The sequence below is a fragment of the Strongylocentrotus purpuratus genome, unplaced genomic scaffold, assembly GCF_000002235.5.
Source record: "Strongylocentrotus purpuratus isolate Spur 01 unplaced genomic scaffold, Spur_5.0 spur5_scaffold_19, whole genome shotgun sequence".
In the NCBI taxonomy this organism is placed as follows: Eukaryota; Metazoa; Echinodermata; class Echinoidea; order Camarodonta; family Strongylocentrotidae; genus Strongylocentrotus; species Strongylocentrotus purpuratus.
In genome coordinates this window covers 7,841,566-7,911,853 of record NW_022145604.1, presented here as the reverse complement: position 1 = coordinate 7,911,853, position 70,288 = coordinate 7,841,566, and the positions used below count along the sequence as shown (strand labels likewise).

General features: G+C 37.0%; 4 protein-coding genes across 4 annotated transcripts in view; 1 reads left to right on the top strand and 3 right to left on the bottom strand.

The window, feature by feature from the left end:
- Positions 1–417: 417 nt before the first annotated feature.
- Positions 418–4,247, top strand: LOC579765 (toll-like receptor Tollo). Its single transcript, XM_030990855.1, has 3 exons — positions 418–548; positions 1,389–1,925; positions 3,745–4,247. Exons 1-3 carry the CDS (start codon positions 418–420, stop codon positions 3,785–3,787), a joined length of 711 nt encoding a protein of 236 aa, XP_030846715.1. The 3' UTR covers positions 3,788–4,247.
- Positions 4,248–9,802: 5,555 nt separating this feature from the next.
- Positions 9,803–12,830, bottom strand: LOC115926209 (cholecystokinin receptor-like). Its single transcript, XM_030990854.1, has 2 exons — positions 12,132–12,830; positions 9,803–9,862 (listed from the first exon to the last, which is right to left on the bottom strand). Exons 1-2 carry the CDS (start codon positions 12,828–12,830, stop codon positions 9,803–9,805), a joined length of 759 nt encoding a protein of 252 aa, XP_030846714.1.
- A 13,765-nt stretch (positions 12,831–26,595) lies between these two features.
- On the bottom strand, positions 26,596–50,095 carry LOC100894088 (basic helix-loop-helix transcription factor scleraxis). The gene is made up of 2 exons (XM_003729344.3): positions 49,506–50,095; positions 26,596–27,094 (listed from the first exon to the last, which is right to left on the bottom strand). The coding sequence occupies exons 1-2, from the start codon at positions 50,040–50,042 to the stop codon at positions 27,029–27,031; spliced, it is 603 nt and encodes a 200-aa protein (XP_003729392.1). The 5' UTR covers positions 50,043–50,095; the 3' UTR covers positions 26,596–27,028.
- Positions 50,096–63,502: 13,407 nt separating this feature from the next.
- Positions 63,503–70,288, bottom strand: part of LOC763669 — a 10,713-nt gene continuing 3,927 nt past the window's right edge. The window contains exons 5-8 of the mRNA XM_030990192.1: positions 69,908–70,020; positions 68,568–68,780; positions 67,654–67,954; positions 63,503–66,957 (exon numbers count right to left, since the gene is read on the bottom strand). Coding sequence (XP_030846052.1) covers positions 66,668–66,957; positions 67,654–67,954; positions 68,568–68,780; positions 69,908–70,020 — 917 coding nt within the window. The 3' untranslated portion in view covers positions 63,503–66,667. The remainder of the gene's footprint in view (positions 66,958–67,653; positions 67,955–68,567; positions 68,781–69,907; positions 70,021–70,288) is intronic.

Genomic DNA, 70,288 nt, shown 5'->3' with positions numbered 1-70,288 from the left:
CTTCAGGACTTGCAGGTACTGTCCCTCATGAGCAATAGCATTACGCACATCTCCCGTGACCTATTGAAACCCCTCGAATTCTTGAACACATTATACCTAAATGACAATAACATTTCATCCATACATGCTGATGCGTTCCGGTCGATGAGGTCCCTCAAAGAAGTGGGTTTGTCACGAAATAACCTTGATGAGAAGTTCAGTCTGAGTTTCTTAGGTACTGAGAGGCTTTTACTCTCCTACAATTCATTGACTTCATTCACAGAGGACACTGTGCCAGGAGTCCGGGAACATACAACCTCGTTAGATTTGTCACATAACTTAATATCGTCCATTACCGAAAGGGTTTTTCAAACAGATGAGTTACTTTCTTCGCTTTCGTACGTCGATCTCCGTAACAACCGTCTCGAATCGTTGCCAATGAATGTCTTACGATGGGCAAGAAGGCTCACATTCGTCGACTTTAGTTATAACTCTTTAGAGACTCTCCACGATGGACTCTTCGATATTCAGTCGAACCCTCTCGGGGAACAGAGACTAGCTGGAAATCAGTTGGTGGTTAGGCTAGGTGGTAACCCTTTCACTTGCGACTGCCGTCTTACTTGGTTTCGTATTTATGACGGGCAGGCTGTTTGGATAAGTGATCGTGATGACATCGAATGCTTTTCACCACCCAACCTGAATGGAATACCATTATTCTCAATAAGGCCTGAGCATTTTGAGTGCCCCTTGTCCGATTCTCTGTGCCCAGGACATTGTCAATGCTTCGAGATTATGAAGGATTTAGGGCTTCAAACAGCTCGTGTGATCCATGTCGAATGTGAATCTGAAAATCTAACACGTATTCCGCGAGGCATACCAAGCAATACTTCATCGTTGGACCTAACCGGGAATACCTGGAACACTCTTAGAAAAAGTATGCTTGATACTCGAATGCCATTCTTAAGCGATTTGACGCTTACTAGCTGTAGTATTGTGAGGATAGAAAGCGGAGCGTTTAGACTCTTTAACTCAGTCCAGCAATTGAAACTCGACGGAAATAATGTTCGCAATCTAATGAAAGGGACGTTCCAGGGATTGACTCGACTTGACACGCTGTATTTAAACCACAGTTCCATCAGAACTATTGCTGATGGGGTATTTCTGGACACCCCAAGTTTAACATATCTCTATCTACACGGAAACTTTCTCACCGTCCTTCCTGCTATCCAGTACTTCCCTCAAAGTCTTGAAATAGTGAGCCTCCAAGAAAACCCACTAACTTGTAGCTGTAACTTGATCTCATTACAGGGGTTGGTCAGGTACACATTAGAGGTTAAGGGTAATGTAACATGTCGGGAGAGTGACGGCACCACCGTATCATTATCTAACCTCGATTCCTCTTACTGCAGGAAACATGGGACAAGTCCATTACTCGCATCACTTGCATCGCTTGGTGCCATCACTGGTGTTTTCGTGGTTGTATTCATTTGCGTTGTTATATACAAAAAGAACAAAATTGTCATCCAGCTCATGTTACTGCGTTACTTTCCTCAAGACCTGTCCGAAGATGACGCGAACAAACCCTTTGATGTCTTCATCTCCTATTGCCAACTTGACGACGAATTCGTGCTCCGTTACTTGGTGCCACTTTTGGAAACTGAAGATGAGCCTTCTTACACCATCTGTCTCCATCATCGTCACTTTGTCCCAGGCGACACCATCGCGAACAACATCGTGAGCGCCGTGGCGCAGAGCCGTCGTGTCATTCTCGTCTTGTCAGACAACTTCCTGCAGAGTGACTGGTGCATGTACGAGTTCCGTATGGCTCACCTTCAAGCGTTGCATGATCGCTGTAACACGTTGCTCATCATCACTCTTGGGGATGTCAGCCAAGACTCCCTTGATCCTGACCTGAAGGCATACATAAGAACTACAACATATCTCGAGTCTTTTGATTCGCAATTCAAAAACAAGCTCTTTTTAGCGCTAAAAAGAGGGCGCTCGAACCGAAGAACAGCACGGAATCAAATCAAACTCGTTGATTTTTGATGGAATATGATTTTTCCGTTGCATCTGTAGCAATAAAAGTAATATTTGTAGTGATACTATTATTGATACTATGTTGTCAAGGGTACGCGTTTGTCTGTGTTCGATGAAGCAACTAGAAACTTTATAACACATAATATATGTCATTCGTGAATAGTGTTTAGGACAACGGAGTAGCCATGGATTTCTACATGATTATTAATGGATGAAATTGTAGATTAAACTCAACACTCCGAGAAGTGTAAATAGGAATTCACATTTATTTACTTCGCATTATTTGTACAATGTGGTAAACATAATGATCAGTGTAGTAAATAATTCAAAAAGTAGAAGGAGCCGAAAACCCGGAAAGCAAGGCTCGTGTTGGGTACCCCCAATACCACTTATTACAAACAAAGAAAAGTTCTTGTATCAAAGAACATCATTATATTGATACGTTTCTTGCATCTAATAAGAAATCGATTAAAGACACAGTAGATGAAGACAAACTGAGAATAGAGTTAGGAATTGGAGGATAAGTTCATTTGAACGACATGTTAATAAGTAAATGGTGTATTTTAATTCGAGTCTTCTATACTAAGAGATTGTTACTATGACACCATCATCGAATACAGAATGTGCTGTAAAATAGGCAACATACATCTTATTCAAAACCGGCTGACAAAAAATGTCCAGAGGAGTATCCAATGATATATAATATATGACAAAGAATCGACATACCGTGCAACAGATGAGGTATGTACAGGCGCGTACACAGGGTGGGGGTGTTTGGGGGGTTAAACCCCCCCCCCCCTTTGGTAATTTTTTGTGTGTAAACCCCCCCTAAATTTCTCTAAACCCCCCCCCCCCCCTTTTGGATTTTTTTTTTTTTTTTTTTTTTTTTAATAAAAAAAAAATAAAAAAAAAAAAACCCATGGTTGACCTAAAAAAGATGACCTTACCCCCCCCCCCCAACGGAGCAAAATGTCAAATTTTCAAATTTCGAGACCAAAAAAGAAAAAAAATGTGTCCTCTTACCCCCCCCCCCCCCCCCCCCACCCCCCCCCCCCCCCCCCCCGCTTATTCAGCGGTCGGCTGAGTCGTTGCGATTTTTTTGGGACCAAAAAAAAAAAAAAGTGACCTCTTACCCCCCCCCCCCCCCCCCCCCCCCCCCCGCTTATTCAGCGGCTGGCTGAGTCGTTGCGAAATTTTCGGCCCGATTTATAAATGTTAAAACCCCCCCCCCCCCCCCCCCCCCTTGAAAAAATCCTGCGTACGCGCCTGGGTATGTAGTACGTCAATGATCGAAATAAGATGGTAATAAATAGCGACACTGAACTGTGGGAATTATCTAAGAGCCGTGGATAAACATTGTATGGACTATAGGGTACTTTCATGAGCAATTAACACTACTATGGTACGTCAACTAATCTTTTTTGAAAATTTGTATTTTCTGGTTAGTACATTTCTTTTTATTTATAAACACAGGGTTAGATGATGCGTTTTATAATGATATACTTGTATCTGCCAAAACGTAAACAACAATGTGACCTTCGAATATCTTTACTTTGATTTTAATGTTTATTTTTAAGGCTATCTTCCTTGATCATTTCTACCAACATCAGTTTTACTTTTTTGTTTAAAGAGTGTAATGTTTTTAAAGTTTTCTTTAATTTCATCTTACCCGCGATTTACATGTATAAGATTGCGCATATAACAAGTCAGATTCGGCTTCACCAGATACAATAGCCGAAAAACAGCTTCCGAGGTATGCCATGGGTAACAATGTCAGAAGTATATATAAAAATACCAGCGGTAAAAATGTCACAGGTAAAAATGCCAGTGATAACAATGCCGGGCAAAAATGTCAGAAATAGAAATTTCAGAGGTAAAAATGCCAGAGGTGAATTGTCAGAGGTAAAAATACCCGAGGTAAAAATGTCACAGGTAATAATGCCCGAGGTAAAATGCCAGTGGTAATAATGTCAGAAATACAAATGTCAGAGGTAAATTTGCTCGAGGTGAAATTGTCATAGTTAAAAATGCTCGAGGTGAAAATGCCAGTGGTAACAATGTCATAAATATAAATGTCAAAGGTAAAAATGCTCGAAGTGAGAATGTTAGAGGTAACAAATATGAGTAGTAAATATGTCAGAGCAGGGTCATTGAAGGAATATCAGGCTCTCATTCCCACTTATATGGGTGTCGATATTTCTTGGATATTTATGTATTTGCCGTATAGATTAAAATACAAGAAAACTGTAAAACTGTCTGTTTCGTTTCAACCTCTGTTGTTGTTCATCCCCAGAGTACACGTACCGTAAACGGCAGTTCCCGAATAAAAACCAATAAGAGATATTGCACATTTTTTTATTATTTTTTTTATTTAAGTTTTATTTCCACATTAACTGCATGTGAAAAGAATTTACAAAGTAAGGCATATACAAGTTAACAAAACATGTACATAATATTCGATTGATACAACAGTAATAAAAACGATGTAATGGCAAGTCATCAATTATCTGCAGTAATGAGGAGGAAACCTTGGAAGCATTATGCTTGTAATTAAGGTTCCCTTTACATAATACATTTTTACATAATATATAAAACAAAAAACAAAAGAAAAGAACAAAGTTTTCTTTTTTAGTAAAGTTCTCAGCTTGTGTAAGTGAAAAAAGGAAGACTGTCGGGTTGGATAATTGTGAAGTTGTTGATTCTTTTGGAATGTCGACATGATGGCATGAGGAAGTTCGTTAGAATTTAATCGAAACATAAAACAGCCTAAAAAGAAATTATACAGGTCATGAACTTTCAATATTTTATTTTCTAAAAATAAACTATTAGTGTGGCTTAACCTATTAGTGTGGCAGATTATTCGTATGACGCGTTTTTGAAGTATCAATAATTTGTCCAACTGGTAAGTAAATGAATTCCCCCATGCAGGTATGCCATAGTTAAGATAAGGCAAGATAAGCGTCGAGTACAAACTTTTCAAAATATACTTAGGAAAAGCAGGGCGTAAACAAATCGCACTGGTGGGATTAGCTAAGAAGAGAATAGTCAAATAATATGTTGGTCATTTTAAAAGGCACCAAAGCCTCTTAAAAGATGTGTTGGAGGAAAGAGTGGAATGAACTAGACCGAGAGGGAGACCCAGAATCATCTGGGAAGAGAATGTCAATAACTGGAGTGGACTAAAACTGCAAGAGTACATCAGAATGGCAGAAGATAGAGTGAAATGGAGAGATGTTGCAATCAACCTCCGAACCGGGAGAAGATACTTGATAGATAGATAGAATAAGGCCATGGGCCAAATACTGAGACACAATCTTAAATTAATATTTTTCTGTTACTTAACACCGTTACCTTTCATAATGTGCGTGTTTGCTCTAAAGTTGGTGGTAGTTGTGACCATTATGGCTATTGCCATGGTAATGGATGAAGAACATTGGAATTTAGAACGCGTCTTACAGCGACATACGGCTCATGTATGTGCACTTTTCACCAAAAATCGAAAAGAGAAAACGCGTCCCCGGATTTGTTATGGGTTTTTCCAGTAGTGCAAATGGCAGTCCAAAATATCGACTATTTTTCTAGATGGTGTTTGGGATGTGCAAGTGGGTATATTGAGTAATCATCCGCTTACAAGAAAACGCTTCTGGGAAAAGGGCATCATGCACATTCCCTGGTGATAAGAATATACGCGGGAGGGGTAGCAAACTTGATAGCCCCAGTCGGGAGCGGGGTTAAGGGGAGGGGGGGGGGGTGGAAACTATGATTTTGAAGAAGGGAGGCAGAGTGAATGATTATTCAATGACTAACACTTTGTGGTATAATCTATCATTCAAATGTATTAAATATCTTTTCACCTTATTGGAATTTTACCTCCGCCTCCCCCTCCCAAAACGAAAAGAATGTCTGTACCTACTGAGGTGAATAATAAATTTCCATGCACAGTATTATTAACACATTATGACACCGCAAATAAATCATCACATGATATAAAAAGGTGAGCGTACTCTAGATAAGAAAATCTTATAATCATAGCTCAAATGCATCTTCAAGAATCTGAAAGAGAAACCGGTTGATGAAAAATATGAAGGCCATTGATTTATAATTGACGACTTTAAGTGGGTTATAGAGGTTTCAATTAAATAAGCTTGGTTGAAGGCACTTTTTTTTGTCTACTTCGTGAAATAAATTTGTTGTAGAACCTGTCTAGAAAGCCACCTGCCTACACTTCAGTGCCCACTTTTCATGTTTCTGTTTTCCTTGGATGACAAGCTTGACTATGTTTGCGTGGTGATACCAAATACGAAGGTTAAATTAATCGTCTTTGTGCACTTAGTAATGTTTTTTATTTTGTTTTAATAAATAGTTTACTTCCTCTTTTAGATTGCCGGATACTTTCAACTTTCATTAGGTCTACGGCTTATTTCACATTCCGTGGGCAGTTTTGAAAATTTAAGAAATATTTCTTACAAGCAAAAAAAAGGGGGAGTGGTGAGTCTTTACTCGTATACAGGGCCTGTCATGTGGAATGCTATAACCCGACAGATTAGAAATAGCAGAACAGTTGAAGTGTGCAAAATATACTTAAAACGTTTGAAGAACCTTTTTATGGCACACTACACCTATGATCTACTCTTGTTGAAGTATTTTTCATAGGCCTATCACTTAAAGGGAAATCCTTCCTTGATAACGAACTACTCCATAGCCAAAGCAGAAAGAACTTCCGGTAAATCCGATGTCCGGTTCCTGTACCCTATCCACTGAGAGGTCGGTGACCCAATCATCGTCACGCGCGCGTCGTCAGTGGGTGATGCACTGTGGGATATGGCTGCCGACAAATCTGCACATTGTAAGCAATAGATCTCAGTATCCGTGAATCTTCAGTAGTGTAAGTGGAATACCCTGCATTCAGTTTTATTATTATTATCATCATCATTAACATTTAAGGTAATGCAAAGTTTTTGGGACATTTTGAAAATTAGATGGATAGTAATTCATTACAATTTTGGTATATTTGGATGCCCCTGTAGATGTATTATAAGCACTACAAAATTTAGCCCCTAAAACACTTCTGGTTTCGAGAAATTGAATAATCAAAAATTTACCGTTGCTCCCGGTAAATTTCAAATATTTCAAATAGCGCCTTAAGCCAGTCCATGGTAACGTAGCTGCGACCATCAGAATATGCTGTTCTAATATATTATTTCCAAACGGGAATAGAAAATCGGCGATTGTCAATAAACATTGTTTTTACAGCTAAAGTAATATAAGTCTTGAGAGGGAGCTATACAGCATAAAGAGTTTATTATTTACAATTTCATCACTTTAGGCCCGATTTCAACCGCGACAACGATCATTGAATATTGTAAAATCGCATATGCTTCCAACCTGTTCATTTGAACCAAATTCACGACCCCATACCAGAATTTTGAATTACCCTTTTATGTTATCATTACTATTATTATGATTATTATTATTATTATCATAATAATTATTATTATTTATATTATTATTGTTTAAATCATTAAATTCAAATCAGAAACGTACAGAGCTGCTCAAAATGCATGCGTGTTTACTCAAGAGGAACATGTCTCGTTAATCGAGGACATTTTATTGTCCTCCAATAGAGACTGCCTCCCTTCATGAAAAGGGTGACCTCAAGTCATTCTAGAATCACTTGGGAAGAACACAAACAACTACAAAAATAAAATCTCTAAGAAAATCATTGTATACGAGGAAAAAAGTATCTACAACAAAAAGTTCTTAAGACACTAAATAGATTATAAAACAGTTCAAATCGCTTTTGGTTGCAAAATTCACTTTCGCTCATGAAAGTCACTTTCACTCGCATTTGATCATTTGAAGTAGGCCTATATGCTTAATGAGTGTCGTTTTAGTTGATCATAAATCATAAAAGAGAAGGGTGAGTTTTGGAAAAGATGAGCAATTATTAGTTACACCTCCAAACCAACTCGTGACAGTCTCTAAACCGACCGATTCTTGGTCAGTCCGGCTGCGGTCTTTCTTCAAGCCCCTAAGTTACATATTATTACCAACAAAAATTGTATTATTAATGCCTCTATCTGTAAAACTTGAATTTTTGCATGAAAATTAATGTACAGCTATTTTTTCATAGCATATGACTTTAATAGTGTACATTACAATATAAACATTTTAGTTGTCAGGAGTTTTGTCAAGTTGTTTTGTATTCGCAGACATTAAATGTTCAACTTGATACTATTTGAATGCAACTCTCTCTCTCTCTCCTCCACTTTCATTCTACCTTTCTCTTTCATTTTATTGCATGAGTATTTTTAATTATAATGAGGACGTCAGCTCAAGCTGTGCTAATGACGACCCCCTTTTTTCTAAGTATGATTTTATGTGACAGTGCACCTTACAAATCATATATTTGATATGATGAAAATAAATGAACATCAAATAAAGTAAAATAAAATAAAATCTATTCCGGTCTCGTTAGGGTGATTGAGGGATAAAACTCTTAATTCGTAGTGTACGCCTAAATTTGAATCTCCGCTGTGAAATCGATCGATACCATATCGGCCAAATTGATATTTCACGTTTGTTGTTGTTGTTGTTTTAATTCCGTATAAAAAAATCAGATACGAATACATATAAAGTAATCATACAGAGAAAAAGGGACCGTATACGGCTGGTAGCCCATTTTCAGCTGCAACTATATTGTTGCTGCTGGTCTTCCATGGGGCCAGTTTACAATATGCAAAATATACGTAATATAACAAAATTAACAAAATAAATAATTACAGTATATAAGTATCAGTCTAAAACATAATACAAATACTTAAAGAAAAAGAAGAAAGAAAAAAAGAAAAAAGAAAAAAGAAAAAAATAGTAATACTCTAGGAAGTACCACGACTTCCACATTGATATCATCAATACACGTAAATACACGCCTGCACACGAACACACACACGAGCACACGCACCTACACATACGCACACGCACACGCACACGCGCACAAAAACCTAGAACTAACACTGCGTTCCAAATACTATTTTTCTGTTCCGCTTTATTTGTGTGCAATTAAACACTTTCTTCATCAGATCCAATATACAATCAATGTTTTATAAGTACGACATCCCTCACCTTTACATTCTTTCTTCTTTATCGTGCCACTTCGTCTTTAATCTTAGAATAGATAATATCATTTTTGCCTGGTTGATGTATCATTGTGCAGAAACATGTTATTCAGCTTCTGTTATCTCAGCTTTCTGTCAAACTCTTTCAACCTACCAATTGCCTATTTCCTCACTTATATCTCTCTTCCCCACCTTCTCCCTTTTCCACCTTAAGCTTTGGTCACAAATCAGGCGAAATTGGCTCGAAACTCACCGCCCGGCCGCCGAGCAGGCTACTTTTAGGTGTTGTGACCATAACTTTAATCAACTCGCTACCCGCCTTCTTTTCTCTGCCCTCTATTTATATCTCTTTTGAAATTGATTTTAGACAGTTTGTCTGAAATACGATGTAATTCCTTTATCATGTTAATCGTTCCTTACATTTTCCATAGATTGTGCAATTCATTTGTCGTATGTTTGTTTATCTGAACCTACACGCATCAATTTATTTCAACATCATTATTACGCCTCTGACTTGATGTACTACTATTACTGTTCAGTATTATGTAGACATTAACATTTATTTGGTTCGTTTCCCTGTAATACAACTCTGCAAGTCAGCCAATTGGCCGCCAGTGAACTTTTCAATTATCCATTACTACATGTACTATTGTATTAACCTTGAACTAATGTGGTTGGTATTTAGTAGTCTGCTTCTTGGCCACTTGTATGAGTGCAGTTTCGACCTACAGAGTGACATTACAAAAAAAAAACACTTTTGAGTGATCTATTGTTTCAAAAGAATATCGCTTTCATACCTCTTGTTATTGGCCTTGAAATCGATCTAACACTTTGATTATCTCTCAAGTTATCGGACAGAGCCGTGGTTTTTAAGAAATTATTAGTACATGTAGTGCAAGAGTCAAACAAGACAATGAAACTACAGTAGATTCGTTTGGTCTGGTTAGAAATAAGAAAGATACTAAATCTCTTCAAAACGTCTAATTGAAACTTTAAAACACTCTTTACCCATCATTAATACCCAGTTTCGGTTATATCCATCAATATTCAAGTAAAATCATTTGGATTTATATAACGCTTACTCCGAAACATCGTCTCTCAGCGCTTTTCAGATATTATTAATCCGGTCACCTAATTCAATCACGCACTACTTGCACCATTTCCACTCCCTGGGGAGTATTCCTAACCTTTGGGGATCTTGGGGGCATATCGAAATTATTCACACAAAAGCTTTCTTCAACCTACCAGGTCACCACATATATATATTTAAGCCTTGCCAAAGGACATTAGTGCCGTTTCGGGAATCGAACCCACGACCTTTGCATTTCAAGACATGTGCTTAAACCACTCGACTTCGACGTCTCTACTTAAAGCCATGACACCAAGCAAACATCATTTAATAAATGGAGCAAGGGTTTAATGATGATTTTTTTTTTTTGGTAAATATTTATTTCGATATTCACTTTCGTTGGTGTCCTTGTTTGCAAACACAAGCGGTTCATTCTCTTTATAAGTAAAAACATAATTTCTTGGGGGGGGGTCTTGAAAAGAAAGGTAAATATATACTCACAAACATTTCCTACCCAAAGATAACATTTACTTGCGGGACACGCGCTGTTTTTTTTTCGTTTGAACACAGTAAACATGCCAATCAATTGTATAGAGAGAACATCCTTAATATTACACTCTACATATCTCTAAAAGGACGTGCAATATATAAGTGATCATAGTGGATAAAGATTGAGAGAACAAGGTCATTTGGTCAGGGGAAAAGTGTGAGTGGGGATCGTCATCTTCATTCTAAGTTTTATTTTCCCGGCCCTATCTCTCATTTTTCTCTTTCTGTATTTTCATGTATATGTTCAGAATCAGAAGGGCCTCAACTCTTTGTTAAAGTATATGAGTTAACACTCTTCTGGTCCCAAAGAAACGTTTCAACTCAGATGATGTTCAGAGAGCTGTATGGTCTCATTTTTAATCTTGACGGTGTGGTGCGCCGACACGTCCCAGTACAGGTAGGCCACACAAAATGTGACCCTCGACCCTAGAATTTGGCTTCAATCTGTAGACATCATTACCGTCGCTATCGTTACATACTTACAGATAACACTATTAATTCATTCAATAACTTTAGCCACTTATTTACAGCTTATTTTACAGGTAACATACAGTGTAATCGAAGTGTATACAGTATTTTGTTTCTCCTGTTTAGTTCTTTTGTTGTTATCATCTTAGTGTTTTTAAGGAAAGAAAATCAAAATTCCTAAAGCTCTGTCCAAATCAAGGAGACTCTGCACAATAATATCAATGAGGATTTTTGTATTTGTGACAAACAGACTTAAGTAGAATTTTTTTTTTTTTAAACATAATGAAAGAATGCAGATTAGATACGATTGTGCATATTTACATCATTCTTCAGAAGAAGAAAAAACCCTTGCAACTCGGGTGACTTTCAATTTGAAAAGGAATCAATTTGAAAGAAGTTATTTATCGTTGCACAAGATGCATCTTTTACTACAATTCTAATACGACAATCAACCTATTAGTGAATGCGCCAATTTATTGAACACAACGTTAGCACCGCTGTTAATTTGCATTTATTTTCTGGTAAGATGATACGCTGAAAAGGTGCGTCAAAGACCGTGACAGTCACTGACGCAATCCTGAGTCAGCAAACGACGCCTCGTGTGCAATAGCCATCATGTCTTGTTAGCCACTTATATTTGATGCAGTAATCGATGGAGGTGTTTCCGATTTTTGTGTCAAACCGAAAAATTTCTTCAGCCCTTTTCTGAAGTGCCGATATTTCAAGGTGTATATAAAAGGATTGATACACATGTTAAAGAATGCGAGATAAACAGTAAAATTATTAGAAGGACCGGTAATTAAGTTTTCTCCTTTACCGAGGTTGTAACCCAGGTAAATAATATGGTTAGGTGCCCAACAGATTGCATACGTCACGCTGACTATGATTAGAGTCTTGATGACGTTTACCCTCGCCCTTTCACGGTGGTTGGCTGGTGGATTCGGCGTGCGATCTGCATTCATAGTGTGACGTCTGTTTGACTCTGCGACGTCGTTGTCAACCCGTTGACGAAGCGTCTTCTCAATGCTAGAGTAAGCAAACGCCATGATGACTAACGGGAGAAGAAACGTTATGAGGAACGTCATGCACCCGGCGAGAACCTTCAGCTGTGGACTGGTATATTGAACGTCGCAGTTGCCATTCGAATGCTGATTGACTACAGCCCAGTAGATCTTGTACACGAAGCCAATTATCCAAGGAACCGCGGCCAGAGCCGGGGTGCGGCGGTTACTGAAATGGTTGCGGTAGCTAACTGGGAACACAACCGCAACATACCGCTCTAACGTCAGGAGAACTAGATTAAACGTCGAAGCAACAGTCATTGCCCAGAAGATGTACTTGGAGTTCCAGATAGCGCAGACGAACTCGGCGGCGGGTTCACTTTCTGGCACAGACAGGGGAGGAGCGATGAACATCGCGAAGAGAAGAATCGACGTCATCATGTCGATGACGGATTGGTTGATGATGAAGGCGTTGGTGGTTGTCCGTAGCTCCTTGATGCTGATCATGACCACGAGAACGAGGCCATTCCCGAGAATCCCTACAGATCCCAGAAGAGCGTAGAAAGTTACTGAGGTTATACTTGGTTCATCACCTGTGGTATTCATGATCAGTCGTAGAGGAGAGATTATTGCAAAAATGTTGTTTTCCCTCCAATCCTGCGTTCATGACCGACTGTTGTTTCTCATGATGAATTATAAGAGAAGCTACTGTTCTCACCTTGTGGTGTCAGGCCCCTTTGTATGTTTCACAATAAGAATTAACAAGGGTAAATTAATTTTATCGATAAACAACGCCAACAGTCACCAAAACGACGAGTCTATGACAATATCAGAACTAATTGTTCTTTGCCAATTAAGTGACAAATAGAAAATGAAAGAGATATATACCAGGAAGTTGGCGATTGATGATAAATATCTGAATAACATTAAGCGTGATAAATGAGGACTGATTGGATGAACAGAAGCATGTATATGAAGAGGACAGCGCATGCGCGCAATTATATACTTTCAGCGGGTTAGTTGGCATGATTATGTCTCATTGATGAATCTGCTTGCTTATTGTACATACATGTTCTAATGTCAACTCGAGTCATATTATTTCTTTTTAATAAAGACGGCAAAACTGTAAAAATAAGAAGAGCATTTTTGTTATGTAATAAGCCCACTCCATGTTAAATTTTGTTTGTTTTTGTATATGCATTTACATTTCGTTGGCTGCCCCCAAGAAGAACATTTATTTATTTATTCATGTATTCATTTATTCATTTATTCATTAATTCATTTATTCATTTATTCATTTATTTATTTATTTCTGATATGAACTATGTATTGTCTATGGCAGTAACAGCCTGTTCGATGGCAGCCGACGATTTGTAAAAAAAGTACACGAGTGTTATACTTCCTTCTTCAATTTCCAAAGTCCTTCGTGCCAGTTGTTATTTGGAAATGATAAAAGAGACCTTGTATTTCTGAAGTGCCTATAATGACCTTAAGAAACCTGTGCGCCAAATATTACTTTCAATATAGATTGTTAATTGTTATATATGTAAACATGTATATGTATCAAGTGCAAGTGATAATTTTCTAGGAAGACGGTGTTCCTGTACTTTCAGCACTCAAGTCGCTTATTACACCCTAGCAAAGTACAATTCTAGAAGGAGTTATTAAAGACGATGTTACAGATAGGCGTTTGTCTTTGCAATATGTTCGAAGCCACTACAATAAATATGAAAATAGGTACTTTGCACAAGTACTTTTGCACTTAAGAATACAAACCATTCGCATAACTGTATATGAAACACTAGCAATGAAATATTTTGTTGTAATTATAATTTGTTTGGTCAAGACGAATGTGGGCCTGAAAAAATTAAGTGCATATTATCATTGACGCATACGAATTTCAGAATGATCCCTTATCTAGTAAAATTACCAATGGTTACCTTTTCCCTTTTTTGCATCAAGTAAAAGCGATACTGAACTGATATACTTTCTGCCCTAGCGTACTGTTCTGAGCCATCTCTACACAGAGTTTGGCCAACCGGTTCGAGTTGGACACAATATGGTGACTAAGTTGCTTTGTTGGGCAAGCACACAAGAAAAGAATATACGCCATGTTGCGACCCAGTGAAACCATGTTGGCCAAACTCTGTGTAAAGATGGTTCTGCTGTTTATTGCACAGCGCCCGCTCTTGGTCAACTTACCAACAGTGCACAACCCCATACCTAATTCCCACTTCGCAGACAGAGAGTTCGATGAGAGAACCAACATCGCAGTTTATACGGAAGCAGCGAGTTACTGGACCATACTGCTACAGGTGACCTGAGAAGGCGCTAGAGGATATTTTACGATAGTGCTTCTAGTACAATGTGTCTTAAAGGTAAAAATCAGTATTGGAAACGCCCCAATTTCAAAAAATGAAATGGAAGCTCTCATTACCAATCATGTGAAAGAATATGTTTTGACTAATACATGATGATAAAAAAATTGCCGGGAAACCGCCTACTAATTCATATATTTGGTAAATTTGTTTCTCTCATTGTCTGTGAGAGATATAGGGTAGTCCCATATACATCTTTCTGTGTATAGTGTTTGTAACTTTACAAAGAATGGGCAAAATTTCTTATCATTTTGATGATTCCAGAACCTTGCAGATGCTAGATGCTAAATGATCAACCTTTTCTGATCGATTCCACAACGTTTCTTTCACAATGCAATCGCATGACAATAACTGGTCTTTACCTTTAAAGGGATAGTTGAGTTCTGTTTCAGAGGGCGCTACACAAAGTAATTGTTTTGTGAGATAATGAAAAACTGAGTGTCAAATTTGAAAGAACATAATATTTAAATGACAAATTCATCTTGTTTGATTAAAATCAGTTCAGAGACGGCTAAAATATCCATAAATATAACGATTTCGTACCACCACAAATATTAGATATTTTGAAAAATTTGAAAAAACCGTTGAAAAAACGAAATAACGGCTTTTACGTCGTATTTCAGCCAATGCCGCTGTATCTTTTTTGTTGGCATTTTCGTGTTGCTTATCTTACGCACAACCAGCCGGACCATGTATTGTTATTTTTAATTAAAACAATTAATTAACGGTCGCCGTGTTTTTTTTAAAAGTGGAGCTGTATTGGTATGATCGTATTGGCTAAATTCACACATTTTGTGGTCTAAAATTAACCGTTCATAGAAATTTTAGGTTCTAAAAGGGCACTAGAAATGTCATAGATAAGAGTAAGAGCAATAACCATGCACTTTGAAGGCATTTGCGGTCTGAAAACAGAACTCAACTATCCCTTTAAAGATAGCTCAGCGAAATTTACGTGTCCATAAACGCAAACTACATGGTTGTTAAGAATCGTTATTGTTAAAGACAAAGGTAGATCATATTGCTCTGATATGGAGCTGGTAAATGCATTTACCGTATTGATCAGGATTGACGTTAGCTAAAGGTTCATTCAGGTATGTCAAAAGAGAACTTTGAATTAAAAAAAAAACATAATTAACTATAGAATCCATATTGAAATTACCTGATTAAAATTAATCTGAGAAAAAGAAGAAATAAATATTAAACTTTAATTATATCTTTCACTTGGTTCTGTCTACCTTGTCGTCTTAGATTATAATACATCAAAGAATCAAACATTTCATTTATTCAAGTTGCATTTTGTTCTCAATTCTGACAGATGTAAGCATTCACTGTTAAAGTTAGCCCGGACTCCTTCTGTAATTTCTCCTTGCAACACGATTACTGAGGCTTTCGCCCCCACCCCCCCCCCCCCCCCCCCCCCAAAAAAAAAAAAAAAAAAAAAAAAATCCCAAGCCAATTCCAGTATTCTTATCCATCACATTTTAAGATGTGCAAACATTACGATGACGTATTATGTAATCGAAACATGAATACTATTTATTACGCAATTCAATATGGTATTCAATTCGCTCTTTAATTGGTTTCTTGGAAGTATTTCCAATCATATTTTGCATTAAAATTCGTGACATTTAGAGAAGCCAAAGGTCACTCCTTGCTACAAGACCCATGATACAATTACAACGGACTTAAATAGCGCCATCTATTGTTTGTAACAATGATCATGTTTCATATACCAAACAATAATACCAAATGTCAGTTAGATCGCATGCATTAACAGTATCCCTATTTGGTAAGATGAATTCAAAAAACCGATCTGTATACTTAAGGTTTATAAAATGCAAAATAATATTTGAAAACACGCTTCTAATAAAGCGATGATTGGAATAAAAATGATTTTAGAAGTGACAGTTCATGCACCCTCACTCCGACTTCGTCATCCAATTGTTCATGGTTCAGAATTTTTTTCAGGCTTCGAGCGCTATCTATAATTTCTGGATTTATATTCAACGTGAAATTATATTATACATGAATAAAATAGAATGAATTAAATTGTGTGTTCTTTGTAAACGTCTGATGTAGGTGTGCCATTATGCATTTCCCCTTTTTATTTTAATAATGTTGGAGAAAGAGGTTGATGAAAAGTTGAGGGAACCCCCCCCCCCCCCGCCACCAAATGGTGATAAGTTATGATTTTCAAAGTTGATAATGATCACGAACAAATTGGCAGCTTTACAGTCACGCTCTCAAAGAGGAGGGCAAATTGTACTTTAATTGTGTAAACATCGGAACAAGTATGCATGTTTTTCTCTGAGTAAAATTTAACCAATAATGGGTAATTTAAATGATTTGCAATAGAAATACAGCTGTTTGTTAAACGGTAAACTTGGGAACAGATTGTCTGTGCTCATTGTATTAATAGGCCTACTTATACATAATGATATAGAAATGGTCAGCACTGCCTCTCGAGGTTAAAACAAGAAATAGGAGGCCCATTCACCGTGTCCAACATCACGATGTAAGTAATTTTGGACCCAAAATGTATTTCAGTTTTTCGTAATATCAGTGACAGAAAGAACATTTTCACTATACAAAAGTTAAAAAAACAGAGCAATAATCGAGATTAGATCGTTCCATACTTTTAAACGACCTGCAGTTACCCCTTTCATTTTTTATTTCCCCTTTTTGTTTATTGGCGCCAGTTTATGCTTGGGCGGGATTTTCCAGTAGATGGTTGTTATGGTGACGTCGTTCTCGTCTGCCGATTAGTGGGTATGAAAAGCACTGTCTGGATGATAGCTCAAGCATTTACGCACTAATTTAGGAAGATCTCATCTGTGTCTTCCAACAGCTGTGATCCAAATATATACCATCTATTCACCTCACAGAACCGCTTCTCGGTCTTAACTAAAATACAGGTATCGTTAACAAAACCCTCATACGTCAAGACAAACTATTCTGCTAATGTGTGCTTATTAGCATTATATTTTGTTTTTCTGTAAATTGCCTGTAAATAATAGTAATGGTAAAAGATACCTCTATAGCACACATTTCTATTCAGTGACTATATGCTTTGGACAATGACGAAGATATAGGAAAAAAGTACGAATATACCATTCAAATTACGTACCGAAAATTAAAATTAGAATTTGTGTTTGATTGATCACAACTTAAACAATTCATAACGTTTTCATATTTAATCGGATTTACTCAAACTTTCACTGACCGGTTCCTTTCATTTTTTCTGTTTCGATTAAAAATGAACTTAATATCGGGGTGTATTTCCACTTCAATGGATCGAACCAATTAAGGTCCATGATCGAACATAGCATGAGAACCATACTGGCTTTATGATAATGTCAATCAATACATTTTATCATGGTCTAGTGGACACGTTACCTGACTGTGGATCCCATGGTTAGCAGTTCGAATCCCGTCGCGGCACTAGTTATTATTATTATTATATGGCAAGTCATTAATCTACAATAGCCACACTCCACCAAGGTGAGGTAAATGGGGACCTGGCAGGAATTAATTCCTCGAAATTGTATATAAAGCCAGGGTAATACCTGTGGAGCACCAGGAGGGTCAAGTATGACAGACATCAACACTCTTCAATAACACATTGTTATTATCATCATCATTATAATTATTGTAAGGAATATCATTACCATTAGTATTCTCATGATTAATTTTTATTATAATGAATATTATAATCATTGTTATAACTATGATTTATATTATCATTATTATTATTATATACCTATTATCATCATAAAACGGTGAAACAGTTGCTCAAATTTCTAATCTAATCGACCTAACTCTAACATGTTGAAGGCAGTTGATATGAAAAATAAATACAAATGTACATTTTGTTTTTATTGTGTGAACATTATTCCTCGAAAGTGGGGTTGTGGTGGTGGGGGGGGGGGGGGGGGTGTCGCGACCTTAGAGGTCAATGTAAACTATACTTTCCTGCTAACTTTGAACAGGTGTATGTGGCGTGTATTGGTGGTGATGGATACAGCATCAGGTCCAGTATATGTTGACAGAGAAAACAAAACAGAGCATTACAAAATAATATTATTCTCATTGTAATATAATTATAATTTTAAGTATTGTACCATCAGCTAACGAGGAGAGCCTTCTACAGAAACTTGATTTATGTTGGTAACCCACCACAGGCAATACTGGATATTTTGCTTTTCTTTTGTTATTGCATTTATTAATGTTAAACGCCTTAATTTTCGCAGAAATTAAATGAAAAAAAACTACAAAATGTACAATTTCAATGTGAAAATAATGTTCCCTTTTCCAGGAAACTAAAATAATGGTTTACATGACATATGTTATGTATACGATTATCTGCCCTCTGTTGTGTCTTCAATGGTCTTTAAAAGAGACATTACGAAATCAATCAATTACATTTTGTTAATCATTCCTGTTCATTACCTATTCAAATATTGAAACAATTCGATCATTTCGATGGCGTATTACATCCTCCTAACATGATTTCTATGGGATGTTTGTCTGCAAAAACGTATTTAAATCGAGTTGATTTCTTCAAATCTCTGCTTTCGTTCCTTTTGTATCGTAAGCGTTCATGACTCTTCTATTTATTCCTGTGATTTTAGGTTATAGAAGCTTCTCACAGTGAAAGGTTTTGGCAGATTTATGATTCTTTGGGCGGGGGGAGGAGGGGGGCACTGTTCCAATAAATCGTTAACAAGCGAAATGAAATTTAGCCAATATATGCATTAACATGTTAACCTGCTGAAGTTATCATATTTTGAAAAAAATATAGAAGAAAAAAAATACCATCATTTGATAAATACATATAGCAAAAGGGGAGTTTACCTACTGTTTTCCAGTAGGTAGGCTAAATCATCCGTTCACGTGCTCGATAATTTATTAAAGATATAGACCTCTTCCGGTTGGTTTCGACATCATCAGTGTTTGGGGCTCCTCTCTAGATAAATTATAAAGAATAGCCCTACAATAGTAGTTTTCTTTGTTTCGTTTCTTGTTTTGGTGGGGGTTGCAACTTTAAAATTGTCGTGAGAAAAGTCCCTAGCAGCGGTACACCACCCACAGTCACGTGACCTAGCTTCAAAGGCGGGTCCTGTCTGGTCGAATTTCTGGAAAAGCGTTTGGTGAGCCACCATGTCAAGATTGTAACACGGAAAAATCATCAGTCGGGACTGTGGCGTAAACTGGTAGTGACAGCTTTTGCACCGAGATCTCGGGGAGGGAATTTTCACCGGAAAGCAAGAGGTGTTGTCCGATGAGTTTGAGGATGGAAAAAGAGGGGGGTGGAACCAGTTCTGAGTTTACCATCACACACTACAACCAAGAAAGTCAAAGGGTCATCAGTTTTTGTCATCTACCGACGGTGGTGTTATCTATTCCATGTTAAAACTGTTTCATTGATGTATGAATGTATTCATGATCCAGAATTTCCATTTCGTTATATACCGTCTGCTGAAAACGGATGGGTGTTTACCTATGTACTCTAAGAAGTGAGCGCTCTTCTACAGTAGCTCTTAACACACGATCCCCTTTTCCCCTTAATATTGCATGTTACACCAAAGGAAATATATGCCAATATGATATCGACAAGGGTCCTACGGTTTGACAACAGATAATAACAGAGTTGAGAGAATGACGATGAATAGGAGGGGGGCGTCACCCCCATGTCCTTTTAGCGACGCCACTGTGGAAGGCCACAATGATGTGTCAGAGAGATGAGGAGAGTGAAGTTCTGAAGGGGACAAAAGTGCAATTGCGCCAGAAGTCATTTGGGTGATCCGTCTATCAGAAGAAGTAAATGCTGGATTGCAATAATGGATTTTTTAAAGAAAAAAAGTACTTAAAATCATGTAATGATTTAGATTTGAAAAGCGATAAAGGAATTTATAAATATATACAAACTTAGTTATGACAACAAGAAAATAATCTGTCCTCCGAATATTGTGAGGAGGATAAACCTTTAATAGATGGAGTACCATAATACACAACAAATATGGCAATACTTCCACGACATTATTTTCTATCTCTTGTTTAACTCTTGTGAAATAAATATACGTACACATGTTTTTCAACACAATCGATATAGTCAGTATGAAAAAAGGTCCAGGGAGGTGAGACATACCTCCCTGGAAGATCCCATGACAAGGAAGGCTACTACATTTTTGTTCCAATACGGGGGTTGTCAATTCAGGTAAAAACCCGGTCGGCAATATTAGCTATCGGATGCGGTTGGTTTATCAAAAAGTAGAGAGGCGATTTTTTTTTTTTTTTTAAATTGGAATGTGTCACCTTGGGTAGGATGAAGAAGGGAAAGATGAAGAAAGAAGAGAGAGAGAAAGATAGATGTATATATACATATATATATATATATATATGACAAAGAGGGTGAAAGAGAGAAATAGAGAGAGAGATGGAGAGAAAAGAGGAGAGATGGGCTGTTAGAGTGACCGAGAGACAGATGGAAAAAAAGAAATAGAAAGAGAGTGAGAATCAGGCAAACAGATATAAATTACTAGAATCACATCGATAACGCTAAATTAAAAACTGAAGTACGAATCCCCTATATTTGTCAGCAAGGTGACTTAAGATGCTCACATGTTAATATCTTACCATTTTCATATCATACAAAGTGTTCAATTAGGAGGAGAGAGACAGAGGGGGTACGGCCAAACGATTACGAGAAAATGGAAATTGATCTGCCAGAGTCATAGAGCAGTGCAATTTCGACAACATTTCAGGCAAGAAGCGGTTGTGAGAATGACAATGAAAGAGAGATAGACAAAGAGAAGGAGGGTTTAGAGAAAGAGGGAGAGGTATAACGACAGAGAGCGAGAGAGAGAGAAAGAGAGAAAGAAACGAAATAAACAACGACAGTGAACAGAGGGAAATATTGCTTAGCGATCAGAGATAAATACATATATGAGGGTGTGTTCGTGTGCGTTGTGTGTGCGTTAATACGTGTGTACATGTGTGAGAGAAGGGAATGTAGATGTGTGTGTGTGTGTGTGTGTGTGCGAGTGTGGGTGCATGTGAACGTATGATTGTGTGCGTGTGGGAGAGAGAGAAAGAGAGATCAACCACAAAGACATGTGAGAGAGAAATATATACATGAATATACAGAGATAGAGAGAGAGAGAGAAAGGGGGTGGGGTGGACTGAGGGTAGATTTCACTGTATGGGTTTTCCATCTGGATTTATCGAAGGCTCATTTGGCGTGTCAAGAAATGCAAAATTACCCTGTGAAACACATCCAGTAGCTATACTGCCACATAAGTCGCATTGACGTGGTATGACTAATATATAATGAGTACTGCTATAGCTTTGTTTAGTCATCCTCTTCCTTGAACAAGCGCCTGGTTTGTGCTTCAAAGAAAGAAGTATTTTCACCTGTATTAATCCTGAAAAAAGAAGAAATTAAGACATTATCTAATAGTATGACATAAGACTTTGAGATTACGCAAACCTCTTATCCTCATTTTTTAGACGTTCTAAATATCTATTCCTATGATTTATTATGATTTTAAAGAGTTTTATAACATGAAGGCCTGCATCAGAAATTTAAAAAACAAAACAATGTTACATGAGATATCTTTATTTCGGCATCCTCTTTATCATTGGCTCATTGAATACAACTGTAACTCAATCAAAAATTTCATGTATATTTGTATACATATGATTTACAAATATATGTTGGGCTCTACTACGTGCGGATTATAAACGCATTCAAAAACACAATAACAAGAATTGAAGAGTTCTGTATTACCATATTAGCCAAAATATATTTTCAAGCATGTTAGGATTAGTTTAGTTCCCTTTGGTTATATAATGTTTTACTTTCATTTCTCTACGTTCTTTAAGTGTGATATGTTATTTGTTTGATGTAACAAAAGACGCTTCTCTCCATTAGGGCAAGGATTCACACGCATTTCGTCTACACGCGTGTGTATGATTAGTGGGGTTTTATGAGCTTCGGTACTTCTAGCACGCGCCCATCGCCACTCGAGCGGCCAGCGGATCGCTGAAATATCTTGCGCCGAGATTGTCCGTGACAAGAATACCAGGTGCACCGTAAAGCGGGGAAGGTCGGAGGTTAGAGAAATATAAAAAAAAAAGATAGAGGCCTTAATTTGTGTCGATTATTTCACGTGTCCAGTCTTTTAGGTTTGAGGAGGGAAATTAATTGCAAGAGACGTGTAAATGGAAGGTTGAACAGATGCGAGTACACGACAGATATGTACCGTACACTGTAAATGGGCATTTACGACTTCAGTTCATAAAATGATTTGAATAATCAAATTTATTTTATAAATTCATCCATTGGACGTAATCCCTTGAGTTAGTAGCAGTTAAACAGGTTGAGTGTGTAAAAACGTAACGAGCAGAAGGACGAACAACATTTCGTACAAATCGAAACAAGGTCCAATGTTTGCAAATCTACGTGTTTGAGAGATAAATCACGTGTACATGCAGTAAGATAAAGCAAACTCTTAGTTGATGTATTTAATAACGATTGAGCATCCCATTTGGCTTTTCATATACAATTCGTTCGTAAAATCATGCGTAACTTTACGAACAGCTTTAAGAAACACCCCCCCCCCCCACCGGAATACGTAATACCTCATTGTAATGTTCGCAATTTTCAAAAGGTGACATACAACAGTATACAAGGCAATTTCAATTGCCTCATGTTGATTTTTGATTTTGCGATCTAATCGTGTGATCAATTTGTTTGCCTCTCAACCTCTCTCTCTCTCTCTCTCTCTCTTATTCTTTCTTTTACATCCGGTCATGCTATGCTAATTCATGCAAATATGCAAATAATTTCATTGTTATATGATTAATAAGCATTCGCACGATCACTAGTGCCTCTTAATTATTAATTTTTCGCTCTTAAGCTTATCTTAAGATAATAATAACAAGAATAATAATTAATTTTTATATAGCGCTTTATACAAATGTCTCTAAGACTTAGTACATCTCAAAATTGGAAAAATTTTACGAGAGTTTTACGCAGTAAATCTTAAAATTTGCAAAAAAACTAAAAACTAAGAACATTCTATAAATAAATCATTTTCATTTTTCTGGCGAATGTAATAATTTTTTAACTGGCGAATGTAATAAGGTTCAAAATATTATGTAGGCCTACTAGGCCTACATTTTTATATGATTTTCATAATAACAAAAATACACCAAGAATGATAAACTCCACACAATGAGATTTGTTTTTATAGATTTAATTCACAAAACACTGCATTTATTTCCATCGATTCATACTGAACTATTATCTGCAAAGTATTTACAAGATCTGTACAAATAAAGTACTTGACAGTATGATACAATAGTGACTTTGAAACAAGTACAATATAGTACTGTACCTTTGGGAAAGATTTGTACATAGTTGTGTCATTACAAAATACTTTTACATGTACTACATCATTTTGTTTACATACTTAGTATTGGCCAGTATTAAAATGGCTTTCCACTTTAATTTAACAACAAATTTAAAACGATGGCTAATTGAAATCTGAAAATGTCACATTTGATAAAGGAAATACATGTATATCGAAATACAATCTTCGTAGGTAGTCCAATTTTTGTATAATTTCACAGGAAATTACAAGTAGAGCCCGGGAAAGAACTGAGTCTATACATAACGCTTTAAAAACAACGTTTTTGTTGCAATTTAGGCTATGAAGTCACAGTTATCTTTCTCATTACAAGTAATAGTTTCGGCAAAGTTAGTCTTGCCGTAACTATGATTTTAAAGCACGTGACATACAAATATCCATTTTCATGAACTTTTCATAACTTGTAGACAGTTTCAAACACAACTAAAGGTGTTTAATCCTTCCTTTTAAAGTCTAAAGTTCGTTGACCATATAATCATTCACATGTGAACAGCGTACTGCATTCAAATATTTCATAACACATTCTTGTAAAGAGAAGAATCTGAAATAAGACTACTAAACACATAACGTACTAAAATGACGTAACTTCACGGAATAATTATCAATTTGAAAAGAAAGAATACATTAGAATCGGTATCGAGTATTCAAGTTGAAATCTATAATATTTGGAGGTATCTTTGCAAACTCGAAGCCTATACAAGGAACCTGGAGGCCGATGCAATGGGACGCGATATTCATAGATGTATACACAAATTATAATCTACCCTGTAACCTAGTTCCGAATTCGTCACATCTCTGCCACGAAAATGTGGTTTATGAATATATACTTCACTAGATCTTGACCAGATATAGACCAAAATGATTGAAACAGCGTTTTACCAATTCATATGCAGATTGGCGGTCTCGATATAAAGTTGTAGGCCTATAATTATAAGAGTTAAATATTGTGATATTAAACGGCTAAATATCAAGAAAGAATCCTGTGAAAGATTTTATTTTATTTCATTTATTAATTTCTGCATCATCTTTTTGAAAGTGCATTTTAATGAAAATACTTGTAGTCATAAATCTGTCACAAGAAATACAAAAACCTACTCGGAATAGAAATATAAAAATCTTGTGACAGATATATAAGAACGTTGATTTATAGTTTAGATACAACATTATCCCGTCATTGGTACCCATGTATCCGAGCATACTACAGTGTATTTCAATTTTGAACGATGTAAACATGTAAAATAGGTAGTACTGTTAATGAAATAAAAAATAGGGTAAGCCTTATAATGTTATTGCATGCATTAAGTTGTCTGCAAATAAAATAACTCATTTAGGGAACAAAATACTCCTCAATAGATTGGCGCTACTGTATGTTGCTCATACAAAACGAAAACAAAACAAAAAAATGAAAACAAATCTAAAAAAGGGAAATTAAAATCGCGAAACAGTTCTTTTCTTGAGGTACATGAATACAAAAATGAAATCGATAGGTGTTAATTTCATGTGAAGATTTCCTTTGAAAATACGCTTCGTCTAGCTTTGTAGTTGTCATGTTAAATCATATGACAATCTTCGAATAATATCGCTTTTAGTGAGCTAGAACAAAACATCTAATAATCTATACATTACCATCCTAAAACATAATTCTACCGGATTTATTTACGTCATAGTACATCATAGAAATTTCCCTAAGCGGAGCAACATGTAGAACTATATCAAGATCAAATTTTGCTCTTCACTCTTCATTGCAAGAATAAAGTGGAACCGCAATTTTTATCTATATTCTACAATACTGCATATAAACCATTTCTTCAATAATGCATCATATTTTGCTTAAAGTCTCTCGTCTTTACAAAATATTCACAAAACTATATGTTACAATGATAAGGAAAACATTCTATACAACCAATTTACAAGCATATTTTGCTGCGAACATTTTAACACATTAATAATCTTTATTATTGTCAATGGCAGCGAAATTATCCGGTTGACGGTAAGCATACACCAATGCTTAATCGAAGTTTTAAAGACCCACAGAATAAAGAAACATTTGAATATATACCCAATAAAAATGGACGATTTCCCCTCCCACAATGCAAAGCGCGCATGATGACTTCCAGGATGCAGAGATGTCACGTCACAGGTCAAAAGAGCTCAGTTTGTTATGTTGCACCATACTCAGTAGGCTTCATGTATTCAAACGTTGATAAGAGATTCAAACAGTTCTCATTTACCATGATTCTTCACACCTATCATAATAACTGACGACGTCATGAGATTTATGTAATAGTTGAAATCAGATGCTTGGTAACAGCGAATCTTCAAGTTGTCATTGTATTTCTATAATTGTGAACATTTAGTTCTTCGCGGTTTCGTCAGATAAAGAAAAGAAACGATGAAAACAAAAGTCATAACCAAATACAAACGTTCGTTGGTGCAAATGCTGAACACATAACTTTAAAGACAACTGTGCATCGATGTTGTAATGTAGTCGCTAATATAACCCCAAACAAATTCTTCCCCCCCCTTATTACCCCCCCCCCCTTGTTTAAAAAAAGAATTGGCCTCCAAATAAAAAGCACATCAGTTCGTTGAAATCATGAGTCATGAGATGTGTTGAGCCTGTGATATGGGAGGCATCCATCTTTGTGATCTTAGCTCTCTATAAACCTGTAGTGGTCTTCATATATTATTTGCAGCAGATGGATTAACGAGTTGGTCGAGCCTGTGATTTAGGGAGCATATACCCAAGAAGCATTCATCCGTTTTCCCATACTAGCCTATGCTGGAGTCATGAATTTAGTTGAGCCTGAGATGTGGGAAGGATCTACCCAAGAAGCATACATCAGTTTTCCGATAGCATTTGCTAGAGTCATGAGTTTAGTTGAGCCCGTGATGTTGGAGGCATCCACCCTAAAACCATGCAGCCGCTTTTCCACAGTCTTTGCTGGAGTCATGAGGTGATAGAGAATTTATTATGTGGGAAGGATCCATCTTATCTCATCATGTGTGTGGGATGCCGGTGGGCCATCATAGCTTCCATGTCCAACGGTCGCATGTGCTATAGGACGAAAAAGAAAATAGAAAGGGAGATAGAAAGATGAATTATTACTTGTTCAGTCTCAACTCATTTTAACAGTCATATCTCACGATTATACTTACCTGCTTATGAAAGAAAATAATTTCTTTACGTATAGGCCTACTGTACAACTAGAATTCATCAAATCAATTTCTTTGCGGCTATATGATCATGATAAAGCCTGCAAAGCTACGTATATTTGTAAAAACAGGCTACCAAGGAAATGAACATAATAATGGAAAGTGCAAAATGTACAAACAATCACATTTAATCGAATACTAAAAGGAGTGAAAATGTGGAATTTACATCCATGCATTCAAGACGTAATGATAATTTCAGTAAAATACGGAACGTTTTACAAGACACCGTCACAATTTTGTAAATAGCAAAAACGAAACTGTTCACTATTACTTTAAAAGTCAAAAGGTTTTTCTCATAACTTTGATATTCATCCTCAAAAAGTAAGTAAATCTAGGTTAATGGCATTCCGAAAGTAAAATGTCAACAGTGTCCCGCGATCAAGGTCCATTTCTCATGTTTTAGGGAAATGGCGTTAGTGATTGTTGTTTCCTAAATGCAATGTCGAGTTCTGGGAAAGGTAAATAACATACTTTAAGCGACTTCGGGCAAATTAAAAATAACATGTCACATCTTTATAAGGATTCACTCTTCCATGTGAACTGCGATGTTCCTTCCTCATCCTTCGCTTTAAATGGGGGGGGGGGGGGGGGAGTCGGCCAATATTCACAGAATATCACTAAATTAGGTCAAATCATGTTTAGTGTAAAGCCTTTAATACAAACATGCAGCTAAAAACGAAGGGGGGACAGGGCCTAAGATTATTTTTAAAATCTTATAACTTATGCACAATCTAGTAGCCGACAAAGTCGGAAAATCCCCTCTAGCGACACCTTGTATTAGAAATACCAACCAACCAAAAATCCCTAACCTTTCAAAAACTTCTCGAACAACATGCCCAGTCATCTTCTAGACAGATTTCTTAAAAATTTGTTTTAATGAAACAATTCCCTCTCAAAACTAAACACAATGGAGTTCTTGGTCATATCAGACTTATTTTAAAAAGTAGCCTCTACAGGCCAGGAGAAGCTAGATGAACGTTGCAAAATGCAGCAACAATATTTCTAGACGCATGCATAAGCCTCGAAGGAAGAAAAAAACACTCGGAAAACTATGACAAAAAGAATTCATTGACCCCAAATGAAATTTTTTCAAAATGTATCGATGGACATGACCTTTTGTGGATTCCCAAACTCATAACTACGCTGATAATATTATGTTGGGTAAAAAATAAAGAATTTATCAAACAGCAAATTAGCAACACTCCTCTTACAAATGACCTGCTAGGAAACAAAAATATTGGCACGTGTAAGTTCAAAGATTTTTGTTTCACTTTTGTTTCGTTCGTCTAACCCATGAAACCGCGGACATACATTAGTAAAAAAAAAAAATTAAAAAAAAGAAGGAAAAAAAAAAAGAAGATAATATCTCCTCAGACTATCAACAAATCTGTGTCGCCTAGCCCTTCCTGGTTGACCTTTCTGACTGCACTTTTCGTGGTCTTGTGTCTATGGTGTCTGGTGGCGCTGACCTGAGGTCAGCTGGGGTCATCGGTTTGATCCAAGGTCTACTTCCGATCACGTGGGCACACGAAGCGTTGTTACAGGACGCTGAGAGTGAGACAAGGGATTGTGCGAGTAAAATCCACGTTGAGACCAAGGAGCTTAGCTATAACTCCAAACTCGACAGGAGTTTTGATGTGGCAGGTCTGGATACGGCATATGTCTAGTTCAACCTGCACTGACCATGCATGGGTGTTTGGAAAACGAAGACCGAAGAACGAAGACTGGGGACCATGTGCGCGCACGTACGTGCGTCAAGGAGATGATCCCCGGTCTTCGATCTTCGTTTTCCAAAATAACCCAGGGTGTTTTGGAAAACGAAGACAGAAGACCGGGGACCCATGTACTATGCGTGCATGCACTTGTACGTGTAGTGCACCCACGTGAGAGAGAGAAAGAGAGAGAGAGAGAGAGAGAGAGAGATAGCAAGAGACGATCCCATGCACTTGTACGTGTAGTGCACCCACGTGAGGAGAGAGAGAGAGAGAGAGAGAGATAGGAAGAGACGATCCCCGGTCTTCGATCTTCGCTTTCCAAAATACCCCAGGGTGTTTTGGAAAACGAAGACAGAAGACCGGGGACCCATGTACTATGCGTGCATGCACTTATACGTGTAGTGCACCCACGTGAGGAGAGAGAGAGAGAGAGAGAGAGAGATAGGAAGAGACGATCCCCGGTCTTCGATCTTCGCTTTCCAAAATACCCCAGGGTGTTTTGGAAAACGAAGACAGAAGACCGGGGACCCATGTATTATTTGTGTTCGGCGTTAATAATAATTACAATACTACTGAAACACTGTCAGAATGATAAAAACGATGATGAAAAAAACAAAACAACAATGATAATAATAATAATTATAATATAATAATAATAATAATAATAATAATAATAATAATAATAATAATAATAGTAATGATAATACATACTAATAATGATAAAAGATGATGATAATAATGATAAAAATAATAACATTAATAATAAGCATAATAGGCCTATGCAAAGAAAAAACTACAGAGAAAAAGTGTATATAATGGCTACCCAGGGGAAACAAAAAATGGCCTTTACAGACAGGTGGCCCTTGTTACTTTTGTAAATAGTAGGGTACCAAAAATAGAGATGAGATGAGTCTGTAAAACAGGAGGAGACCTGTGATGGTTAACCTCGTGACACGGACTGCCTATTAATAAAAAGTAATAAGAACTATAAAACATAATTGAATATTCGTATGCAAACAAACAAAGTCACATAATCTAAACACAAACACACTTCTATAGTTATAGTTCCTAACCTACTAATATATAGGTTAACCTCCCAAACTTAGCCATTAGATGAAATAGCAAACCTGGCTGCGGCCAGATCAAGAAGAGAGGAGAAGTAACGATCCCCGGTCTTCGATCTTCGTTTTCCAAAATACCCCAGGGTGTTTTGGAAAACGAAGACCGAAGACCGGGGACCCATGTACTATGCGTGTTCGGCGTTAATAATAATTACAATAATACTGGAAAACTGTCAGAATGATGAAAACGATGATGACAAAACAACAACACTGATAATAATAATAATAGTAATAATAGGCCTAATAATAACAATAATAATAATAATAATAATAATAATAATAATAATAATGATAATATAATAATGGTTATGATAATAATGATAATAATAATGATAACAATATTAATAACAAGCATAAGAACTTATGCAATGGAAATGACAGTGAAAAATTTCAACAATGGCTAGCCAAGAAAAAACGTGAACTAAAATGACTTTGATAGACAGGTGGCTGCTACAGACAGGTTCTTAAACACCTAATTTATATCCATGGGAACCAATTTTTTTTTTTCTTCATATTTTTCCCTCCACATTTTATTGATTTTCATTTGAAACACATACAAAAATATATATTCAAGGTAATTTACATAATAACATAAATAAAATAAAATTGGCTTTTCAAGATACAAGTATTGATGAACTGTTGAGTTAACACAAAATAACAAATCAATAATTCATTTCTAACACTCATGGAAAGAAAAACAAATACAGAAAAAATATCATTTTAAGTAAACAAATTCCTGAATTGAAACCATTTTCTTGTGAATTTATTATTTCTACAATTCGAATTTGCAATATACTTTTCGTTCTTGAAGTAATTTATAATCGAAACTCTAATATTATCAAAGTCGGGCAATTGTTTCTTTATTTTGCAAGTATACACCATCTGTCGCACCACAATCAGTATACAATTCAATGCATAATTATTTGAACCTTTTAAACCAAATAATTTATCTTGTAATGAAAATGTTAATTTATTTCCGGTTCCAGTATTAATCCAGTGTTCTAACTTACCCCAAATATGTTTAACATGCGTACAGTCACATAGCAGATGTATAACTGTTTCAATCTGTTCATTACAAAATGTACATTCTTTTCTTGGGACTAAATTCATTTTAAACAGTAGATTTTTAGTGGCCACTATAGATACATGTAGGTCTAAGAGAGCTAAGACAGGTATGACTGTATTTTCATCATTAATAATCGCATATGTGCACCAGGCCAAATCGAGGAGAGAGGAAGAGACGATCCCCGGTCTTCGATCTTCGTTTTCCAACATACCCCAGGGTGTTTTGGAAAACGAAGACCGAAGACCGGGGATCTTACAACAAAGGTTGCATTTGCCTTTATCATGTATTTCCAGCCCGGAGTCGGGGTCTCAGATTTGGCTTGGAAGGGGGTGTGCCGCTCAAGCCTCGAAACCCTACCCATTTCTGAGGGTCATTTGGGGGAATTTTACTCGAAATAAAGGCCCATTTTTCACAATTTTCGGGTGGTTGCTACCACCCGAACATGCAACCACTCCAACATTTTTGAAATTTTGAAGAAAAAAACAGACCCATGTTTAGGGATTTTTTTGGTTTAAAATGGGTCCAATAGAGCGGCACACCCCCGTATGTCTTAATATGTGAGACCCCCTCCCACTGGATTTCCATATTCCAACTACCTATAATCGTATACTTCCAGACCCACTTTCTTAATCAGTTTAAGATATTAATATTTCTTGTTTAATCATTCTAATATAACTTCAGTTATCACTACTGTGTCAAGAATGTTAAAAAAATTACTTGTATTGTGCATTTCGTTCCAATGTGATCACATCCTTCCTCTCTTCACACATGACTGCACACAACCAGCAATAAGTAAAATCAATCACTTGCCTTGTAAAATGTAATAATGAACTCTTTTATTGCTTTGTTATGACTGCTTAATTAGACACACAACAACACTGTATATAAACAAGATAATAACTCAGGTCGGTTGTTCTTTCTCTGATCAACAAGAAATAATTTGCAAAAGTTGTTATGCTTATTATTAATGTTATCATATTTATCATCATTTTTATCATCATCTTTTATCATTATTATTATGTGTTATCATTACTATTATTATTATTATTATTATACTATTATTATAATTATCATTGTTGTTGTTGTTTGTGTCATCATCGTTTTCATCTTTCTGACAGTATTTCAGTAGTATTGTAATTATTATTAACGCCGTACACGTAAAGTACATGGGTACCCGGTCTTCGGTCTTCGTTTTCCAAAACACCCTGGGGTATTTTGGAAAACGAAGATCGAAGACCGGGGATCGTCTCTTCCTCTCTCTCCTCGATTTGGCCGGGCGCACATACATTATATGCGATTATTAATGATGAAAATACAGTCATCTCTGTCTTAATTAGCGGCCATCTCTCTTTAGTAGACACCTTCCTATCAGTGGCCACTAAAAATTGGTTCCCATGGATATAGATTAGGTGTTTAAGAACCAGTCTGCAGCAGCCACCTGTCTATAAAGGCCATTTTGGGGGGTTTCCCCTGGGAAGCCATTATAGACACTTTTTCACTGTATTTGGTTTTCGTTTGCAAAAGTTGTTATGCTTATTATTAATGTTATTATTTTTATCATCATTATTATCATCATCTTTTATCATCATCAGTATGATTATTATCATTATTATTATTATTGTTATTATTATCAACGCTGAACACACATAATACATGGGTCCCCGGTCTTCAGTCTTCGTTCTCCAAAACACCCTATTTTGGAAAACGAAGATTGAAGACCGGGGATCGTCTCTTCCTCTCTCTCCACGATTTGGCCGGGCGCACATAATTATGCGATTAGTAATGATGAAAATACAGCCAAATCTGTCTTAATTAGCGGCCATCTCTCTTTAGTAGACACCTTCCTATCAGTGGCCACTACAAATTGGTTCCCATGGATATAGATTAGGTGTGAAGAACCTGTCTGTAGCAGCCTCCTGTCTATAAAGGCTATTTTTTGTTGGTTTTCCTTTGCATAAGTTGTTATGCTTATTATTAATGTTATCATTTTAATCATCATTATTATCATCGTCTTTTATACATGTATTATCATTAGTGTTGTTATTATTATTATTATTATTATTATTATACTATTATTATAATTATTATTGTTGTTGTTGTTTTTGTCATAATAGTTTTTTACATTCTGACAGTGTTTAAGTAGTATTGTAATTATTATCAACGCCGAACACACATAATACATGGGTCCCCGGTCTTCGGTCTTCGTTTTCCAAAACACCCTGGGTTATTTTGGAAAACGAAGATCGAAGACTGGGGATCATCTCATTGACGCACGTACGTGCGCGCACATGGTCCCCGGTCTTCGTTCTTCGGTCTTCGTTTTCCAAACACCCGACCATGCATGGCACATAAAATTGAAGGGAGACCTACATTTTCCTAATTTATTCAGTGTATTTATTTGAATGAACAAAAGTTACTTTATTTCTGTGAGTAGTCATCGAAGCAGGGATGTGGATAATGACAAAAAATTAAGCAACGATTTTACCAGTATTCAATATCAATAATACTTATTGTTATGAGATAGAAGAAAAAACTGATACAATACAAATGTCAAAATTCTAATAAAATGCAAGTTGTTCCATGATTATTGCAGCTACTATCTCAGTGGAAGGCTGACACAATGTAAACATAAAGCAAATAAAATACTGTAGTTAAATCCACCAATTGATTTCGTTAGCACTTCTCAAAGTTCGACACTCTTTTTTTCCATGACATATCTATTGGTAAGTGACCGGTGAATGAGCACAATATAACTCCGATCACGATGTTAGACTCTACTAAATATATAAAAAATAATATGAAACTTGGAAGCTGGAAGTGATGTAGCAAATGCAATTCGAGTTTCCTCCACCGGTTTGTCGGTGGGTTGGTACCGGGGAAGTTGTGGGTCAAAACACGAACCCGCCAACGCAACTTCCACGCCACAATTATGTCGCCTCTGATTTAATCTGGGGTTTGTCTGTGGTTTTCCACTTTTGTTACAATTATATATATACATATACATCTACTCACGTCACGTCCTTATTTCATTTATTTGGAATTTTAAATTTCAATTCTTATAATACATGATGTTCTCCTGATTTTCTTCCGCCACATATCCAATTTTGGTGTAAAGACATATCTTAACATATTAATTTTTTCTTTAAAATAATAATATTCTGAAAGATCTAAGGTTTATTTCAAAGTATTATCATCCATCAGTTGAAGTTCTATTGATCATGCCATGTTTCAACATGTTCAATAACAAAAGTATGTATTTCATCGAAGGGCAAACTATTTATTTGTCAACTTGATAGCATGGAACTGAACTAAATTTAATCAACTAATAAATCATCTTATTTATTGCACTTTTCATCAATTATATACCTTCTATCATGTATATAAAGAAGTAATTATGATTTAGGAACTTAAGTATTAAAAGTAACATTCATTTTCTGCTCGGAATATTTACATGAGCGTAAAGCCCAAGCTATTGATATTGAAGTCCCATATGCATGATATTCGCGTAGGTTTACAATCCACGCTGCTTGACATCGAACCACGCCATTCAACCGGTCCGTCCGTGCCTCAGCTCCAGCCACTCGTTGGAGATCGAGGAGTAAATGGATACAATGTGGAGGGCAATAGAGGAAGCACGGCTTACTGCATGTTTCATCACTTCGGAAGTAATAGTTTACAGATGGAACCAAGTGAGTAGCGATGGGATTATGAGTATTGGCTTAGGATTGAGATTGAGGGTACTCACGAGTTCTTGTTCTAGTTCTAGTCAATCAATAGGTGTTCAGAAGGTATAGTGGTAGAAATTCGAATTTATGATAATTTCATCTCTCTTTAGTTCTTCACAAAAAAAAATGATTTAAACATTCCTAACGATTTTTATAACACTACAGTCTATTGGGGAAAATGAGTAGGTAAAATCGGTCACTCAAAGTTTTTTTTTACTTTTTTGAAGCACTTTATGATCTTTTTGAAGCGCAATTTTTGTAAGGGCTTCAATACTAGTTATTTCACTATATTACAGACACTGATAACTTAATATCATAAATTGTAATTGGCCAAATTTGTCGTGCATTGAAATGTGCTTTTACAGTTTTTCCTCCTGCATCTAAAACCTTAAAAGTTATCCAAATCAAATTATATTTCCCTTGAGATAGTGCCTGAATTTACAGTCGTTGGAGTATTTGTTGGTGACCATCGTGTGTTAAGATGGTGAAGACATGTTCAATTAACGTTTGCCTTTACAGTGTTATTGTCCTGCTGCTCCTGCATCAAAAATCTTAGGGAAGCTTAAAGTTTCGGAATTATCAAAATCAAATTATATTTCCCTTGAGAACGTAACGCTGAAAGACGAATTGAGGAAGATGAGTCATCCCTCGTCACAGCTTTATCAGGGAACAATCAATGTTTAAAGTCTGGTGGAGATGATGATCTGGAAGGCTATCTTTGTCCAACTTCTGTTGTCAATTTGCGAGGGATTTCAGATATTAGGTGGATGATTAGGGCTGTTGATCCACCGTGGGAACAACATTATGAATACCATATTCTAAAATAAAAGAAGGAACGTTCGGCACGGTTAGGCGCCCCATTTTATACCATCCTGCATGCACTTCAGAAGATTTTGTTTGTTTGTTTACCGCTGGCCAACTTTGTCTGGCACAAATGTTTAAGATGTGATCACTCGTTTCCTTCACAAGAATCGTGATGACACATTAGACAATAATTATGAAGGGAAGATGAGAACGTGTAAAGATAAACTTATGTGGAACTATCTCATTTTCCCCTAGGCTTAAAATGGCCTTTAATTCAGAGCAACTTGCTTTAAAGATTGGTTTCCCTTTACAATATTGCTGATTTCACAATGCCCTAAAATACTGTCGTTTGCCAAAACGTGTACCCAAAGAAAGAGGAAGAAAGGACGTAAGAGAAAAAAATGAAAGGGAGCAGTAGAGAAAGCATAAATTTAAAGAAATAGGGTAAAATCTATAAAAATAAAAAAAACAACAAAGAAGGCGACGGAAGAAGAAGAAGAAGAAGAAGAAGGAGGCGGAGGAGGAAGAGAAGAAGGAGAAGAAGAAAAACAGGAATAACAAGAAGAAGAAGATATTAAGTGTGGAAGTTCAACACCAGTCAAGTGTTGTTTACATTGATCTGACCCTCTAGGTCATGTTGTATTTTCCTTTCATTCACGTCCAATTCTCAACCTACTTAGGGCCGAGTCAAAGTGTTACACACCTACACCGGTGAGGAAAGAAGAGTCGGAGATGTCGAGATGGGGGTAACAAGAGCCTGAAGAGGGTAAAAGAATCGTCTACCCGGCGAAGGGAGTGATGCGAGCCCGGTGGGAACCAACTCCAAGAAAGAAACACAAAATCCTGTCCTATTCCCAATACAACTTGCAAGACGAACTGAGAGAGATAAGAAATGGGATACTCCCGACAAGAGTTTAAAGATATGACATGACGCAAAATTATTCAAAATTGTAAATGGCAGCTACTTTTTTAGAATACAAAATGTTTCCCAAAATATTATATTATGCCTATTCTATCACAAAAACTATCTGAATATTGTGAACGCTCTTTCACTACCGTGAATACATTATTATATCGCATAAAATGCATACGAATGTTTATGATCCTAAATCTTCAGGCCCAAACAGATAACATATACCATGTTTAGTCCATTACTCCTATACCATGTCAATAAAATGCCAAATTCGGGGAAGTTTGGCTGGATTTAAAAATAAGACGATGGAGATTACCCAAGAACACAAAATTGCTGAACGTTCCTAAAGTTAGTAGACAGGTTGACCACTTATTTACCATCATGTTGGGCATCTAGCATCTTCAAAAGTGTTAGTGTGTATTGTAATCATTTAAATGCATGGATTCATTTATTATGATCTCACAAGGAAAACGTCTAGACATACGTAGATCACAGATGCATGATTTTGTCTATTTCTTTGTGCTCCCATCGTTCTACCCACACCATTCTACACCGAATGTCCTCACGGCGGGGGAATTTGGTCCATTCCAAACAATGTTGATCAAGTTGATAAAAGTTGATACAAGTGTTGGAAGCCTAGTCTCGCTATTGACAGATCCAACACCCAAATCAAATAGAACCTAATATTAGGAATATATTCCTACGTTATCATATTGCCAGGCAGCTATCATCGTACCCAGGCCCCGGCTGTGTTTGAATAGTGTACCATATCTATGATGCAATGCCAGGTATTTCGGCGAACTGTGAAATAGAATTTGAATTTTGAAGATGAATATTGTAAAGAAAGGAAAGATGGTCATAGAGGAGAAGTAAAATGTAGAAAATATGAGAAAAGGGGGAGGAGAGGTTTTACAATAAGAAGGAAGATATGGTGAAAGCGAGAAAGGGGGTGGCTGGCGCGGCGTAGCAGATGAGAACGAATGGGGATAAAAAGAAAACAAAAGAGAGAGAGAGAGAGAGAGAGAGAGAGAGAGCCAATGCCTATAAGATGAAGACTAAGAGTTAAATGTTACATGTATCAGCCCATTATAAACAAGATGGAGATGGTCGATGTTAACATAATGACAGCAAATATTTGTTTCTCTGCCCTGGAGAACAACAACAAATATAATGTATTTTACTCATGTTTCGTTTCATTCAGACCCAAACAGATGACATATACATATAGTCCTATATCGTGTTTGTATCTAGGATTTAACCCCCCTCCCTTCTTTCCTTTTTCCTGTTGTTATGTTCTTCAAATGTTCATATTGACTGTCTCCCCCTTGTTTCTGTTACCTCTTTCCTTCTTATTCTTCCACAAATAACCTGCGTCTCTAGGTTTCTTTCTCATTCAAAGAACATAGAAATCTATCAAAGACAAATTATTATGAATTTATGATAGTTGAAAAAGGAAATAAAGGGGCATTCGGCTTGTTGAAAATACACGAAGATAACCAAGCCCAGATCTATATCTTCCACCCATGACCGAGTGCTATTGGAATATTCCTGGAATTTATTACAACTGTCTGAAATTCGGACAAACTCCCATGTCTGTCGTAAACGTAATGCGAAACAGGAAATAGTTGGTCGAACGATAAATGGCCTATTAGCGTATGTACTATGTGGCGAGTTCAAGGCTTTTGTACTAGTGTAATGCATGTATTTTCAAGGAGATATTAATATGCCGAAGCTCACCTTGGTATTTCCGGGTCTGTACGATTGGAACTTTCTTTTTGTAACGACCTTTGATATTGATATCTACTATAGCTTTCAATCGAAAAGTCCACACGGCACGAAGAATACGGGTGAAGTGCGGAAACTTTAGTTTTATCATTTACATGTAGGCCTAGTTAGAATTTCCTTGGTTTATTTCTTGGTTTTATGTTGGTAAATAATTGTGCAAAACGTTATGAATTCTTGTAAAAAAAAACAAATTGAATGACAATGTTCTTTTTTTTAATCACTTAACGTGATGAGGCTTATGATTTGCTACGCCGCGTAGTCTACTGTTGAGGTACTACATGATTAAACATTCTTTAGGGGACAATATAATAATTCTTGACTTTTTGTGTTTTATTTCTTACACAAATGAGAATTATCTAGAAGAAGATTCCCATCCAAAATTGACCATACAAACTAATACCACACCGCATAAAGCGTTCATTATTATGGAGTAATAGTGGAAGAAAAAGACAACTAAAACCAGGGTATGAAAACACCTCCCTGCTAAAACCAAACCAAAAGAAATCATCTACACTGATTTCAGTCAAGGTATATGGTTTCCCTCTAGCAGTAACAAAATATGCCTGATTGCTCGACGTTAGCAATAAATCAGACTGGAAGATTATGGTGACCTACATTTTTGTACTGTCTCCCACTTTTTAAAGACTGAAAATCCTTAGTGCAATCTCTCTAGATTACGGCATGTATCCCAAACCCGTCCAAATCAAACTCGAAGGACTAGGGACCTACTTTCAGTTGGTACAATTCGAGTAATTTGTAGAAGTCAGACAGGTTAGATGAAACAGAGCAATTCATATTTCCTGATACCTGGGGTGTTTCACAAAGATCCTAAGTCGATCTTAACTCTAAGTTGGACTTAAAATTATGAAGAGCCATGTGTAGCCTTATAGAAAAATATATTCAAAGCCGAAATTTCAAGTATTTCGGACTTTTTAGTTATTCCATATCAAGAACATAAAATCTCCTTGATAATAGAAAATATGAATGATCTGAATCAACGTTTTTTGTCTTTTAAAATAACTTGTACAAAATATTGTATAGGTGCTAACGGCTTTCCATAATTGTTAAGTCCAACTTAGAGATAAGTTCAACTTAGGATCTTTGTGAAACACCCCCTGGATGCATAATCGAGAACATAAACACCAAATATGACACGGCTGAGGAAAAACAAACAAACAAACAACAAACAAAAATAAAAACGTGATTTAAAAAAAACTATAAAAAAACCTAGATCTTGTCCATAGAATTAATGTATGAATCATTTGGTCAGCTTAAAGTTGAAGCAGCACTTTCCTTGGCACGGAGAACTTACCGAAGCTTCTTCGAACAGTAATACTGAACTGGTGTATTTGGCCAGGAATCGAGTTCCCCATTTTTAAACATAACTACAGTTTAAAGCCAAGGAAATATGTCACATTTCCCATGTACGACCTCAACAAATTGAGGGGACAAACAGACTTTACCACTGACTTGATGGGGTCGAATGGCAGCTGAACACATCTACCCCACCTGCTAGCGACAATCAATGGGCCAGACCGGGCATCAGGCTCTCTTATCACACCGTGGCATAGAAAGCCCACGACCATGTGCTACCAAAGAGGTGGAAGGGAGATGTCCCTGATCGTATCATGCTTTGATGTTTCTTTTGTCTGATGTAGATTAGGCGGAATAGGCCTTATCCCATGTGACACATGGCGATAAGGAAGAAAGTGATTCCCTTTCGTAATCTTTCTTTTCTGTCTCACGCGGATAACAGTTACATGTAGTTACCCATGTTAATAACCAAATGGCGACAGTTATGTGACAAACGATACTAGATAACGACCTTCAGGCTCTGAACATACAGTTTCCAATTGCTTTACTGACCATGTGGGTGTGCGTGTGTATGTGGGTGTTGGGGGAGGAGCAAAATAGACTGAATTTGTTGTGTCATATTGCTGATAGATAGGATGAATGAGTAGGCTTGACATATTTTATTTGGCATGGGTCCTCGACCTGAGGGTCTATGTTCTGTTGATATCATAGGGAATCCTGGCAGGCATTAACTAGTACTAAACTTTATATAAAAATATGAATAAAAAAAGTAGTACATTATCCAAAAAAAAATCTCCTCCAGAATCCGCCATCACTTGGTTACGGTTCACCATAAAAGTAGGGAGACATGGTAGATTAAAGATATGATAGTTCACAAAAAGGGCCATGTTTATCCAAGTAGGAAAAGCGGAGGGGGAGGCGGCGAGTGCCTTCCTTCTCCTGACCTTTGACCCATAATTTCAGGAGAACGACCAAATATTTGGTTTATTCATTACCTATTTTATTTCAATGCAAGTACATACCATTACAATATTTCATAAACAGTACGAAATTTCCCATTCCATTTCTCTGTACCAATAAAAATGCAATCATTACCCAACCATCTAAAACAGACGCAGGACAGTGACCCATTCAGCAATAAAATGAAAACAACGATTCAAAAGAAAAATAAAACAGGAAGATAGAAGAAAAAAGGTGCCATATGGAGTCGATTTCCGCGCCTAAAGACTGTAGCCTAAAAATATCAAATACGAGAACAGACGGTTGCCATCAGCCACGCGAAGAAAGATTCAACGCGACTCTGTTATGGGTACACACGAGTTTCACGCTTGCGGGACGAGTCCGTAATTACACGGGCATGTCTCCGGGTGGTCGAGTGATGGACGCTCGCTGGGGATTTACTAGGGATAGTAACTCGATCGTATCACCCGAGACAGATTATTTACAAGAATATGGAAGAAAATGAGTAACATGAAGCAAGAACGTTATATACTACTTTCGTTGATAAAAGAATAATTGTAAATCATAATGGTTCGTGTTGAAACATTAGAGTTATCATGGTACCATACAGTATTAAACTTGGTCCGCCTTATATATAACGATTTGGAAATAATCTGAATGAATCGCAAGTCCTCTAATCAATCGCAAGTTTACAGGCTCCCATCTTTTATGTACATACAGGTAGTTGCGATTCGTCACGGAATTGTATTGTTAATCAGGAGGGGTTCTTTGTAGTTTTTTAACACAAATATTCTTGATAAAATATCATATGTTAATTTCTCGAAGAAAAAATAGAGGATAATACGTCATGAATATTAGTTAGGAATATATGGGCAAGAAGCAAGCGCGGTCCAAGGAGAATATACAATTTTGTTTTTATTGGGAGAGGGGGTTCTGGGGAGGGAGCTTTGGGGTTTGTTGCATTTATTTTCTACCTTATGCCTGGCTTTAATAATTGATATAAAATCAAGACAAGACAAATGCGGGGTTGGGGCTCCCCCTTCAGAACAGCTACCTGGATGTTACATAGGATCAATATTTCCTAAAATATATTCTGCATAATTAATTATACAAGGACACTTGATATGAAATTTACAATTTCCCCTGACCTCACAAATCATTTTTAATCTTCCCTTTCATCTTGTGTTGATGTTGACCTCGTGTAAAAGGTTTGAAATTTGTAGAGGTGCTGGTACAATTCATCGAGTCATTATCATTAATACACAACTATATACCATCATATATTTGGTAGTATCTAATTTCATGAACTATTCAGACCGATATAACTTTGGCCTATGGCTTAGGCCCGTACACTTCAGGTCGTGTAAGGTCATACTCATTAAAGGTAAAGACCAGTATTGGAAACGCCCCAATTTAAAAAAAAATGAAATGGAAGCTCTCATTACCAATCATGTGAAAGGATATGTTTTGACTAATACATGATGATAACAAATTTGCCGGGAAACCGCCTACTAATTCATATATTTGGTAAATTTGTTTCTCTCGTGGTCTGTGAGAGATATAGGGTAGTCCCATATACATCTTTCTGTGTATAGTGCTTGTAACTCTACGAAGAATGGGCCAAATTTCTTATCATTTTGATGATTACAGAACCTTGCAGATGCTAGATGCTAGATGATCAACCTTTTCTGATCGATTCCACAACGTTTCTTTCACAATGCAATCGCATGACCATAACTGGTCTTTTCCTTTAAAGGTATAGATCTGTTTTGGAAATGCCCCCCTCTCAAAAATGAAATGGAAGCTCTTATTACCAATCATGTGAAAGAATATGTTTTGACCAATACGTGCTGATACAAATTTTGCCGAGAAACCGCCTACTAATTGATATATTTGGTAAATTATCTAATTATCGATCAGGCCTGGATAGATATCGCAAATGCACTTCAACATTGAACATTTGGGCATTTATTTTTTGTTGTTGCGAATTTAGGCTGAAGTATTGCCATCTAAACCTCTGACGGCAAAAATTAAACAATATTGAAAGTATATTTTGCACCCAAACCCTTGAACCGCAATTGTACTTCTATACCGGTCTATATCTTTAAACAACATGTGAAAAGGAATAGTACGGCCATGGTGGGTGATTTGGCACCCCAAAAATCTAAAGAATATAGGAAAATTGAGGGGGAAAAGGAAACAAATGACAAAATTGGCATGATGCCACCTCACTTTTAAAACAGCAATTTCAAAAAACTTTTCGTAACCCCCCCCCCCCCCCCCCTAAAAAAAAGAGAGTTAAATTAGGACCTCTACTGTCCAGTGTCTAAAATTAGAGAAGATTACCCATTATTAGTTTATTTGAAAGAGCGGGGACCTGGTACGTGTACATTAAGTGGACCTCCCCCATATACATGATACAAGAAAAAATAACAACAAGAAAATGTACAAAACAAAACAAATACAATCATACAAAACGTTTTTTTAGAAAAAGTCCGGTCGACCAAGAACCAACCTTGTTATTTTGATAACGCCATTATTATTGAAGCTGCAGTATTTGTGAGGGTTTAGCCCATTGTATACAGTTGAACGTCATGCAAATCATACCATTCATTAATTGGTACATATAGATGGAATTCAGTGGTGAGATAAAATGAGAAATTGTAAAGGTGATATAAGGCAGAACTGCATGCATGGTTCTCTTTTCTCCGACGCGGCTCATAGCACAAAATAATGATAATAATCAGAGCAATTTGACGAGATGCTCACGCATGACCTATCTTTCTTGCTCTCAGTCTCAATCAGATAATTAGAGCTTTCGCGACACACTCTATTTCTTTTCTCTATTTCTCAATAAATACAAATGTATAACAACAAGTCAACGAAATGAACAACACAGGAACTTATCTTTCATCTTGCAATCCTGAAACTTGAAAGCAAGATTTCAGCTGACAACCGTTTTGACACTATTATAACTTTCAATGGATAAACTGTGTAAAGTAAGATAATTTCATTTCAAAATGTTCACCTTTGGCAAGAATTAAACCAGCGTCTGCTTTTATAAATTTTAAATTTTCATACTACACACCATTAAACCAGCTGCTATCAAGATAAGATTTCAAAGAACATTGCACATAATTGCATCGGTCATTCTTAGATAGGATACATGATGATGCAGGTTATTTTACCTGACTGCTAAGATAGCATACATGCTTGAAAGTAAGCAACCAAACGATCGACGGCTTTAGATCCTCTCCGAGGGACCTGGTAATGAGGATTAATGCCTTACCAAATTGCACTAGCGCATCGACTTGGTTTGGAACCCCGGTCACCGGATTACGAGACCACTGCTCTACCGACTAAGCTATCGCGCCTCCTCATGTCAAACAGAAAAGGCCTAAATGAGACCTTCAAATTTATATATTTTTTAAAACCATTTCCATAGGCATAAACTAGAAAATTGAATGCCAGATAAACTGACCATAAAGATAAGAAGAGACATTCTATCAAATATGAACAGACGATCTCTGTCATTGCAGCACATGCAGACAGTCACATTTTTCAGGTGTCTGAATTAGCGCGGGAGAAACAGCTGCTCACCTTTGATATTTTCTCCGTCGTAAAATTCAAACCAAAAGGTGTCAACTCCGCTTTGATAATTTTATGACATTCCGGGTCTCTTCACCTGGGACCATTTATGCACTCCGAATAACATCCACTCCTCCCAGAATTTGGATATTACTAATATTCGGGTACTCCCCCCCCCCCCCCCCCCTCCTCCCCGACCGGCCTCATTATATTCGGACAGTGAGATGAATACAATACTTTGTAATAATTTCATCTTTTCAAGTAAATGTTTTTCAATACAAGAAAGTGTCGACAAGTTTGCTCGCTCGCTTCTGGAGCTCGCAAAATTCAGCAACCAGAAAATTGACAATCTGGTTTAGAGGTACGTGCCAATCCGTTTACACACCTTCCTCCATTCATAAAAGCACAGTGTGAAATGCCCTGGAGTGGATTAAGAACCTTATGTCAGTAGCACAGTGGTGCATGTTGTGGTCCTCATGTTAAATGAGGACCCGATGACATGTTCCAATGGCGGATCTTTAATTGGTTAATTTGACCGGATCAGATCCTATCTGCGGCGAAACGTTGGACTTACTAAATGCGATCCACGGACCGAAAGAAGCCTGAATATGTGTCCTTGATGACATAGTCATTTCGATTATCACCTATCCTAACGTCAGGCCTTACAAGGCAGGAGTATCAGTGGCGTAGCTCCGGAGTGGGGGCCCCTGCTCGGTGCCCATAATGGGGGGGGGGGTGAAAGAAGCCTAAATGTTTGTCACTGAAAGTCATTTCTATAGCATCTACAGTCACTACAAGCCTTGTATGGCATAATTATGGTCGTATGGACAATGGAAAATTGCTTGCATCTCCAGTTAGGGGGGGGGCGGCGTCTACCAATGTCACTTGTCTTGTTCACACTAAATGCTTGTGTACGTGGACAAATAAGGGGCATAAGTGGAGTAGCTCTGGAGTGGGGGCACTTGCCCTTTATATCAAACTGAAAACAAAAGAGGGGATGAAAAGTAAGATGGGAAAATAAAGCGACAGACGGAAGGCGAAATGAAAAAGGAGAAGGTTCGGTCCTTTCTCGCTGATCATGTTTATCTACGTAGTAAGATCAATGTCACTCCCCCTACCCCAACATCACAGTGCCCCTTCAGTAGTTGTATTCACCCACCATCCTAACTATCAATTGCAAAAACGTCTTTAAAAAATAGAACAGAAATTGTCCGAGATAAACTTTAGCAATTTCTGCAGGTCTATCGGAGCTCTGACTATTTATTTCAGAGTCATTGTCAAAGCGACCAGGGAGATAAGGGTAAAAGCTATAGTTACAGAACTTCATGTTTTCTATTTACGAAGAGAATAGACGTCTGTCGACGTGGTCATGTTTTCCCCCAACTAGTATAGTGTACAAAAATCTGTGCCTCTGTAAACGGAAATAGCAACATCATTAGGTACTAAGTTAAAGCTAAACTTTAGTACTGGTAATGCGATTGCATTGTGAAAGAAAAGGTGTGAAAGGATCAGAAACAGTTGATCATGTAGCATGTAAGTATTGGTGTGCACTGCAAGGTTCTGGAGTCATCAAAATCATAATAAATTTGACCGAGTCTTGGTAAAGTAACAAACACTCACATAGAAAGCTATATATGGGACAACACACATCGTGTCGGGGATGGTACTACCTTGGTTTCCTTGTCTTTCTATGCTCATTACTCAGCCAGTATACATTTTCTTCCAAAATTGTTTGGCACATGTCATTTATTTGTAATCTTGAACATTCAGTGTAAGTTTCGTTTGATTCTGTGAGAATTAATTTTTTTTTTTTTACCAGTACTGGAGTTTATCTTTAATGCAGGGTATCAATTATCATTTACCGACTACCGAAAACATCCGTTTCCTTCTGTTTTACGCACTTTTGATTAAAGACCCCAGAACTACAAAGCGGTGCCGATAATGAGGATATTATACCTGTATTTGCGGTTAGGCGGCGGAAACACTTACAGCATCAAGTGTTACATAATCATAGAATCCCTAGGACAACGTTTTGACCAAAACAACAGCAAATAGTTCGGATGATTCCAGTTGGGATTATATTTTGAAATCTATTTTTTCTCACTTATTCATTCTTTTTTTCTTCTTCATATTGCAGTACGCTTGTATAAAATAAACAGGGAAAAAGGGAACATATAGCCCTGAATAATGATTTCTTTGGTCACTGTTGGAAAAGCTAAAGGAGTTCTCTAGTCCACTTTGAAAGACAGCCGTCAATAATATCGATCTTTTCTAAGATTTGTACTTTCTGGAAGTTTGCATGTCTTTTGATATAAATATCATACCATGAGCTCTTCTGCTGGAGTTCTGTTAAACCACATGGTCTAAAACAAAACTAGAGACTTGCATTGAGTTCCATCTGTCCATGGACTCGTCTTATCTTCCAAAGTACATTTTCTGAACATTGATATCTATTATGATATGAATAAATATCTGAACGTTATTCTCTGACTGTGTTACTCATAATCTTTAAACTCCCTTGGAGTTGTGGGTGGCAAAATTGAATGGACACAACAGCAGGACTATGGACCATGGGCATGCTGGGTTTGCATACACCCTACCGCATTAATGTAGTAAACCGTATAAAGCAGGCTCTTTTGATGTAAGTATGAAACTCTGCAAGATTATGTGATATAGGCCTAAGTTTGTTTGTGTATGATATTATACGATAAAGGAACACTGTGAAAGGGTTTTCTTAAAAGAAAATTTGAAAGAGAATTATCTGGACATTAGCTATTCTCACCCGAGTGTTTTAGATCAATCGTGGACTCTCATGATTGTGATCACGAAATGGATAACTCCTCACAATATGGCCCAACAAGTTCTAAATGGGGTAATAGCTGGACCTCAAAGGTAAAGACCAGTTCTGGTCATGCGATTGCATTGTGAAAGAAACGTTGTGGAATCGATCAGAATTGATTGATCCTCTAGCATAAGTATTGGTGTGTACCGCAAGATTCTGGAATTATCAAAATGATAAGAAATTTGACCCAGTCTTGGTAAAGTTACAAGCACTGTACACAGAAAGATGTATATGGGACTACGCGATATCTATCCAGGCCGGATAGATATGATAATTTACCAAATATATTCATTAGTACTAGTAGAAGGCTTCACAAAATGTGTATCATCACGTATTAGTAAAAACATATTCTTTCACATGATTGTAATAAGAGCTTCCATTTCATTTTTGAGAGGGGGGGGGGGCGTTTCCAAAACTTGTCTATACTTTTAAAGTACACGGACCTACTCACTGTCAGGTCAAGATTCTCTAGATGTTTTAATCTATTGTCACCTCCATACTTGACGCCATGGAGGCAAGGCCAGCATCGCAACGGAAGCCGACAATTGCAGCGGGCCAGTTTCAATAGCAATCACCCATTCTTGATCTGAGTAATCGCATTCCATTGGACCAGGATACAATCCCAAAACATTGCTATGAATCCTGAATGAACTATTTCGAAGCCAATGAACCAGTATAAATGGGAATAAGATCGGAATTTATTGAAACATGTTTCTGTTTAGATACAACTAGAACGAATTAAAATCGAAAAGAAATAATAACAATATTTAAAAAAGTGCATCGAAGGAACCATTTCGAAGCAAATGATTTAATGAACCCAATATAATTGTTGTACAATTACAACAGGCAGTGGCGCGGCGTACGGGGCACATGGCCTTTATCGAATAAGGAAAAGGGGTGAAAGAGAGCAAAATGGGGGGGGGGGTCGAAGGCGGAAGGCAATTTGTACAAGAGAGGAAAAGACGCCACGCCCCCTCCCCCTTTACAGTTTACACCGTTCCACACTACCGCATGGTTCTATCGCATATCATCACCTAACCCTTCAGACGCCCCCCCCCCCCGCATCAATACCACATTCTATTGGACTTTCGCTACGCCAGTGACTTTACTGCAGCAAAATCGTAATAAAGTAAATTTGTTGATACAAAAATACAATGATAGGAAAATTGGAAATAAAAATCAAACTAGTAAATCATTATGTTTTAAAAAGGAGGTTTGGGGAAGCAAAATCTTTGCTCAGTATCGGAAGAGATTTGGGAGTATGATCCTATATATTTATATTCCTATTTGAATCATAATAAATGCAATTCCCAATTAATGTTTTTATCAATACGTGAAGGGAACACGAGTCACCTTGACAGAGTAATCTCGGAATTCATAAATGAATTGATACACAAGTAGATAATAATATTGAGAAGTAGAAAATTAGAATAACATCCACCGGGGAACTCCAAAACAGCGCCCGGCGTGGATAGTGCATTTCCCACTACTTTTGGGGACTATAAATAATACTACATTACGTATTTCATTTCAGCTATTCATAAACGAGAAAGAAAAGAAAAAAATCCCCCCATGAAACAGGCCACTGTTGGTGCCACCCCCCCCCCCCCCCCCCCCCAACAGAAGGGAACGATGCCACTGTCCGTAAAAGACCTAGTTTTCATGTACCCGAAACTAAATGAGAACTGCGAGACGGAAATGCCTTGATATATTTTGTTATAGATGCTGGATATAGAGGGGTTTATTTATATACATATGTTTTTGTTTGATTGTTTTTGTTCATTGTTTTTATTTTATTACAAAATGCAGTGAAAAACTTCAGTAAATACATCTCAAATATATTCTGTGTTTTCTACTATCCATGTATACAACTAAAGCATAATTTCAGAATTAGACGAATTTCTTTTAGGAAAACGAATCAAGGGTCATTCAGTTGCAGATAGCCTATAATTTCTTGATCATAGATAATTATGCAACGCTACAATGAGTTAATGTAAGATCAGGAGACAGCATATTTGAAGCATCATTTGACATCGAATATGTTGGTTTAGTTCCTTCGTTCTCATTCATTGTGTTACTAAGCTTATTATTTGTTGGTACACACTACATGAACCTATGTTTTTAAATCAATAGAGTGAAACTCGTTGATCGTTTTATCCACAAAATGAGAAAAAAATCCCACGGCGAGTATGTTTCGAAAGAGTTAGACTTGCTCGTATACGGATTGTTAGATGTATACAGGCATCAAACCCAAAACAGTTCAAAAATTGCGCGGAATAATGAAGTAATATCTGTTCATATAGGCCTACTAGTACTGTACTACTTCGATTAAAAAAAAACACATTTTCGTATAATAATCATTTCAGTTTCTTTAAAATATATTTTTGAGGAAAAATATCGTGAATAATGGGAAATGTTACCTGATGGTGTACGTTCATGACAGCTCTGTTCCTCATATTGCTCATATGATTCTGCAGGCAGAAGGTACAGATAATCCTAGGGCCTGCCTCGCTACCAGGTCGGAGCATGGCCCTATGCATGCACGGCTGTTCAATCTCCTCATCCCCGACGAGAAGAAGAGTACCTAAATGGTTGATATAACTTGTCGCTAACCTTAGGGTCTCGATTTTAGAAAGTTTTCGATCCCTGGGTTCAGTGGGGATAAGATCTCGTAACTGCACGAAGGCGCTGTTGACGCTATGAGTCCGGTCGCGCTCCCGGGCGTTGGCGGCACCGCGCTGCCGAGGGATACCCTGAGAGTCAAGCTCGTAGGTGATGTTGGAGTCCATGTTCATGTTGTAGTTGTTGGCGGATGGTAGAAGGGGACGATCGCCGGAGACTCGGCGATAGCCTCCCGGGTCGGAGCGGTCTGTTGACGAGGAACTCTCGCTGTCGGAATCAACGCCTCGGCCGCCTTCGCTTTTCGAGAAGGCGTCGTGAACTTTCCGCTTCGGCATTTCTTCTACTTTTGAAAATATAATTCAAAGATCTTGGTTGGTAGCTGAACAAAAATCAAAAATTGGATTGCAAATTTAGTCATAAAAGTGACAAATCAATGATGTCCAATGATCAATCCTTTCAGAAAATTCTTGCGAGGCGCTGGCTCAATCTTGGCTATAAATACTTCCCAATTCAGTCGTGCTTAGAATCTGATCTCCAAGAAATAAAGCTGTCGCATCCACAATTCATTTAAATAAACGTGGCACAAAAGTTGGATTACGAAATAATCAGCGTCAAATTTATCAGCCACCAGGTCCTGGGAAGAGGTTCTCAATTAAACGTTGATCCTATTTTTTAGTTTTGGATATAAACCACGGACCTTATCGTCTGATTTCGTTATATCCTCCAACAACTAAATCTAAAGCTAAAAGCGCGGTAAAGAAAGAAATCGAATTTATTTGAGAGACGTCTCCCTGTCGACGATGTAGATTTTATTCCAGTTTTCAGCCAAATTCTGGGCTGGTACCCAGTGGGTGAAGAAACGTTAATGGTCTTGGTTGAGGGGTAGAAAGTGCAACCCTCTCTTCACTGATCCAAAGCCGCAAATGGGACCAAGTGTTGTCGCCATAAATCAATGGTACGCAGCTGGTTAGAGCACGAGGGAGATTCGGCACACAGCAGACATGAGAGACGGACTGCTAGGCACAGGTTCTCGTCAATCGATGTACATTACAGTGTCTGCACGGTGAGACTATGATGACGGCATACTGCATAGGCTTTGTAGTTTAGCTGCCCCGTACTTGACAGGCTAGGAATAACAAAGCCAGGCTCTGCTCAAGGGCAAGGTGTTTTTATTTAGGAATTGTAGTAAAGTGTCAAATTGGAGTGCGTGCCTGCAGACTATACCTGCAGCGCGCGCGGCAACATTTTGACTGCCAGGACGCTGTTCAGAATATACCAAACTAATATATTAGGCCTATAGTGCAGTGGGGGGGGGGGGCAGGAGGTACAAATGGCACCCCCCCCCCACGCCCAGATATTCCTTGATCCTCCACTGTATATTTATTCATCCAAGATGTGTGAAGTGGGGGGGGGGGTTGCCCTTTGGACCCCCTGCCCCCGGCCAAAGTATGACTGGATAATACAGTGGCGCACGTGGGTCGAGACATTGAGGGGCTATGAAATCATAGGGCGGGGGGCAACGATCTTACTACTTACTAGGTGGATGGAATCTAAATTAACAATGCCCTTCCCTCTTATTTTTTTTGACCAACCACTAGTGTTCTATGAGTGTAAGCAAAGGACTGGTCCTAGTAATATCCATAACACTTCAAACAGTTTATTTTATGTTTTAAGAATAGAGCATAATTATTAGAAAGATAAAAGCAAGAGGCTCATTGTTTTGAACTCTCTTCTTGCTCATTATTTAGGAATGTTAACTCCAGTAGGCCTGTTAGACTGTTAGATAGAAATTTGAGAACTGTTGTATGAAATATCCTTTTTTTTCTGTTACAGATTTGTCGGTATTGTACAGCATTGTTGTAGCTACGAGAGGGACAGAGACCCACTTGTAGCCCCCCTCCCCCTAAAAAAAGAAAGTATCACAACAGGAAACGATCGAGAAATGGGAAGAAAGGAGAGGGGCAACGCAAAAGGAGATGATATGACCATGGACCTGATAATATTGATATGACCCTTTCTAACACCCTACCCCACATCCGAATACTCCCAGACCTCCATGTTTGATCCTGAGAATAATGTCTGCCCCATTTGGCAGAAACGACTGTATCAAGCCAGTATTGAAACACTGTCATGAAATAGAAAGACTGGAACCCTTTCTAGCACAAACCCTAACCCACGATACTCTCTCTAAGCGTAGTAGGTCCATGCTCTAAGTCACTTTACAGGTACAGATATGATTCCAGTCTCATTCATATTTCTTCTGTTGCGTCATTTGACCCAAGAAATTAGGGCGAACCATCTCGACCTCTGCTCTGAGGCGCCATCTTTAATGAGTGATATTTATTTCGCTCGTTACTCTTATACCGTCATGCCGAACAAAAGGTAATCCATTGTTTATGTAAGACTCTGTCTTAAACGAGGTTAAAGATGTCATCTGATATTTCCGAAAAATTATCCTGAAGTAGATTCGGGCATAATGTTTTTGATTTGTCTCGAATAAATTTGTAATTTTATCAGTGATGATCAAATATATTGGAAAGTAAGTTGTAACCCTAATGGGTAATAGAAGGGGAATTTGTGCCTTTTTTTGGGGGGGGGGGCGTTTATCATCATCAGGCTACTTTGTTCACTATAACGTGAGGAAAGGTGCATTTTGTCTACGAATGTCATTTTAATGACATGCGTTAATCGGGTCCCGAGTTGATCTTTAATTCCTATAAGAAATAGTGATGGCTAATTTGTGCAATACTATAATGATTGCATAATTTAGATGGTGCCTTTAAGATGTAGGCCCATGCAGAACCATCATGAAAAGTAATGTGATGTCACCCAATTACCTTTACATTTTATGCACATTATGAGGTCTATAAATCTTATTTTCAGCTCGGGCAAGAATATGCGGACCAGTCAGATTTTTAAGCTACGAGTATATATAACAAAGCAGTGCATTTTTACCAGACCAAAGATTACATAACGTTTTAGAGACTTCGGTGGTAAGCGCTTTATAAGCACCGTTTTTATTATTGTTTATTTATGATGGCTAAAAAATATTTCAATTTGACGCAGAATTCAAGTTTCTATTTAAAAGCTGCTGAAAATATAAAGCTATATTGAAATGAAATTTCTCAATATTTCTGAAATGTATAGTGATCCGTCCATCCAGCTGAATTGGAACAACGGCAGCCTCTATTGTTAGTTTTTACAAGCAAATTTCATTTGCAATGGTATGATTGAAATGTAATGGTATGATTACAAATACTAGTTTGATTAAAAACAAATTTCATCACAATCTTGACCGAAAGGTATAAATGCCCTTTGTATATCACATTCATAAGTATGACCAGGGATGATGGAGCTACAACCAAAGGCCTTTTGTTACTTTTACTGCAGCTAATCCATCAATTTTATATTAGCAATCTGTCTACAATTAACATTAAACTCAAGCGAAGGGCTCCCTGCTGTTAGGGGTAATTTCTCAATGCAAAATCGCGGATTAGTTAGGGCTTAAAATCTCGACATGTTGTACCGTGTCAAAAGGACCGCCCCTTGCCAAAATACAATCGCTTTCTATTCTGTTCCTTTTGCGGGTCAATTTCTAGAACTGTCGTAAATCAGTAGGACTCCATCTTTAAATTTGAGAGTTTTTCGTTTTTCTAGATTTTGGTAGAATGCGAAGAGATTGTTAATTAGAGACAGGAAATGATGCGTTCATTCGGCTCAAATAAGAGACGAACACCTGCTTAGACATTTCAAGTTCGGTGTCATTAATGTTCAATTATGGAAGGTGTTTTCAAATCTTTCTTTCGAAAAATAGAGAAGAAAATAACTGCAAACTTGAGCGATATCAGTGGTTCGTTTTAATAAGGTTTACAATGTAAGAAAGTTTCCTTTTTCATCCTTTCAGATGTTTATTCGAAAAACTGTATCCACTCTAAAAACAAAAAAGCAAACAAAATGTTGGTATTTTCCCTCTGTTTATTTAAAGGTAAAGACCAGTTATGGTCATGCGATTGCATTGTGAAAGAAACGTTGTGGAATCGATCAGAAAAGGTTGATCATCTAGCATCTGCAAGGTTCTGGAATCATCAAAATGATAAGAAATTTGGCCCATTCTTCGTAAAGTTACAAGCACTATACACAGAAAGATGTATATGGGACTACCCTATATCTCTCACAGACCATGAGAGAAACAAATTTACCAAATATATGAATTAGTAGGCGGTTTCCCGGCAAATTTGTTATCATCATGTATTGGTCAAAACATATTCTTTCACATGATTGGTAATGAGAGCTTCCATTTCATTTTTTGAAATTGGGGCGTTTCCAATACTGGTCTTTACCTTTAACACATTGGAAAAAATACGTAATATAATATATGGGAAACTATATCGTTGTGTTTATAATCATAAGAGAAACATAAAAATAAAAGGTATAGACAAAATAGAGTAGTTATAATAATGATAATAATTTTGTTTACCGAAGGACGCCTCATCAGCTTCAATGCTGTTCTCCCTGGAGGCTCTGCAATTATTATTACCACGACAAATGCCTGGTTCCCATTTACACCTGGATGGAGAGTGGCTATTATGGATTAATGTCTTGCCAAAGAAAGTTAATGAATAGAATTGAGGAAAAAGAAAAGAGAAGAAGAAGAAGAATAGGGTATTTAATGTTTATATTTTGTATGTATCCCCCTTGCTTTCATTTTCATATATGTTTAGATGCCTTTTGTTTTACAAGCCTTCTGCTATTTTGGGGAGTATCTTTTCATCTAATTTTTGCCAATTTGTGTATTCATGACTGTTATATGTGTTTTTACACTGCTGAATGATGAATAAATAAAATTGAATTGAAGAAAGAAAATGGACGGTCTACATATTGACTAACAATCACTGGAAAGCCTGAGAAAATATCAAATATCTGCCATTTCTAATTCATCATCAGTGCAATTTATGAGGGCGGTTTCACTAGGTTCACATCTTACCATTTTAGTACGTTTGGCGTGGCGTCAAAGAAAGAAGACTGGTTCTGAACATTTTACGGAGGAAACTAGATACATAGTAACTGCGCTGACCCTGCGAGAGAAAGGATTGAATACCACTCTTGCTTACTTCATTTTCATGACACAGGCATGGGGTATTCCAATATGAACGCGGTTTTACTTGGGAACTCATTGAAATCTTAAGTTAGCGACCCAATGTTAAAACCATCTAGAAAGCTGCATTAGCTTTAACTTCATTATCCTGCACGGAACCCAAACAACTTCCGTGGTTTTAGCATCATTATGAAAAAAGGGGAATTTGATTACAATATCAGATTTGATCTTTTTGTGCATGACTTTTTTTATCATTTCATTTTTTGGGAAGTGCAAGCAGGCGCCGATCATTTTGACGCAGGAAGCTCCGGGCGCCTGTCTGTCCGGCAGGATGGTGAAATCATTTCTTTCGATGCAGGTACAGTATGATTCCAAGCGCAATCACATACGTCTCTGCCATCACCTCTTTTCAAGGATTAAAAAAAACACATTTTATTCCCATTTTCTTTGGGAAATCTAAAAGCAAGGAGGGGTGATGTACTCTTAGGAAATTCATGTAATGTTTTTGCCAATAGGGCGGGTTCAATATGGTGAAGTTATATAAAATAAGACGCGCACGGGACACGTCCCCCCCCCCCCCCCCCCATCGAAAAAACAGATTTCAAAGAAAGAGGTTAAGAGGATGAAGAATGATGATGATAATGATAATTTCATTTACCCCTGGAAGCCTAATCAGCATTGATTCTGTCCTTCCAGAGGTCCCTGCAGTTATCATAACAAAGGAGTTTCACCTTTAATTATCTCCTTGTTATAACCTCAGTGCTTACCAGGTATAACCCATTACGATACACCTGGGTGGAAAAGGGAAAAACCTCGGTAAAACCCAATGAGATCCTCGGGGGATAATATTAAGTTCAAGGTTTTAAGCACGAGAGAGGAGCAACATCAGGACCTCTCAATTATTATGAGAGGCAAGAGCCTTCAAGAGAGAGAGAGAGAGAGGGGGGGGGGTCCACCCTGATATTAAGTTGGTTTCATTACAAGCAGAAAATGCAGAAAATGCAGATTATGCTCAAACTTCCACTGATCTGTTTCTCTCATTTTGCTGTTTCTATTAAAACCGATGTAATATCAGGCTGGGCCTCTCCTCTCAGTGTTTAGACGTTAGAAGAAAGGGAGGGAGAGAGAGAGAGGGACTTGAAACGTAGACGAGAGGGGTCCTTCCCATATCTTTCCCATTGTCAATGATCCTGTTATATTTGCGTTTCGTGGACCAACTGTGACCGGAACCCTCTCCTGCCCCCCCCCCCCCCCACATCTGCCCAAACTTAACGTTTATACATGTATTCACGTTTGATTTTATTTTTTTCGTATGTCAAGTTCGACATTTTATAAAATTCTTCTTGTATGATTCTTCATTTAGTAGTATTTGTACATATATGATTATGATGTTGCTCTGAATCTCCTCTTATGCCTTTTGTAATATATTGATCACTTGTATACTTGATATATTTTCAACTAATCTTGTGTTACCTGTTTTGATTCTTCTTTTGTATGGTTATAATCCAACATTGAGAATGTACTTCAATAAATTTCATTAGCTTTGATTTTGATTTGATTTAAAACAGGGACATGAATCACTGCAATGCCCTCATCTTAAGACTGAGGAGGGGGGGGGGGGGGGTGGTCGGGGTCATTTATCCTAAACGTTAAACTCTCTCGATGCCGAACGGAGATGCCCTGCTTGTCTCGGCTTGACCCGGCTTCAATCGGATGTTATCGTACAAACCTCCGAAGTCGTCCGCTTCGGCATTTCAGTCGCATACACAGCCAACATATTTTTAGGAAAGGTGGAAAACAAGGATAGCATTGTATGTAGGGGTGAATCGTATGTTTGTAGCATCATTCTATCTGAAGAGGAGTAATCCGGGAACAAAATCAAAGCCTCTAGATATTTAGTTTGTCCTTTTAAGAATGTTTCGTCTGACATAGAATGGCATTCCGTCATGCTCCGAGCGACTTTTCTCAATGAGCATGATGAGCTACCACGGTGAATGCTGACTAGGCTATAAATATAATGTAATATCTTTTTCATTATACATATACCTTCTCATTCACTTATTTTGTTCCCTCCTTTTTTCAATAAGCAAGTACCATTGGACATTTTTTGTTAGCCTTTATTAAACTTTACTATATAAAAAATAAAAAATAATCTCCAGGAACGTATATAATATTTGATTTTAATGAACGATAATGTCAGAACACTGCCATTATTGATTTTTGGTTTGCTTGTTTGTTTCTTCTTCTTTTTGTGTGTTCTTTGGGCAAACAGATTTTCCTATGATAGAGTATACAAATCCATCTTTTAATTTTCACATCAAGAAACGACTAAAGAATAATGATATTACATCGTTGAGATACAATTATGTTATACCAATTGGGATTTGTTTTAAGGGATACCATTCATAAGTGTCATACGAAATCCATGAGTTTCAACTAATTATAATTTTTCCATTTTATGTATTGAGAGGATCGGATACTACCGTATATTCGCCGTTTTTTCTAATAATGATTTAGGCCTACATTTATAATTGTATGTTTCTTCCCCAAAATTATTCCTTTTTTATTATCGGAATATATAGATCGAATCTTGAAACGTGAAATAATTTCCAGTGTTATCACTGCTATTTTTTCGGCCAACACAGCATGAATTCTAATGATTTTAATTAATTTGAAAAATACTAGTAGGCCTATACGAAAAGAACGAAAGCTTGCCATTTTTAGATCATTATGCCTATCCGTTAAAATACAGTTGCCCTACATCGGTTCAACAATGAATTTTGTAAAATAATTCCCTGTGTATAATCATTTCATTGTTATTGTTTTTCGGTTAACAAAGCATGAATTTTATTGCTTCTAATTAATATGAAAACACCAGTCAACGAAAACAACGAAAGTATATGATTTACAGATCACAGACCTATCCGTTCAGTTCAGCAACGAATTTTGTATATAAAAAAAAAGAAACAAAATATTGTTATATTCTAGCATTTATCATTTTGTTACAATGCAAAGTGAATCAAACCAACCAAAAATGTTACTACATGCATAATGGAATTCAGTTATTTTCAATGGAAATTGTATACACACTGCAATATGATTCAGCTCTGCTATACATGGCTGTATAATGATAGAGAGTGCTTTAGGCCTTAGGCCTTATAAACAGAAAACGAAATCCCCATCTTGTCATCAAAACAAAAGGGGGCATCACGTCGGTTCTCGCAGATTTTAGGGGCATTTATAGCAGGTTTTAGGGGCATTTTCAATATTTTAGAGAAGCAATGTTCGTGAAAATTTCAAGTAAATCATATAGTTCATAGGTCGTCACTTAGTTGGTTGAAAGGGATAATTTTTACAAGATTATCCAGGGGTGTTGTAGGGAGGCACTGTCTACCCCCTCTTGCGCCCTCGCTCCTCCGCCTCTTTGCTGAACAATGTTGAGATCCAATCGCTTTTGCAGATGGAGTGAGTAAATGATTTAACGGTGATCTTTCCCGCGTGAACCTGTGAGAAAAATTCATTAAATATGGAAGGGGCTCGATTAATCCTAGATTATCATGATTCTGTCAGACACGCAGGGCTAAACTTCTTGATATTTAAGGACAAGATTGAGTTCTAGGGTTCGTTTGATAAATACTAAGATCAATTTAAAGTTGAACTTGAACTATGGCATGCCGTTCATGTGACTAGATGCCCGCATCATTCATGACAATGAACTCTCAAGGGATTTTCAAATCTTAGTAAAAAAAAAAATCTTCAAATTTGACCTTTTTTGTATAGATCATTGCGGAAGAAAAACAAATTACATAAAATGAATTTAACTGAGGCTTACACTATCGTAGGCACCCCCTCCCCCCCCCCCCCAAAAAAAAGAGCCTTGAACCAGATGTTATAGGAAATACGCATAAGTTCTTATAAAATTCTTTCAGACACTTTCTTTCACAATATAATCACATCACCAGTACTCAAATTTATCTTGGAATTATTTTGCGATGATTATTTGCGCTACTCCAAAGTATTCATGCTTCGTCTCATAATCACAAAAGACAACCGATGAACATCATTGGTCTTTCGGGAATCATTATGATACGGAATCCGATCTTGGTTTTCACAGTAGTTGAGTTGCAATCGGATACTAGAAAACGGAATCAAATACGATCTATTAAATACAGTGACTGATCAGGGACGCACAAGGGGAACATGCCCCTTCCCCTGATGAAACCCATATGGTATGCCTCAAGTAAGACAAAAGAAAGACAAACTATGCATATAGTTTTGGTCCCTCCCCCCCCCCCCCCCCCCCCCCTCCACCGCCCCACGCGCAGAAATCTTGAACCAAGAAGGCACCTGAAAATGTCATTAGTTTTGGAGTAGTAAATTAACGAGAGTTACAAATATCCACGAGTCATCTTCTAAAACCATGTCTTATTATTGTTACATAAATTTCGCCAAAAAAAATGATTGAATTATTCATAACAAACAACACATCCATGTCCCTTTTTTAACCCAACTTGTTAACATTTTACCCAAATTGTACATGTTTATACTTTTGATAATTCAGGTGTGTCTTTAGTGTACGTGAAAACACACCCAAATGTTTTAAAAACTAACAGAGTTTGGTGTTTTGATCTCGTTGGAAACATCGTGCCAAATCAAATATATACATAACCTCAATACAATAAATTGTACAGGTTGTTAAACTAATAAACAAGTCTAGCGATTTCAGCTTTTCCTTTGGAACGTGTTTAATCTGAGATAACGTAAAGTCAAAATATATATTTAATGTAAACAATGTCTGTCAATATTATTTTCTTTTACTTTCAGTCGGCCAATCGCTGCCAAATTTTAATCGTTTGAACCATGTTATTTTGCTTACCAGATTTCATCATTTCTGTGGGCAATATCACGATTGTTAAACTATATATTTATCGTTTCGTATTTTGTATCTATGTTTGCATGTTTGTTTGTTTGTTTGTTTTATTTCGATTTTATTTTTGTTCGACACGCACTCTTTTATACTTGTCCTAATGATGCTTCATGCAATTACCACTATCAACATGCAATGAATTAAAATAACCTTCTTGTTCATAACTGTATATTTTTAACAGACTTCTAACACTTAAGGTCAGGAACACGATTTAAAAACAAATTACATTGTCTTGAATGAATTTGACGAATCTTGAAGGTCAAATTCCTTCAATTACTTGTCAGGTTTCGGAGGGCAAGGATAATAAAATATTATGATAAGTACTGTCCTTTTAATTAAACTGTTGCTCGTTTTCTTTCCTGCTCGTAGGAATGTTTGACTTCCGAGGGCAGACATTTGGCGCAGGTCTTCTTCCTCTCAAGTGTTTAATTCTTCCTTTCTAAGTATTTATTATTCCTTTCTAAGTATTTATTCTTCCTTTCTAGTATTTATTTCACCCTTTCTGAGTATTATATAGATTATATAGATGGAGGAAATGAGTACCACAAGACCTTTATCTTAGACAGACATACAATCTCTTATATTGATATAAAGGGAACGAGGGAAATAAAAAGGAGAATTCAGAAACAAAACCAAATTTTGTTGTTTTAACATGTTTGATGAAGTAAGCACATTTTAATTCTCCGAAGATTGTTATTCCTGACGGAGATCACTTTGTACATGGTTTGTGTTTTTTTTTACAACGACTTTAGTCAAAGACCTTATTAAAAGTAACGTAAAGAAAAGGAAAAAAATAATAAAGAAGAAGAACAACAACAAGAACAAGAACAAGAACAAAAACAAGAACAAGAACAAGAACAAGAACAAGAAAGAAAAAAACAAATAGAAGAAGAAGGAGAAGAATAAGTAGTTGAAGTAGTAGTAGTAGTAGTAATAGTAGTAGTAGTAGTAGTAGTAGTAGTAGTAGTAGTAGTAGTAGTAGTAGTAGTAGTAGTAGTAGTAGTACAAAAGGAAGAAGAGGTAGAAGAAGAAAATTTTCCTTTTACATGGTGATTCAAGACGGTCTAAGGTCCGGGTATATAGGGTTGTATACTGTATGGTGAACATGATATTGATTCCTTTTGCCGAAAATTGAAATGAATTAAGCTTGAAATAAACCTGATGTACGCCTAAGCTCTGAATAAGCAATGTTCTAAAATTCGTATATTTCTGACGGAATACGTATTCCACCTTCTCCCTGTAAACTTTTCTTGGAAAAGGTGAATGAACTAGGAGAAGATGAATGCTCATTTGAAAGAGAACAAACTACACAATAGATCAAGTATCAGCATGGTCACTGTGACAGTTGAATAGTCAACAAATTATGAAATCCTTTCTCTTGCTTTCATCATTGGTGGTATATTTTACAATTTTACAAATATGATTTTAACCACTGCAACTTATTTTCTACATCGGAGTTACCATAAGTAAAGCCAAGATATCTTTTTTGATACACTTAACCAGAAATTGTATATAATCGAAATCATTTAGAAAAATAATAAAGTAAATGGCTGAATCAATATAATTGTTGAATATTACTGTTATAGCCATCATACTCGGAGACTATTTTTAATTGGATAATTTATGAAATATTTACTTGATTGCCTAAAATATTTATTTCCTGATTTAACATTTTAATAATTTTGTCTTGTATGTTTGTTAATAATAATGATAATTCATGAGATTTATATAGCGCCATTATCCATTCAAATTAAATGTCAAGGCGCTTCAAATTCGTTTACTTCTAATTGTAACTTTGTTTCATCATCCTTTGTCTGTATCTATACCGTCCATATCATTTTGTGTTAAATTCAAAATGTCTTCAAGGAAAACAGTGTTGTAATCACTGATTATTAAAGCCACCCTGGTTTTAATTTTAAAAAAGGTTTAAAAAGATTTAATTAATATTACTGCCTATTTTCTCATATTTTGTGGAAGTACTTTCGAGTGCAACTCCCGATCAACGAACCCTTATCAGAATATGGAGCAATATTATCCCGAAAGGTGTGAATTTGATGGGAATAGGTTCGCTTTTATTGATTTCCCGTTTTCCTGTCTGTATGATCGAAGGACAACACGACTATTAACAGGTTCCGCAGCCATTGTTTTACTGTCATCAAAACGTAAAAACAGATCGATGTACTTTATAACGCAGAGGAGTGTGATAGTATGGAGAAGTCGGTCGGGGAGGGCGGTATACAGAATGGCTATGTACCATGGATCTAATGATGGAACATGGCTAGACCTATACCTAGATCACTTCGATATTAAAAATCAATAACAAATCGTAGAGATCATTTCCTGGGACTCTGTGGATGGCTATATAATTGAAAGGTTCAGAGTACAGGCACTGATCTGAGATAGTGACTATAGAGATGTAGATTAGGACAGTGTGATGAGTATAGCGATGATAACATGAAAAGTATCGATACCAACGACTTTGCATTGATTATCACATACGGTTGTCGTGATTGTTACGATTCAAATTCAGGAATTGGTATTAATTGAATAAATGGATGAATAAATAGATAAAAGCTTACATAACTTTTCTTGAAAATATAATAAAATCAATGGTTGATAATACTTATGTCGAAGCTTTGTAATTTATTATGGTCTTGATAAATAAAAGTGATTTTACTACAACTAGTCCATGCCTCTGTAGTGGTTTACCCTACCACCATCACATATAACTACACACCCCCCCCCCTTTCTCTCTTTCTTTCTTTCTTCTTGCTTCCATAATTTTTCAATAACATAGCCTTCCTTCACCTCTTCTCTCATCTCCAAATAAATTTCATCATTAAATAGTATAATATTTACAAACACCAAATTGATTTATCATTATAGATCATTTATTTTCAATAAAATATACAGATTCTTCATCCTATGTTTTTTTTTCTTCTATTTCTTTTCAAATAATTGATTACAAATATATACAGCATCAGTACAAATCAACGGACAGGAGCAAGCAATGTAGTTCAGAATTTTTTTAAAAATCTTTTGAAAAGAATTAACCCAGGCATGACTCCCAAGAATTTCATTAGAAATGAGTAACAGATACAAATATAATCAAGTTATATATTTTCTCCATTTCCCCTGTACAACATTTGATGTAAACTACGAGCAGAACGCCAGATCATATTGGTGCATTATCAAAATTACTTTTGTTTCATACTTTTAAAGTTGGCAATGTGTTCTAAATACAATGTTGTATGACACACACATGTTTTTTATCATGATTTCTCCTTTTGAAACAGCAGTATACAACAAGTATAAATACAGATGGAGTACAATATGCATGTACAGTCAAACCTGCTTTAGTGACCACCTGTCTACAAAGACCACATTTTTTGTTTTTCTCACGCCTTTGAATGTTTTTTTTAAACAGATATATGGCACCATACAAATGCTGTTCATCATCTTCCCTTGAAAATGGTTTCTCATTGAAACATGTACTAAAGAAACCTGTCTTTTAATACAAAGACCACCTGTCTTCAAAGACCACTTTTTGTGTTTTCCTTGGGCGGTGGCTATAGACAGGTTAGGCTGTATTAGGATATACATTCACATCTAAGGCAATCACATAGATTACAAAGGTAAACTAAAGCCAGGGGCTATTTCAATACTCTTTTGTATGAATTATGTTAAGATTACGTCATGCATCAATCTTATGTTCACACAATTAAGTGGGTGATGGAAAAAGCTCTTGAATTTGTCTTGGGTTACTTTTTCCGAAAATCTTGCTGCAATCATGTAATATCTCATGATCTTCCAATATTCTTTCACTTAATCAACTCTGCTGTTAAAGACGAATACTGGAAAAGATTTAAGTTCAGCTATTACTTGAGCATCTTACAAAACAATTGGTATTAATTTTGCATGAACTTTAGATAGTGTTCAGTTCTTATATTTGAAAACTAATAGTTACTAATAACACCTTTAAGATAGAGTCTTTGCTCGACTTCTCAGATTACAGAGTGTTCATTTTATATTTGCACTTGTTACATTATAAAACTTTAAAATAATGCTTACTTAAGTTTTCTTTTCTTAGCATTTCATTCATTTTAAATCACTTAAAACAAAGTGAAACATACTAAATTATTTCCGTGCAGTGAGAAACAAAGTCAGATGGCACCTCTTTATAAAATCACAACACCAGTATAGTTTAGGTGAGAATATTGAAGACTGTCTACAACTACAATCTTACAGATTTTGGCAAAATATTTAGTCACTTCAAATTATATAACAATATATGTTAATGACAGCATAAGGTGAAACAATTGTATAAGTTAAATACATGGATAATATGACCAAGTAATTCAGTTAGTACATTGATAAGTATTGCTAGCAACTCACGACGCTACACACAAAACTATAACCTAGCTCCTCAAAAAAGTTCTGCAACTCGAGTTTCATCGATTATATCTCACTTTTCATGGCATAAATATTGTTTTGTGTAGTATCAATAGAAAGTATGGTTATTCCTCTTTAGAATGATATCATGTTTGGTATGATGGTGTGTCCATAGAATGAGCAGTGCATCCAAATAAGGGGCAGGGTCAAAAGTAAAAAGTTGCCAAATGCAGTGGTAAGCACTGCGGAACACTCTTCTTTCTTCGACATAAAAGAGTATGATTTTGATCGTGACAGTGGGCTACTGTTCCCTACTGGTCAGCCGCGAATGCCAAATTCTAAAAGTTCTGAAACTAAAACTCATGCACTATGGTGACATGTCAGGCAAGATTCGCTGCTGTTTGGTCATCAAATTTCTGAAGCATTATGCCTAGGTAAAAAAACTGTTGAAAAGGCCTGGCCACTAGGGCAACATGAATGCACAGTCAAACAAGAGCAGTGCATTTTCCAACTTTTCGCTTTCGACATTGCCCCATATTTTGATTTACTGCACATTCCATGACTGAAAAATCATTACAAATGGGGTATCATTTTCAAAAGAAATAAACCCAAATTTTGATGATACTAAACATAGCGATGATATGCCATGACAAGAGTGATATATTTGATCATACCTGAGTTTCCAAACTTTTTTTTGAGAGGTCTATTTCAAAACAATAACAGAGACAACAGTATCTTTTGTGAGGATGAAATATAGCACTTAATCCTATATTTCTCAACTAAATGCTCACTTAATTAAACAAGCACGTAATAGGTCTACCAGCATCTCTTCGTAATTGACTATTGGAAGACAACAAAAATTGATATTTTATTTACTTTTACATACATGTAAATACATTATGTAATTGCCTACTTTCTATTTTCAAAGCCTTAATGTACTAGAAGCACTATCATAAAAAAAAACCTCTAGCGCCATCTCAGGTCAGCTGTAGCAGTATGGTCCCGTAACTGTTCGTAGAGTCCAAGGAAATTTACCAGTCTCAAAGCACGTATCCATTCTTAGCTTAAAGCGCAACTATTGCGTCCTTTATTGTATGCGCAAATAGAACCATGCCTGGTCAATATTTTTTCGCTATACTGCCATGCAGGCAGTAGTAAATTTCATGCTTACAGTTTTGACCAATCAGAAGCCTAGAATCTTCATACGCTGTATGTAGAAGAAAATATCACTCCAATGCCAAGATAGCTTACTTTAATTTCAGAATATACAGTAATAAGCAGCACCGAATATATTTTGTCTACATTTCAAAATGTATCAAACTATTGCGCTTACATAATTCGAAAGAATATCGAAAGAATATTTAATAGTTTCTAAATGTAATGTTACCTTTTGGAACTATCTCGTAAGAGATAACAAATAATATTCAAATAATATACATATAATATGTGAGGAGAGAAAATATGGTTTTAATTATGATAATAGCTGACATAGGGGCTCTTTCATATTCTTTGCCTGACCCATGCTGTTCTATCACTATGGCAGAATCTCACCTTTTTCTTAAAATGGAAATATACAAATGTATGGTAATGAGTTGTACAATGCTAAATTAAGGAACAAATGTTCAGAAAAGCAGAGTAAAGGGAAATATAGGGAATGTAGTCTAACATATCTTGTCAATTTTTAATATATCAATATGCTCTCTCATGATGTAATACAATTCTATCTAAAATACATTATTTTTTACAAAAGAATTCATGTGTATTCAGATTTTGACAGATCACAAACAGGCTATAGACTAAAGAGTTAAAAGCACAGAGTTTTGCCAGCTCAGCTTCAGCTGGATCCAACTTGGCACATATTCCTTTGCTGTGTGCTTGCCCAACAAAGCAACAGGCACCATCCCTGGGGCCACATACAGAGTTAAATGACTCCATACAAAGGCAAAATTTGCTGTCATCACAGGTTTGTAAATTGAGTATTAAAGCGAAATATAACAACAAAATAGAGAGAGTACGCTAATAATATGAGAACTCTAAGGACCACAGGAACAAGCTCCATTGTTATGGCCAAACTTTGCGTAGGGATAGCATAGTCTACAATGTTACAACAGAGTTGAAGGAAAATGATAACGATTTGGCCACTATAAAAAATGACAGAAAAGCTTTCTAAAGTTACAAATAATTCCTCATAATGCACCAACTTCAGAGCACTATTTGGATCAGGCACAAGACAGCTTGAATCTGAAATAAGAAGACGATTCAGAGAGGAAAATGGGCAATCGATCCCAGTATGAAAATCAAAAGGGCTGTAATCCCTTTTTATAAATGTATATAGGATTATTAAAATGTTATATCACATCTTGAAATGATGTTATTTGTTAATGAATCAGAATCGTAAAAAGCTGCTGAAATAAGTAGATCAATGGGAAAAAAATGGAAAAGGTCTTTGAAGAGTGCCAAGGCTTGTTCATCCATGCCGCAGTAAACCAGTTTATTACAGCATGTGTGAATGAGCCTTTAGGTGGGCAAGGCTGAGCCTGAGATACTCAAGTGATGAGCTGATCTTGATCCGTGGACTGTCCCATCACGTAGTCGTACGATGGTAGCTCCGGCTGCGCGGTCGCAGGGGCCCCCAACGGCTGGCTGTAACTGGGCGGGGCTTGGGGTTGGGCCATGGTAGGGGGTGCTCTTTGCACGCCTGGTGGTGGTGGTGGTGGTGTTGGTCCCATGGGATTGGGGTGCATGGATGCACCGGGAGGGGGTGGGGTTGGCCCATAGCCATAGGGAGAGACTGGATGCTCTACATGGCCGTTTTCATTCATCGGATGGGGAGCATCTGAGAAATTGAAATAGTTGTCATACATTATGGATCTGGCTAGAATAGATAAATGAATTGATAGACATTATTTTGCAATAATGGGAAAAACAACAGTAGTTTTTATCTGTTAGATCAAGAAATGTCATCATTGAAATTAGCTGTACATTATCATCCTAAATTCTTCATCATGCAGTCATGTATCCATAAAAATCAAAAATCAAAAATTAATCAAACGTTGTACAATTTGACACATTCGTGACATGGACATGTGCACATCGTTTTAAAAAAATGTTTCTTGTACATACTCACACGCATGTTACATTAATGTTGTAGGTAAACAGTAACCCTTTTTATTTTTTATTGTAGTGAACAATGCTGCTTCAAGTGACTCCACAGAACACAAAAAGGTAACTACGCATGTGCAGCCACCCCCACCCCCCCCCCCCCCCCCCCCCTCTTCCCAACCTCCTGGCAAAATCAATCTGAAAATGATTATCTTCACTACAACTAATTTAACAAACAAGAGATTTCAGTCCAAAGAAGTTGCCTGGGAATGTACAGAAATGTAATAAGGTCCCTATTTTTTTTTTTTTAAAACCAGTCTGATATACCTTCACTACACACACAGAAAAGAAGAGTGCCCCTAAGGGTGCGTAAATTAGTCCAAAAGGCATCTGATAATGAGAAAACCTTTCGCACATGTTTTATACTTACATGGTTGGAACATCTCAGCAGGATGTTGCGGGTACCCCCTCCCCTGTGGTGGTGGTGGTGCACCCCTAGGGACCGGTGCCCCACCCCTAACACTGGGCTGCCTGGTGACTTCGGGAACCCCAAGGTACGCCTGATCCCTGCTTCCCCTGCTACCTTGCTGCATCATCTGCTGCACCAGGTACTGACGGAACATGTCCAGGAGTTCGTCCTGCCTTGTGCGCTGCTCGCGTTTGAACGTCAAGTAGGACACCTCGCCGTCGATGTCAGTGTCGCGGTCGACCGTGGTAAGGCAACGAGAGATCTGGAGATGAAACAGTATCAATATATTTTAAAATGTGCCTGGGAATTGTAATCCACAGGGGACCAATCACCTAAAATTATTTACTCGCCAAATATCACCAGCGCTGGACCTTTATCCTTTATTCGACACCGTTCAGGTGTTGTCAATCACCAGGATTACCCTTCAGTTTTGTGACCAACAGGCCTTATGCAATGCTCTGCCGTTTCCACTAATTGCCCCGTATGGAATAGTCATTATCTTACATTTCCCTCAACTGATGGGACTACAGGTTTGCTGTGTGCGAGGCTTGTACACCCATTAATGGTATTTCCACCAAGTCAGGTGTCAGCGAATAATGACCCACTGCACATGAAACTGATAACCCACTCCCTGTAAAGCTGGACTGCACTACTTTTAGCTACTTGGGCCCTCTATATAGCAAACAGTGCCTAAGCGGTTCCCGTTGGTTCCCCATGATGCCCTTTTTCTTATGTTAATTGAGAGCTGACTTCACGAGACAACCATCTGTCAGTGACCTTGCAGGGAGGTCTAATCTCCCTGGCTAAACTAGTGCAGACAGGTTTTAGGAACATGAGAATTCAGTAGTCAACAGGTTGACATCTGTTTGACTCACCCTGTAGATTGGGCACATGAAGATACAGCACGGCAGGCACATGAGAAACATACAGACACCTTCCGGCGAAAAGGAATACATGCTGTTGAACTCGGTCGAGTTGGTCACCACAATATTGGCATAAGCGCAGTGGTAAGTCGTATTGAAAAGGAGGCTATCTTGCCCCTGGTGGACTGTCCTGAACCAGCCTTTAAGAATGCTGTTGAAGTTGAACTGTACATTTAGAAAGAGAAATACACGCAGAAATCATGCGTTACTTATAGAATGTTAATCGGAGAATGATTAGAAAAGAGAGAAAGAAATACATAGTAGTATATATTTTTTTTTTAAACACTTAATCAGTACTTTTTTCATAATAAACATGGAAAGTGGTACAAAGAGATTACAACATACTTTCTGGGACCAAGGAAATTACCAGCACTTTAATATCAAGGCTGAAAACAATGGAATAAAACTGAAATAGGACCATAAGAATTACTGTAAAAATAAAAAAAAATTCTGTGCACATAAATGGTCTTAGATTCACCAATTGGTGGTTTTGTTCATGCCCCAACTGAATTGCAAACGCCGTGGAAATAGCTGTCTCTTGTAAATTGTGAAAGTTTCATGTTGTCAAAGTTTTTCCATTTTACAATATTTAGTTACAAAAAAGTTTGATACTGTAAAAGTAGAAATATTTGGGGTACATAAATTTTTCACGGATTTTGCGCTGAGAAAGTTTAAGCAAGACTTCTTGTGCATGTTTGAACGGGCTGAAATGTGTGCAATGCGAATTTAAAGGTAATACAAAGTTTTGGTATGGGGTCATGAATTTGGTCCAAATGAACGTATTTGAAGAATATGCAGTCTTACAATATTCAATGATCGTTATTGCGGTTAAAATTGTGTGTAAAGTGATGAAATTGTAAATAATAAACTCTTTATGTTGTATAGCGCCCTCTCAAGACTTATATTACTTTACCTTCAAAACAATGTTTCTTGACTACAATCGACCGATTTGCTATTTCCGTTTGGAAACTATAATATATCAGAACTGCATATTCTGAGATTTTCATGGTCGCAACTACAGTACCATGGAATGGCCTTAGGCGCTATTTGAATACATCCACAGGGGCATCCAAATATTTAAAAAAATTAAGAATTTCTATCCATCCAATTTTCAGAATTTCTCAAAACTTTGCATTACCTTTAAGAACCAGCGAATATGTTTTGGGGTCACTCAGCGTGAAATATTACAGTACATGATTATACTAATATCTTTTATAATGAGGTTTCACAGAACTACCACACTACCACTGCATGACAGGAAGCTAAGCTCTGATTCTCTCGTAAAAACTTACCTCAAGGGCAAAGTTCCGACCGTTGACAATGTCCTCTCTTCCTCCATCAAAGATCTGCATCATCTGAGTCTGGATGACAGGATGTGATGTGTTGACTGTCACAATGATGTCACCTATAATACATCAAACAACAAACAAAGATGCTATCATGCAAGTTCATCTGCTATCATGAAAGGTTGAGTCAGGTCACATCGCTGACTAAGGCAGTAGATGAACAGCTTAAAGTTTGGAGGTTAAAATGTTTTTCTATTAAGAAAGAAGTTTACATTCAAACATGATAGAGGATGACAGGATGTGATGTGTTGACTGTCACAATGATGTCACCTACAATACATCAAATTCAAATATCAAACAAAGATGCTATAATGAAAGGTCAAGTCA

What these genes read in the sequence shown, in the direction of transcription:
- LOC115926209 (XM_030990854.1), bottom strand. Translation starts at nt 12,830, where the DNA reads ATGAATACCACAGGTGATGAACCAAGTATAACCTCAGTAACTTTCTAC. An exon ending in ACCACCGTGAAAGGGCGAGG is followed by an intron (nt 9,863 to 12,131) that starts GTAAACGTCATC and finishes GTCACTCTGTAG; the next exon opens with GTCGAAACTGCACTCATACA.
- LOC100894088 (XM_003729344.3), bottom strand. Translation starts at nt 50,042, where the DNA reads ATGCCGAAGCGGAAAGTTCACGACGCCTTCTCGAAAAGCGAAGGCGGC. An exon ending in TCATGAACGTACACCATCAG is followed by an intron (nt 27,095 to 49,505) that starts GTAACATTTCCC and finishes TTCGTCCTATAG; the next exon opens with CACATGCGACCGTTGGACAT.
- LOC579765 (XM_030990855.1), top strand. Translation starts at nt 418, where the DNA reads ATGAATGTCTTACGATGGGCAAGAAGGCTCACATTCGTCGACTTTAGT. An exon ending in CAGAGACTAGCTGGAAATCA is followed by an intron (nt 549 to 1,388) that starts GTTGGTGGTTAG and finishes CTCTTACTGCAG; the next exon opens with GAAACATGGGACAAGTCCAT. An exon ending in AGAACTACAACATATCTCGA is followed by an intron (nt 1,926 to 3,744) that starts GTCTTTTGATTC and finishes CGGCTTCACCAG; the next exon opens with ATACAATAGCCGAAAAACAG.